This window comes from Cucumis melo, chromosome 9, assembly GCF_025177605.1.
Source record: "Cucumis melo cultivar AY chromosome 9, USDA_Cmelo_AY_1.0, whole genome shotgun sequence".
Classification (NCBI taxonomy): domain Eukaryota; kingdom Viridiplantae; phylum Streptophyta; class Magnoliopsida; order Cucurbitales; family Cucurbitaceae; genus Cucumis; species Cucumis melo.
In genome coordinates, this window is record NC_066865.1 from 1,419,913 (window position 1) to 1,482,243 (window position 62,331).

The window sequence follows — 62,331 nt, forward strand, 5'->3', positions numbered from 1 at the left end:
ATTGTTTCTTCAAATAGAATTTCTATATAAAAATGGATAAAGAATCAAGTTTTAGAAAGCAAAAAAAAATATTTCTTTTTTTTGTATTGGACATTTTTAAATTTAACAAAATAATATTTACAAAAACCAAAACCATAGTTGTGAATAGGACCCATCTAAGATTGTGGAAAATTAAACCACCGATATTGAACCTTCCAACAATCTTATGAAAAAGATTCAAGATAATTATTGAAATCTCATATCAAAACTAAATTTTAGAGATTGAATTTGTTAGGACCACAAATTGTATGAATATCTTCATAATCCTCATGACTTTGCTTTTGGTATCATCCCAAAAGACCTCATAGCAATAAAGATAATTGTCCTTACTTATATATCTAAGATCATCCTCTTATCTAACCAATGTAGGACTATGATCGGATTCACATTATTATTACAAAATTGAAAAAATTTATAATTCTAAAATCATTCCTAACATATAAAATACATGCAATTATATTCTTAAACTTTTAATTTAATCGGTCCAGGGTGTTGGTTGATTCTGTCCTTTAAATTAAACTGTAATAACTCACATCGGTAGGGGAAGGGAAAATTTGTAAATTCAAAAAATATTGTACTGACTCAATTAATTCAATCTTTCTTCATTTGACACAAGAAATCTTCGATTTACATTTATTACTTATATTTATTACCTATATTTATTTTACGTTTATTTAATTTCATTTTCTTTTGGATAATTTATTTTCTTAATAACCCTTAAAATATAACATAATCCAAATGTTCTACGAGTAGATTGAGTTGCACTCATTTTTTAATAAGGGTTGAAAAAAATTACCATCTGAAAACTTGATTGAGTCTAAATCGTCTTTTTCAACTCAACTCACGAATACCTTTAAATTTTTTTTCAAACTAAAAATAAGAAAAGAATTGAAGCTCATGGAATTCAAATCTAACCCTAAATTAAAGTTTCTGTACTTCTTAGTTTTTTTTTTTTTTTTTTGAACAGAAAACGGTGTGTAGGTGCACCCGGACATCTCCACTAGGTGGACACCCCCTTAGCACCATCATCATTCCCAAATAAAATTTATTTGAAAAAATTTTATGCGAAGAAATAATAAAGAATTTAGAGCATGCAATGAATGACAACAAACAATATAATTTGATGAAGAACTAATGGAGGAATGATACCAACAATTCTTTTAAGGAGTTGGTATCATTCCTCCATTAATTCTTCATCAAATTATATTGTTTGTTTGTCATTGATGAAGAACTAAGTTATATATATATAAAAAAAAAAAAGAATCTTGATTTTTTTTTAAAAAAATTGTACATCTTTAAAACATATAACAAAATAAATCAAAATATTTACAAAATATAACAAACATTTATATCTATCCCTAATAGATATAGATAGACTTTTATTTGTGACTTTGACATCGGTTAGCTCCTTATGTAAGGATTTATGTGGTTTTAACACGACAAACATGAAAGGCTCCATCACTTTCAATATGGTAGATGTGACTCTTTGGAAGATCTGACTAGAAAGAAATAATCGCATCTTCAATTGTTCGGAAAAAAATTCCAATTTGCTTTGGGATGATATTGTGGCTCTGACCGGTTTTTGGAGTAGTAGATCAAAACATTTTTTAGATTATAATACTAGTACTATAGTTTTAAACATTAATGTTTTTGTTTGATCGGACTTTTCTCTAGCCCTTTCTCTCCTTGCTTCCTGTACTGATTCGATCATATTTGATATTAACAAAGAAGGTGTTAAGGCGTGTCCACCTAGTGAAGATGTTCGAGTGCACCCGACTGATCCTATGTATATTTTTCAAAAAAACAAACCAGAAAGAAAAATCTTCTCCAACGTCATGGATAAGATTTGGGCATTGGTTAATTTGAAGATTTGAAAAATAGTGATTCAAATTAAAAGTGTGGGCAAATAGGTGAAATTAAGGGAGTTATTTAATTGCAATATATAATATATTGTTAATTGCAATCGGAAGCTAACATTAAAGAATTAAAGATATTTATAATTATTCTTATATATCAAAATGAACTAAAATAATTATAAATATAATAAAATATCTAATAGAACTTAGTATATAAATAAGATCAATTTTCGATTATCTCAAAAAGAAAATTGAAGCAAATTTCAAATATTCCAAAAAAAACAGAATCTGCTGCAACCAATTTAAAATCTCCCATCTCTCCCATTGATTTTTCATTTAATGTTTTGTCATAAGGTTATTGTTGGAATCATTATTGTATGTGTACTTTTCTTTTTCTTTTAATTTAAGATCCACTAATACTTACCTTAAACTTAATTGAGATATTTGGGTTTATTTTCTATCCATCTTCTCTGCTATGTTGTTCACAATTTTTAATTAGGGCTGCATAATAGAGTTTCAATCAAGCTTTATGTTTATTTATTATTTGTTTAATGATGAATAGATTTGAACTTTCATTTATTTGTAAAATGAATAGACTTTTAATTATGTTTTTAAAGTAGTAGTTGATTTTGACACTATAACAAAAGACGCACAAATGTCAATGTATGTAGAGATTGTATCAATTTAAATCGTAAACTTTGGGGTTGTATCAATTTAAATCATAACCGATTTTGAGGTTGTATCAATTTAAATCATAACTGATTATGATGTTTTATCAATTATACCTTAAATTTTAACGAATATGCATCAATTTAAACCTTGAACTTTTGTAGATGTATCAATTTAAACCTTCATCTTTCGTAAGTCTTCAATTAGTAAAACGTAATAGAGAGTTTAAATTGATACGCATTTATATAAGTTAATACATTTGTAAAAGTTTAGGGTCTCAATTGATACAGTTATTAGTTTTGGGTTTTGATTGATACAACTCTCTAAGTTCAGGGTTTAAATTGATAAAATAATTAGTTTACAAAGTTTAAGAAGATAGCACAAGGAAAATAACTTTCTGTCCCCATCAACGAAATCAACCAAAAATAAAATTAAATAAAAAACGAATTACCTTTATTTGAAGGAAAAAAACAAAGGTTAACAACAAAAATAGGAATTATGCAAATTGATTGAAAGTGAAAACAATGTATATTTGAATGTGATTTTAAAAAGAAATAATAGTAATAAGTTTTGCAATTGACAAGAACAGGCGTTGATGGTGATTCTTTGAGAACTTATAAGGAAGGTGATTTATTTGAGTTTATTAGAAGAAAATGAATAGCCAAAATCTAAGATTGATTATGAGTATGGGTGTTCAAATAAACCCAACGATCCCAACAATCCAAGCCCAAAATATAATGGTTATTTCAAAAACACCTCAAAATTAACAAAAGAAAAAAAAAAAAGAGTATATATCCTTTATAAAAAATGATGAATCCGTGAATATTGTATTGTTTTTGTATTTGGATTGTTTATATTAGTTAATAGTTTGAAATAAAATTCACAGATACTTGATATTTAACATTTGGGTTATATCATATTTGAGCTATTATTAGACATGTGTTTTAGCTAAATGTTTTATAACATGTAGGAGAGGTTATGGTTCGATTCAAACCGGTAGATAAACTAAGCTAAACTAAACCGAAAATTTTCAACTAAAACTATTTGCTTCTTACGACCGGAATATACATAAAAATAAGTTCCAATCCACAAACATGTCAATCTTATTTTCAACTAAACAATTGTTTGCTTCTCAGCCTATAATGTGATCTGTATGGATGAATCAAGTGACCAAAGTTGAAATAAATTCAAGTGTTGATTTTGATTAATGATATGCTTACGACAAGTAAGATTTGTCTCGTTAAAGTCCATAGAGAGTACAAATACGTGTTCCGTTTCGAAGCAGAATACTGTTTTCATCCTATTCTGCTAGCCCTCTGTCAATATCACCTTTAGCGTTCGATGGAGCGATAACCGCCAAAATTACGAGACCTCCCAAGAGAACAATGAGGACACCCAATGAATTTATCAGCAAAGCCTCGTTCGAATAACGTAAAATTACCTTACTAGTTTGAAGGAATGTAGCTTTTTCCAACAATCCAGTTACGGTTGTAGCAATGGAAAGGCCATATATGTAAACGCCAAAGAAAACATGCCATGGCAATAGAGTAGCTCTGCTGTTTCTAGACCCACCTGGGTACCAAAAGGTTACAAAACCTGCAGACCACTGTTCAAATGGAGTCGTACTAATGAATTAGAATCATGTCATGTAGTGCAACAGATGGATAGAAAGTAGATCATACGAGAAGATCTTACAATTTACAAACCTGGATGCCAAATAGAAAGATAGAAACTAAGCCCAACCATGAATGTAAACTGTAAAAGTTGTCGATTCCTTTGTCGTTGTGGAACTTCAGGGCAGCCCATATGCCAATTAGGCTTAAAAAGAATGCAACAAATTGGAGAGTGAGATGAACTAGTTTTTTGAAGTTTTTGGTTCCTGAAACTGTCTTGTATGCTAACATTGCTGCATCAATACATCTAAGAATGGTGAACAAAATCATTGAAAGCACCAAAATAGTAGGAGAATAACTTAAAATTAAGTTGGCAAATGATTTCAGAATACATATTTCAGAAAAGATTCAAAACCATATTTCTAGTTGGTTTTGTATAATAACACATTTCATGGTAAAAGACCTACATGATGAACGCCAGGAAATGTTTCATACTCTTGAAGAAAACCTTGGCCAGTAGCCTAATTTGCATAAAGATTGTAAACCGCAAATATTAAATCCAGCTGCATTCTTCCTCTTTTGTTTCAATTAGCATCAATCATCTTTTTTTATTGGAACAATAAGGGTGGATAATTCGAACCACAGGTTTTTTGGTCAATGTTCGATAAGACATACTATATGTATATACCAGTTAAGCTACGCTCACTTTGCCCTCATTATCTAGGCTTTGATTCTAATAAACCTAAATTACAAAAGCATACATGTATACACACCCAATTACAAATACATACATATATATACACCCCACTCAATAGGATAGTAACTAGTGGGCAATAGTTCCAATCTCCTTCATAAACCTAGGAATGAAAAAAATAGAAATGTCAACACATGCAAATCAACTAGTTTCAACTCTGCAATTTTGTGATTTCACTTTAGCAAAAGGCAAAATAATGTTTTATTCTTTTGTAAAAGCCTAACATTTCTTATCTCTGTGCCGATATTGGAAAAGGTTCTTATAACTTCCTAAGATATGGATTTGCTCCCCCCCCCCCCCCCCCCCCAAAAAAAAAAAAAAAGAAAAAAAGTGTGTTTTTTAGCTTCAATAAAGCAGTATTACATTTTCACATAGTTTACACATATATTCAAATTGTCAATATAGAACATCAAACCACCCTTGAGAAAGAATGCAACATAAGTAAACTCATGCTTCAAATTATAAATTAAATCCAAAGAGAACAGCTAATTTACCTTCACCATTTAGAAGAATAAGTCCAGTCACCATAAGAACAGGATGGACCTACAAAAACAGGAGCAACTTCACCAAATAAACAGGAAAACTAAAGGAAAAAAGATGATTAAGAGGCAATATTTCCTTTTTCTTTTATTTCTTTTTTTCCCTTTTTCTACGAAATCAATTTTCATTCAGAAAAAAAATGAATGAATATAAGGGCATCCTAAAAAAACAAGCTCATAAATATCCTACACAAGCTCGATCAGGAGATGGGGAGGATCCGACAGAAGTACGAAATTTCGATTGTTCAAAGAATCAGATCGGTTCTATTGAGGACAGGTCGGACCGATGACCAAGAACTCTGGAGAAGAAGCAAGCTCGATCCCCAAGACTACAGGCCCTCAATATGTGAAGGGTAAAAAGATTCCAACAAAAATGGCCTTTCATTACCTTGTTTCACCGTGCCACACACGCCACACAAGCACCATCCAGCTCAAGGTGACCAGAAAACGCCTTTCGTTTTCCCCCCTTTCTCAGCCCTTTCGCCTTCCGAGCCTCCTTTGCGAAATTCCAATTAAGTAAAATGTGTCCTAAAGAGTAATTATAGAAAAGTTTGAAACCAAATCCCATAGAGGAACATGAAACCTCACAAGGGGCCAAACCTCACTAGGGTCCTTTTTCCTACCTCTGGAGTCCGAACAAAAGGAAATGTATTTTAAACAAAAGGAATATAAGGCCGTCAGGTGAAAGAACATCTGTCGACGGGTTCACTACGTAGTCGGCAGAAACTAGCTTCTGACGCCATATACACGGCATCGAGCGTACATACTAACTCCCAACAACTTGTGTATACACATCGGGAGTAACTCCCACGGGTATTTTCCAACGATCATCCCGCGCTTCTTTGGCCATCAGGAAATAACTAACTTCTTGAAGTGATACAAAACAAACAAACAAACTCCACTGGGATAGCCATCATATAGAAACTAAAACAATCCTAAATTAATTTCGAACACACAGAGTCAAAATCCAAAGCAGAATGGCATGTAAAACCAAATTAATGGATCAATTAAAGACTCGTGAACGTCAACGACCTCAAAACCCATAAAAATGCGTATCAATCCAAAAAAAAAAAAAAACAGACAATATCAGAATCATTTGTGAAAATAGCGGAAGTGGGTAAATTACATTGAAGATATGATCCTTGTTGTCTGAGATAAGTGCCAATCCTCCACGGAAATGCAAGGTCCAAATGAAAAGAAGAGCTGCCACAAGCATTCCGAGGACTCTGACAGCCAAGAAGATCGGGAACTGAACCACGGGAACGGCCATTGGTTCTTCAACGGAAGAGACGGTAGAGGAAAGAAAAGGGGTGTTGTTAGGGTCTTCAATGTTGGAAATCGTGGCTAAACTCGAGATGAATTTCAACTTCGTTAAGGAGAAACACTGATCTTCAATGGATCATCGCCATGGGAGAGAAGGAATGGAAATTTTAAGCTAAAATTTTCTTTTTAATTATGGAATATTATTTCGAAGGGGTTTTTCTTTTTCTTTTTCTCTTTCTTTTACTTTGACTTTAGGGTTTTTCGCTTTGGAATCATGGAATTGGGATTTTTGTATAATGTGAAAAACTTGAAGATAATCACAAAACCAACTATTCATCATTTGACATTTAGGAATTACAAGTTTGTGATTAAAATTTTAATACACACCAACCCAAGTCAATTGGTCGAGTTATAAATTCTTCCAACTTAAATAGTTATTATTAAAAATAAATCAATCTCAATCGTTCATGTAAAGACATTCGAGTTAAGGTATTATATATAATATGATTGTATAAGACTGAACTACAAAATACGTCAATAACCCTTCATATTACACTGTTGATTGAAAACATTAATATTTCAAACAATAACTATATGTAATTCGATCTCAATCTTGAAAGAGTTATGAACTCCTATGTACTCATGAGTAAAAAAATTTTATTTGTATGAATGAGAATGACCCAATTTGCCAATCTAAATACTTAAATCTTTCACCAACCTTCAAGAACGAAGACTATATCAAACATCATTGAACGCTAAACTTACTTTGATCACGTAGAAAACTAACCATTTGTACTATATTAACCAAATTGCCAAGTCCGAACATCTTCTTTGCAAGATAGCAATGTGGAGTAAAACAATAATTACTTATTTGTTAGTAAAAGTTGGTGTATAATTTATATGATCTTAATTAATAATGTGAAGTTGTATTATTTGACAAATCAATAGAAAAAGAAAAGTTTACGATTATGTATTTTAATTTGAATTTCAATATTCCTAGCATGAGACTCAAAATATATAGAATCTCAATATTTTTCATGTAAACATCTTTTAAGGAAATTTTTTCTATCTCCGTTCTTTCTTTAACGTAAAAGTAGCAATATGGGTATCAAATCGAAGGATTGAACCAAGTTTCTTTAGCGTAAAAGTAGCAATATAGGTATCAAATCGGAGGATTGAACCAAAATTACTTTTAAGTTGATAATTGGTATCATACACAGGAACAAAGTTATTATATGTGAAAGGATTCGACCTTCCTCTTGTTTTATTGTGTTTTATTTATTAGTATAAAACAAAGTCATTTAAGCACTTCCATCGAGGTAATTTTTTACCATTACATTGATCGTGACAATCTACTAATTAACAATAATAACAACGATAATATGAAATATCATTTAAATAATTCACTAAATTAAAAAATGTCGAGAAATATTATATCTTTTAGGATTAAATTAGTGAAAACTTAATCTTATCTTTGAAATTGTGGGTGGAACTTTCTATGATTAGACTATACTTTTGAATGTTGACAAACTTTTCATATTAACTATAATTCTATTTAATTGGGAAGTAAAAAAAATACATTTGTAAATGAGAAAATTATTAAATATATTTATAAAATATAGAAATTTTTATATTATATTATCAATAATAGACGTTGAGGTTGATAAACACAGATAATTTCTACGGTGAAAGTACCAAAAAAAATAATTTGAAATGTTACCTTTTTAAAAAAAATATCACATCCTCAGAAAAGACTAGACTTATCAATAATGTATAGTATTATTATACACATCGTTTATTATGTTATGTTATGTTATGTTATTGTACATTAAATTTTACCCTGTCGAATTATAGGTTATTCTAGTTATTTACTTTTATTTTTTTTTATTTGATGCATTTTAGTTTTAAATGTTCAAATTAAAATTTCATGCTTTCAAAAGATTATTCTCTCAAACGTGATGTTTTTCGTTAGCCATCGATTGTTGCTTTGAGACTAATATATGTCTAAAATAGTAGTGGACCAAGCATCGGCAAATTTATGTAGGGGCTAGTGGGGGCACGTGCCCTCCTAACATTATTAATTTTTATATTTGAATATTAATTTTGAAGTGTGAGATTAATTGCAATATATATTAAATAATGCTTAATTTTAAACAAAATATGATTGTAGTGTAGTGGTTGTTTATTCACTTTTACGATAACTAAACCCTTTGACTTTGAATTTTGTTCAAATATGGTTGTGACATTGAGTTTTGCCTTAGCAATTTTCAATATTTGATTTTTTTTTTTTTTTTTTTGATCTATTGGGAACCCCTTTAACTTAACAAAGTATTTAGGTTTTTTTTTTCTTATGATTTCTATGGTTTTTTTCAAGCACTCAAGTTTGGTGTGAGTTTATCTTTCAACTTTGTTTCTGTAATTTAGTTGTTTCGTTTGAGTTTGAACGCTCATTCAATATAGTTTTTCTCTTGTTTCATGTTTTGATCTTACGTTGATTCAAGTGGACGTTTTTTTTACCAATATATTATATATCTTTACAAAAAGAAGGGAGTTTAGGATGTCAGTTGGAAAATTGTCAAAAATAGAAAAGAATATATATATTTACATTTAGTAGATATAAAGAAAAATCAAGTATAGTGAATTGTCCATCAAGTATGTTAAATAGTTTTTTTTTTCTAAACCCCTTCTTCATATATATATACACACACATATATATATATATAATCTCTACCCACATTTTCAGTATATTTTATATTATTCTATTTTCTAACTAATGTTATATCAATTTTGATTTTAAAAAATAACTTCAAACCAATTAGCTTATGATATAACATTAACATCAACTACTACTATACTTTCTAACATGTTCTTTTTATTATTATTATTCTGCATTTTGTTCATTCTTTTAAGAAAATTTATACAGATGACCTATTTTCAAAGGTCAAAATAAAACTTGCTAAAGTTTAACAAACAAATGAAAATATAAACTCTCACGAGACTTTGTTCTTTTCTTCTTGCTCCTCATCATAATTTCTTCCTCTTGCTCCTCATTAGACACAATTGCAACAATATAATTTCTTTTTCGATATTTTTCCTTTGCTTAGATTCTTCCTCTAGCTTTTTTCATTACTCTTCGGTTTTGTTTCATTCTCGCTCTTGCTAGTTCTTCATGTTTGATCCACATTTCATCTTTTATTTTGAACGACAAAAATTACAAAACTAAAAAAGACAATAAATAAAAACTATTAGCGATTTCATACCAACAAAATGCCAATTAACATGTCTTTAATTACAACATCCAACTCAGAATTCATTTGTGCTTTGCATTTTGAGCCATCCTACAACTTATTTTATTAAATCTAATTCTCATTATTCTTCATTTCTTTTTTTAATATAATAATTAAGTTTCTATCTGGCTTAAAGTACACATGTCACGACCTAATTGGTTTAATTTATTTCTTCGTGCTTGCTTTGGATTTTGATTCTTCGAGGACTCTGACATAACTCGACGAATGTTTTTTTAAAAAAATTATAATTATATAATTGTACAGCTGCCATTTTTTAATTATTGTTTTAGAGGAAATTTTGATATTTGAAATATTTTCCCACAATTTATGAACTGTCAATATAAATTAATTAGATTGTTTACAAAAATATCCTAAGATTTTAGAAGTATATTTGTGTCTGTTATGGGGGTGTTACCGGCGGTGTGCATGGGGGACATGGATGGGTCCTTGGGAGGGAACGAGACATTACTGTATCAAGTATTGAGAGCTCAATCTCTACCTATAAAGTAGGAAAACATATTGAAAGGGTGAACTATGAAGAACTGTCGATGATTAATTAAAGTTATTTACAAACATGTGTTTTCAATTAAAATTATCTTGATCATAAATGATTTTTGCAAAGCATGTTTTGAGATTTCTAAAGTGATATTTTCTTACTGATTTTAATAAGATATTTGCGAAGCATGAGTTTGATAAACGAAGTTATGCTATATGCATGTTTTATGAGTAGTTTTTCCAGTATGAGTTATAAAACATGAGATTTGAAAGCTTTAATCTTTGAATGTTTTCATTAAGCTTACGTGTGAGTTGAGGAGTGCCAATACACTTGTAGTTGCAGAGAGTTCAAAAAGTTTGTTAACATAGTTCCAAATTAGATCTTCTTTAACGATTGAGATTTTAAGAAAACGGTTAAAAGATGCTAATTTGCATAAGTTTACTCAAGAAGCCAAGTCTAAATAGAGTTTTGAGGAGTATCGTGAAAAATTTTGAAATTTTGTAAATATTTTAGTTCATTTTGTTATATTTGAAAAAATATCATGATCAATCTTAAAATATGCATCCTTATTAGTAGAATTATTTGTAGCTGATTTAATTTATTTTTTTTTATTGGTCAACTTAGTTATAGTTTTTTAATAAGAGAATATTATTTTTGGGAATAATTGTTAAAATGTCTAAAATTAATAAATCCGTTGGAATTGAATTCCTAATATAGGTAATAATAGGGATGGAAAATTTGTGTTCATAGAAGGGGTCTTAATCATAATTATGAGGTTAAGTATATCTAATTTGACCTAAAATAGGGTCATAGACAAATGTTAAACTTTTTAGAATTAATGTGAGATAATTATAATAGATTTGTTGCCTCTCTTGACCAAATCTATTTCTACCTTAATTAATAGTATTTTGAAGTTATTACTTGGAAATTGGCCCACATTTCTTTTTGTTTGTGAAAATACCCCTTTTTATTTGGTTTTTTTTTTTTTTTTTTGTTGAATTTGTTAAGGAAAAAACTTTCATATAAATAATAGAAAAACAAAACTTACCTTTAAAAGCACTTTTAAAATATATAAATTATAGTACATAATATAAAAAAGGTAATTAGGTTAATGGTGGAAAGGATTAAAAAACTTGTTTATTTAATATAACCTTAAATCTAGTTACATTTTCAAATATCGCACAAAAAAAATAGAAACTATTTACAAACTACAGTAAAATTATAAAATTTTCTTTAGCTCATTTGAGGTTTTTTTTTTTTTTTTTTCTAAGATTTATAAATAGTTTCAACTTTTTGTTATTTATGATAATTTCTTTTAAATTAATTAGATCTATCAGATGACTGTCAAAAGAGCTATCAGAGGAGTTATCCACTTTTAAATTTTCTATTTTTGCAATTTATAAAATGTAATGACATGAACCCCTTTATCATAAATTTTTTTGCTATTTTTGCAAACAACCCTTAAATTAGTTCTACTTAATTAGTTTCATGTTGAATTCAAAAGACATAAAATTAAAAGGGATGAGATAAACCGATGTAATATCTATATGACGTTGAGAACCATTGCTAAATCGACCAAAATAACAAAGTTATTATTCGGTTTGTGATATTTATTCACCCTCTCACTAAATACAATTATTACAATGTTGATATCTATATGTTTTGCATCTAGTCAATATTCCATTTTTTAAGGCATAATCATTTAAATCTATTTTTATTAATTGAGATGACAAAAATAACATGACAACTTGTTAATTGATGGACATGCAGGTTCATCGGACAAAAATTTCAAACGAACAGAACTATAAAAATATGATTTATAAGTTTTTCAAAAACAAAAGAACTCAAATAGTTAAAGTGAGGTGTTAGATTTGCATACTTATTTGACAAAGAAAAAGAAAAACGTAGAATATTAACATCTAACAAGAACAAGGTTTTCTTTTCTAATTAATTCTTAAACTAATAGATTTAAATTTGGGATTCTATTCGTGTGTATGAAGGTAAATCAAGTTTTGGACAAAGCATCTTTTGAAAGCAATTTTTTGTTGTGAATTTGTAAAAGAACTACTTCATGGCTAAGTCATCTTTTAAGAAAAACATTATTTATTTTATTTCAAAACTAGTATTCTTCCATCCCATGCTACAACTACAAATGTAAACAAACATATTAAGTAAATTGACGTTTGAATGTACTAATAACAATAAGATTTGTGGCTTAAACTTGGGAAATTGCCAAAAATAGGTTAAAAAAAGAGATTTAAATGAATTTTGGGACAAGTTTTCAAAAGAAAGACTTTTAGGACAATTTGGGTGTGAATAGACAAAAATGCCCTTCCTTTCCTTTCCCTCTTCCACGTTGCTTTCCCTTCTCTGATTCGTTCTCTTTCGCGTATAGTTCCGTTTCCCTTCTCTTTTCTTTCGTGTAGAACACTTGAACCTACTCCGGCCATCGTCAGTTGTTCATCGTCACTTGCCCATCGTCGCTTGCCCATCGTCGTTTGCCCTTCGTCGCTTGCCCTTCGTCGCTTGCCCTTCGTCGGTCGTTGTCCAGTGCATTTCGTCGCTCCTATTCGGACCATTCAATCAACTTCGAGCGTCTTATTTAGGTGAGTTTCATGTATAACCGATTTTCAATTTATCTGCTGTAAGTAAATGTTTGTTAGGGTATTTGGTGCTATTTTCATCCGTAATTGTCTGGTTTTTGGAATTGGACTTATTTGCCGTAAATTAGTTTAGTCAAATTTTGGTTTTAGGTTCTTAGAAAGTTCAATGTTCAATGGCTAGTGAAAAATGAATTGAACTAGAGGATGAGGATTTAGTTGGATCAAATAGAGGAGGAGTAAGCAATAGGAATAGAAGGAATTAAGGTTTTTTTTTTTATCTCGCATTTTTTTTTTATCTCGCACTTATCTCGCACGTATCTCGCACGTTCCAAACTTTCACTATTTATTTCAAAATCAACTTGGTACACCTCCTAATCCATTTAGAGCTATTCTTTGCATGTTTAGTAACTCTCTTAGGCCCTCATGCTTTATCTCGCACGTATCTCGCACGTATCTCGCACACATCTCGCACGTTCCGAACTTTCACTATTTATTTCAAAATCAACTTGGTACACCTCCTAATCCATTTAGAGCTATTCTTTGCATGTTTAGTAACTCTCTTAGGCCCTCATGCTTTATCTCGCACGTATCTCGCACACATCTCGCACGTATCTCGCACACATCTCGCACACATCTCGCACGTTCCAAACTTCCACTATTTATTTCAAAATCAAATTGGTACACCTCCTAATTCATTTCTTTACATCTTGCACGCATTTTGTAGGTTCTTAAGTTCAAATCAATTTTTTAAGATACAAAAGTACTTAAGGTAGTTTAAGGATGGCACATGTTCGGATTTTAGTGCGTCACGGTGGTGAATGGGATGAGGGACGAAGAAAATATGAAGGAGGAGTGTTAAAAGGCATTGTTGTCCCTAAAGAAATAACACACAAAGATTTACAGTCTGAACTATATGACCTTGCAGAAGTTGACCCTACAAAGTTTGACATAAAGATAAGATGTATATATGAGATCAAAGGGGAAAAGGAAGCTCCTCCATTTGAGTTAAGCAATGACCGTGATTTGAAGTTTTATATTCTTAGTGAAAATCCATTGGAGGTCCCCCTATACCTATCGTTTGAGCCTACAAGCAATCGAAGCATGAAAGTGTTAAACAAAGATTACAATTCAGTATCTGGGAGCAACCAAGTTCAAAATTTAAACCCTCATCCTCCTCCAATTGGAATGGATAGATTAGATGAGAATGAAGTTGATATTGGTGAAGTCGAGGGTGGCTTGTGTCATAACATGATAGGGACCAATTCGGCTATATGGGAATCATATGAGTCATATCATTCAATAGATGATACTTTTACATTGGAGTCAGTTGAGATGTACAATGAATTGTTTGACATCCCAGAACAAAGAGATGCTCCTACAAAAGATTGCAAAGGAAAAGGTAAAGTTGACTACAGGTCCTCTAGTCGGAAGTTGAAGACAAAAGGAAGTGGCTGGTCGGAAGAAAGCTCTACAAGTGAAGAGTTGGATGTAGGACAAATATTTTTTTGCAAGAGAGATTTGTCAATGAGATTAAGTGTGTTGGCAATGAAAAAAAATTTTCAGTTTGTAGTAAAAAAGTCTACAAAAGAGGTTCTTTTCGTTAGATGCATCGACAACAAGTGTGGTTGGAGATTGCGAGCGGTTAGACTGAAGGATTCAAATATATTCAAGATTAAAAAGTATGTGAAAGTTCATTCATGTTCTCTTGAGTTTTTGAATCGTGACCATAGGCAAGCAAAATCTTGGGTTGTTGGAGAATTAATCAAGTCCAAATTCAAGGGGCCCGGTCGCATATACAAACCACGTGATATCATAGAAGACATGAGGCAAGACTATGGCATAAATATGAGTTATGAGAAAGCATGGCGTGCCAGAGAAAATGCATATGAACGAGTGCGAGGGTCTCCTGAAGAGTCATATAATCTTTTGCGTAGATATGGTGAAGCACTCAAATTTACAAATTCAGGTACAATATTTCACATGGAACTCGAAGATGATCGTTTCTTTAAATATCTTTTTATGGCTGTTGGTGCATGTGTTAGAGGATTCTTAAATTGCATTAGACCGGTCATAGTCATGGACGGAACATTTCTTAAGAACAAATATCGGGGTCAGTTGATAGTGGCCGTTTGTTTAGATGGTAACAATCAGATCTATCCTCTAGCCTTTGGAGTAGTTGATAGAGAAACAGATGACTCAATACAGTGGTTCTTAGAAAAATTGAAAGGTGCAATAGGGGAGGTGCCTAATCTAGGCTTTGTGACAGATCGGAAAACATGCTTCGCCAAGGGTATTTCATCAGTTTTCCCATCTGCATTCCACGGCCTTTGTGTCCAACATTTGAGTCAAAATTTGCATGATAAATATAAGAATGACACGGTTGCTACTTTGTTTTATAATGCATCGAGAACATATCGTGAATCAACGTTTGTTGAAGCGTGGAGACATCTTCTTTCATTTCCTAATGGTTCAGGGAAATATTTAAATGATGTTGGAATAGCACGATGGTCTCGTGTTCACTGCCCAGGAAGACGGTATAACATGATGACAACAAATATAGCGGAGTCCATGAATTCTATACTGAAAGAACCTAGAGATTTGCCTATTGCTTCATTCCTTGAAAATGTTCGAGCTTTGCTACAACGTTGGTTTTGGGAGCGTCGAGAAGAAGGCATTAAAGTGACGTCTACATTGACCAAATGGGCAGAGTTAGTTATTCAAAAGAAACAAGAAGGAGCTTTGACAATGAAGGTCAACCCAATTGACTGTTACCAATTTCATGTCAAAGATTTAGATAAGGAGGAGGTCGTAAACCTTCAGACTAAAGAATGCACTTGCAAGGAGTTTCAAGCTGAGCAACTACCATGCTCACATGCCATTGCTGCAGCACGGGTTCGTAATATAAATGTTTATAGTTTATGTGCTAATTATTACACTAATGAATGTTTGTTGGCTGCATATGCGGAGGCCGTCTACCCAGTTGGGAATCAGTCAGATTGGAAGACAAGCGAAGACTACGTACATATGACTGTTTTACCTCCAAAAGTAGTCAAAAGAGTTGGTCGACCGAAGAAAAAGAGGATTCCAAGTGTTGGTGAAGCTCCGAAATTGCATAAGTGTGGTCGGTGTAAACAAATAGGTCACAACAGATTAACGTGTACCAATCCAATTTCATATACCGACAAGTCGAGCATACAAGATTAGAAATTTCCCTACCAATGTACCAAGTATTACACTAATTAATGAATGTTTGTTAATGATGTGTTTTCTTAATGATTTGTCCCAACATTCTTACTTTCTGTGCGTCCAAATGGATGAAGAAGACGAAAATAACGATTGACTTATTCATTTAAGAACACAAACACTGGTTTTATGATCGTTTAAAAATAACTAAATGTTCGTTTAAAAATATGTAAACGATCGTTTAAAAATAACTAAACGATCGGTTAAGAACAACCAAACGATCGTTTGAAAACAACTAAACGATAGTTTAAAACAAAACTAAACGATCGGTGAAACAAAACTAAACGATTGGTCAAACAAAACTAAACGATCGTTTAAAACAACCAATCGATACCTTGAAATTAACTAAACGATCAGTTAAACAAAACTAAACGATTGGTCGAACAAAACTAAACGATCGTTTAAAACAACCAATCGATCGTTTGAAATTAACTAAACGATCGACTATAAAAAACTAAACGATCGTTTACATAAACTAAACGATCTTTTGAAACAACGAAAGACACCCGCGAATTGTTTACAACCGCGATTCAACATTTCAAAAAAAGTATGCGAATTTACAATATTGCCCCTTTGGTAAAAACGACCGATATATATATACGTTCCGCCTTCTCACTTTTCGTTTTTCGTCACTACGCAATACACAACCGCACTGATCACACCTTCGTTTTCTCTCAGTCCATTGTTCTCTCAGACCATTTTTGTCTCAGTCCATAGTTTTCGTCAACGTTAAAAGGTATTTTCCCGAACTTTTCCTACTATAACGTTACACTTTTCCTTTGTTTATATTTCAAACGTTTCAACTTCTGTCTTCAAAAACTATCACTGTGTTCTTATATTATTATTGTGAAGCGTTTAGGGTTTCGGGTTCGACTTCTGTCTTCAATATATTATATTCATTTCAGGATGGCTGTACCTAGCGAAAAGTATTTCCCTGCCACTGTGTCATGCCAAGTGCACAAGATTGGCAGTCTTATTAAGGATAAACTGACCAAGGACCAGCTGCAAATGTTCGAAAAAACAATTTTTGGTCCATTGCTGAATGTGAACATGGTATTCAACGGCCAGTTGATCCATCATTTCTTGCTGAGGCAGATACCTGAAGACGGTAACGCAGATGGAATCTGTTTCTCGGTTTTAGGGAAGAACGTCCGTTTTACCCAAAAGGAATTCAACATCATAACTGGATTGTGGCCAACAAACAATCCATTGGAGAAAGATTGCGATAGCAAGCGACTGCAAAGTCTTCTATTCGGATCAGAAAATAAGAAAGTAATAACATGCTTGGAAATTGAGGAAATTTTCAAGAATTTTGAGTTTACAAATGATGACGATGCTGTGAAGGTCGCCTTGGCCGTCTTTATAGAAACTGTGATGGTCGGGAAGGATAAGAAAACACAGTTTGACATGGACATTTTGGGAAGAGTTGATGATGAAGAAGCATTTAAAAGCTTCGATTGGTCAACTTTCTTCTACACTCGTCTGCTCAACAGTTTAAAGACAAGTCTCCAAGGCAAAAAAGAAGCATACGAGCTGAAGAAGACACGAAGTTCCAAAGCAGTGTCATACTATAACATCAAAGGCTACGTCCTTGCTTTTCAGGTGATTTTTATTTCTTCATACACTTTAAGTAAATGCCAATTGAACATCAAAGTTTAACATATTTGTTTAAATGTTGTAGGTGTGGGCTTATGAAGTACTCTCAACCGCAAATGAGCACCTGGCCACAAGAAACAGTAAGGGATTAATCCCAAGGATATTGAGATGGAATTGTACACAAGCTCCATCTTACAAAATGCTGCAGAATAACATATTCGACAACAAAAATGTAAGTAAAACCTGTCAGTCATCGTTTAATATAATTACACAATCCAATAATACAATTACATTGCAGACTGTTGTTCAACCTAAACTCAAGATGTCAACCCAAGAGAAGGCTTTCATGGAGAGTCGAATTCGAGGGGATGATAACATGCAAATGGAGGAGGATGAATCCATTGGAGCAATGAACAACAAATCATTGGAGCAATCAGACTCATCTCCACAAAGAGAACAACTCTCACCCCAAAGGGAACAAAGTCAAACAGTGGCTGAGGAGTCTGAAATGCATCCAATCACCAAGAAGAAACATTTCAGATCAAAGAAGTCCAATGACAAAGAAGAACGAAGTCATTCAAAATCCTACAAGAAACTGAAGAAGGAAATAAAAGAAGTTCGTAAGGATTTATCCACACTGACTTCTATAGTCTGTAGGATGGATGACACAATCACAAAGCAGTCATTGGAGCTGTATGAAATGAAGCAGATGCTGGAGAGATTGGTCCAGGTAAAATTTGTTTTCATCATACATTAGATAAACGATCGTATAACTTTGATATACGATCGCTTCTATTAACTAAACGATCGCTTCTATTAACTAAACGATCGTTAAGTTAATATTACACGATCGCTTACTACGTAAACGATCACATGTACATTTCTTATGCGATCGCTTATCCTCTCCTTTCATTCATTAAACGATCGTTTATTTTTTCTTTGTAGACATTGGATCTGCTATTCGCCCACTTGCAGAATAAAATGTTGCATCTCAAGCACCATTGCAAGCGTTCTTTTAGAATATTACATTCCTCTTTTCTGGTAAGTTGTTATTCTTTAATTTTTTTTTTTTGTATACAAGTTAAACTGCATCATTATATTCTGATTAAATTTTGACTTGTTCTTGAAGACTGGAATCAATAAACCAGACTGCATTGTTTGGAACCACATTTTTGATACTCATCTGGTGACACCAGATAATAAGAAAGCTGAATGGACAGACCCAACAGCACACCTAAGTATATGGACAGAAAAAGATGTCGAATACTATTTCAACACTGCTGTTGGTGATTACAACGACATACCAGGGTGGGGAGATGTCAACTACGTGATTACCTGCATCAACATAAAAGAACACTGGTTGGCTATTGCAGCTGATATGAGAAAATGCAGGATCTACGTGTTCGACTCAATGCCAAATTATGTTGAGCAGAAACTTGTTGATGAAGCTCTTCAAATGCCTGCACGATGCATTGCCTCACTCGCGATTGCAATTGGAGTCAACCTCCATTCAGATCGTTTCACATATGGCCCTTGGCCAATACGCAGATCGAAGGCCACATTACAGAAAGGGCGTTCATTGGATTGTGGAATTTTCTGTACCAAATTTGTTGAATGCCTTGTAACTGCTAGTGACCTTGGTTGTCTAACTGTGCCAAACATGAAACTGTTTAGACAACAATATGTGCTGGAACTTTGGGCCAATAAATACTTTTGTTAATATTTGTATTCGTTTATATAATTTTTTTATGTAATTTTTATAGAGAGAATAACATATTATAATTTTAAACTTTGTTATAAAATAAATACTTTGTGATATTTTCAATTAAACGCGACCAAAATTGAGAAAGAATATTTGAGTTAATATTTGTATTCGTTTAGATACATATCACAAAATATTCGTGTAGAGAAATACTCATCGCGCACATATGTATAAACGATCTTCTTAATAAACGATGTCTAAACGATCTTCTTAATAAATGTCAAAATATTAAGCGATCGTTTAGTAAAGTCTAAACGATCGTTTGGTAAAGTCTAAACGATCGTTCGGTAAGTGTAAACGATCTTCTTAATAAACGATGTCTAAACGATCTTCTTAATAAACGTCAAAATATTAAGCGATCGTTTAGTAAAGTCTAAACGATCGTTTGGTAAAGTCTAAACGATCGTTTGGTACAGTCTAAACGATCGTTTGGTAAAGTCTAAACGATATTCTTAAAATCATAAAAAAATTCAGCGATCGTTTAGCTACAAGTAGTTTTGCAACATAGAGAATAATCGATACTACTAATTGAAATGCAACATACACAATAATAGAACAGCCAATTGATACTTGTGATTTATGTTAATATTTCAATACATAGGAGTGTTGGTTGGTCCATACTTGAAATGCTAATTGTTTTCTAAAGTATGACATGTTTTCTTGACATAATGTATCTAAACCAACACCAGCAGCTATGTACTCAAAATACTTAATTGCGAATACGCCACAATCACAATTATTTCGTTGAAGTGGAATTGGGTCAACAATGACAACTGGCCAAGGTTCCTTGTATGTCGATGATCTACCTCTCCTATCAAAGAAGCCAGTACTATCTAACAACTTTGGCACCAACTGTCGAATGGGCAGTAATATGTTTGTCATCTCTTCGGCAGTTGTAAGTGACGGAAGCGAATCCCATACCTTCACTTGACAACTTACCAAATCCAAGCATAATAGAACCCAATGGTTGCCATGGACATTGAATGGAGAGTAAACGTAATCAACACTTGCCCAAGGATCTTGGAAGTCCACTTTTGACCCGACAACATAGTCAACCAACCTATACTCTTCGTCCCAGTCAAACGGGCGATTCTCTTTAATACATTCTTTGTATAGGGGCCACTTCGAAACTAAAATGCGCTGCAAAGAAAAACATACAAACGCAAATATCAGACCGAAAGACAAATATCAAACGCAAATACATACATAAAGTAACGAGACGATTACAAACCATAAAGATTGTGTCCGCAGTTGTGAAGTTCTGAGAAGAAGGTATCCCGGCTGCCTTAATCTTCAAGCGAATGAAAAGAAAAAGTGCATCCAAATGCTAATACAAACAAAAGTAAGCAGTAAATGTATAGAACCATAACAATGATAAAATTATAATTGCATAAATGATAAGATAATCCCATACCTCATCCGACAACCACCGGCGACACATAAACAAGTCTCTGAAAAAAGCCTTCGATTTTTTCCCATGAAAGGTTTCACGCAGCTCATCGTCTGTACGCTTGTCTGTAATCCACGCTCGAAGTCTATCTAAATGGACGTCAAGTATTTTGTGCATAGGATCATAAACAATTGCTTCAGACTCAGAGGTGCTGGTGGTTGATGTCAGAGACCGTTTAGGTAGAGTTGTGAATGGGGTTGATAGGTAAACACTTGCACGCTTCCTACGGGCGGGCCGAACGTGTGGTCGTTGAGTGAGAAATGGTTCTATCTCTATGACGTCCTCATCGTCAACGACATCTATTGGCTCCTCTAAACCAATATCAACCTTCTTCTCCAACACATCTTCGTCACCCTATGGAAGCTCATAATGCATTAGTGTATATAATGATAGAAATTAAACATCAATATTAGCATGAACATGGAACCAAACCTTCTTTTTAACTTCAATGTGTTCATCCTCCAAGCCTTCGGACACCTTGTGGTCCCCTTCGTCACCCTATGGAACCTCAAAATGAATTAGCGAGAACATGGTTACCAAATATGAAACAACTAACGTGAATACACTTAACAGTTTCATTCCTAACCTTTCTTTGAAGTCCAATGTGCTTCAATATGGTTGACATCAGGCCCTTCAATTCGTCAATATCGGATTTTATAGTATTAAGTTGGCCTTCAACAACCGCTACTCGATCTTGGAGATTTCGAATAGCCTTTTTCATCTTAATCTTGGACTTCTGTTTCTTACTCTTTTTCAACTCATCTTCATCGTTAACAACTTCTCGTACTCTTTTTGAACCACCATTCTTCGACTGAATAATGGTAGATGAGCGGAAGTTTTCAAAAAGTTCACCTGAAGCAATTTTCAATTGCTCCTCTTCAGGTGTCATCTCAATGACCGCCTTAATTATAAACTGCAAATAGAAAAAGGCAAATGTATTTAGGACAAAGAAATAAGCACAAAATCACGCGATCCTTAAGTAAGTTACTATTGCTTGCTACTTACCATTGGCGAGTCAAACACCTGGCTTATAGTTTGGGACTTTGGTGATTGTTGGCACACCCACCTCAGCATTCGTGGTATGGCATGATCGTTTACTTTATCTACACCACATCCAATGATGGTTGGTATAGACTCATATGCCCAAACCTATTCCACATTTGACAAACAAGTTTAGAAAGTGCCACAAGATATATATAGATATATAAACAAGTGGTTATACAATCGTTTGAAAACAACTATACGATCATTTAACATAACTAAACGATCGTTAAAAAGAACTAAACGATCGTTTAAATAACTAAACGATCGTTTAAAATAACTAAACGATCGTTTAAAATAACTAAACGATCGTTTCAAATAACTAAACGATCTTTTTAAAGTTTTGAAGTAAGAAGTAAGAAGTCAAATACCTGTAATGCATGCGGAAATCCATTGATAGTATATTTTTTTGTCTGTGTTGATTTCTTCTTTCCCTTGGCATATTGCTTGTCCAAGGCTCTTTTCAATGCACTTAGCGTGCGTACAAAAACAATCCGACCCCAATCATAATTATTAAATGAATTCCAATCATCAGCAATCTTCAAAAAACCAATGTCCACTTTGGTTCGCCTATCTTTTCCCAACAAAGATATCTCTATAAAGTAGACTAAAGCTAATTTGACGATATCATCGTCATCACCCTCGTATTCCAAAAATATATCTTCTAAGTCGCTAACGTAAACACAGTCCTTGTCTTTGAAAAACTTCTCCAACAGTCGACTGTTCCCACCCAACTGAATATAGTCCTCTTTAGGACCCCATAGTCCAGTTACGATGTTAAACTCTCTCCTACCGAAAGTACAAACAACGCCCCCTAGTAGGAAACTTATAGAATCCTTTCCTTCATCTTCCACCTCCCTTAACAGTAAGTAGTGGATGAGTGGCCCATTGAAGACAATATTTAGGTCCAAAAAGTGCCCAAACTTTGTTTTCCTAAATAAGGCTAATTGATCGGGTTTGAGTTTGGCCTTAATATTATGTGTTGTCTTTTCCAAATGAGACAAACAGCTTACTAGGGAATAAAAATGATGGGAAGGATTAATCTTGTAGAAGGGTCCGTCGGTCGATGTTGAAGTCGATGTCATGATTCAAGCCAAGAAAAAGCAAATATATTGAAAATGGGTTACAGATAAAACTCACTGAAATAAGAGAACACGCTCAAAGTTGATTCTTAGGTTCGAAAAGGAGAAGCGACGAAATGCACTGGAGGACCGACGACAGACGAACAGTCGGAGTATCTTCGAAGAGCAGAGCGGGAAATTTGAAAAGCCAAAGAAAGGAGATGTTTTTTTTTTTTTTACTTCAGGTGTTCTATGCGAAAGAGAAGGGAAAGCGAACGTGGGTAGGCGAAACAATCAATAGAGAGCGATAGAAATTTAATGAAGGGCATTTTTGTCTATTCACACCCAAATTGTCCTAAAAGTCTTTCTTTTGAAAACTTGTCCCAAAATTCATTTAAATCTCTTTTTTTAACCTATTTTTGGCAATTTCCCATAGAAGTTGAGGAATAATAAACCCTTTAACCACTCCCATTTGAAACCAATTTTCACACCAAATTAGATCATAGGCCCTATATCTTGTAAAAATTCAAAAAAAAAAAAAAAAAAAGGTAAAATTAGACAATTTTAATTCACATTATAAAATCCCTTTATTACATTAAAAAAATTGTAGTGGCAGTAGCCAATATATATATGCATTAACCCAATGTTTCATTTTATTTCCATCACTCTCTAAAGTTTGTTTGCCACACTTTTTCTTTTCTTTTGGGTTAATGGTACTTGAAGTTGCTTAATTTTGGATTAAGGGATGAATTAGAGTCCATTTTTAAAAAAGAAGGATTGTTTTTAAAATAATTTGCAAAATTAGGGTTTCTACTTTTTTTCTTTCTTTACTCGGAACTTAAACACTTGGCTCTTATCATAAGCAAGAAATCTATCCAAACGACTTGTAAACCCAAGCTTCGTTAGATAACATTCTTGTTTTTCATTTTCTGTTTTTGAAAATTATGCTTATACATTAGCCACTTTTCATTAATCGCCTTTTGAAATCGTAGCCAAATTTCATAAAAAGTAATTTGAAATTTGGCTAAGATCTCAAAAAGACTTAAAAAGAGAAATATGAAAAACTAAACAAAGAAAACATAGGCATAAATGTAGATACTGTAGGCATAATTTTTCTTAAACAGAAACTTCGAAACAAAATTGTTATCAAACGGCCCTATACAATTGGAGGAAGAAAATAACAAAGCCCTTGTAGAGCTTCAACATGCTAATATGTTACAACAAACTTTCAACTCCTATGCACCCCAAGAAGAACAAAAAAAAAAAAAAAAAAAAAAAAAAGAACTTCATCTATGAAAATTTTCTTAATATACTAAACTCTTCAAGAACTGGTAGAACTTAGCCAAAGAATTTTTGAAAAAAAGGGTTTTTTCACCTTGGACCAGAGAGCTCCATGGCTTGAACCAGCAATGAAGAATCATCTGTGAGATCAGAGTATCTGTCTGAGGAAGAGAAATCATGGGGTTTGCACTTTGTTGAATCAACTCTTTGAGAAGCTTCCCATCTCACAGCAAGTCCTTCTCCTTCAAGCATTCTCACAACTTCTGACATTTTTGGTCTATGTCCTGGTAAGTATTGTGTGCATAACAAAGCCACTTGGACCATTTCTTCTAGTTCAACTCTGTCATAGTTGGCTTTTAGATCCTTGTCCACTAACACTTCGAGCTTCTTCTCTAGATGAATCCTCTTCACCTGTAATTAATATGAACTTATTAAGAAACCAACAATCGAAGATAAACAAAAAAGGTAGACGGTAGAGAAATCAACATGATTCACTAATAGTGTGTTAGCTATGTCTATGGATGAAGGAGAACTAATCAATTCCATTATTAGAGAGAAGTTTAGATAATATTGAATCAAATGTACCAGTGGAATTAGAGAGTTTATATCGCGCACTCTTCAAAATCTTGGGGACCAATATCGTAAATCAAATAAATATGTTTAGTGAGATATTGTGCTTGGTCGTTTGGAGAGTTAACTAATAGATTCAAACCATTTCTATCAAACTCGAGGTCATTCACTTTCATCTTCTAATGCTCAAACCATTTCTTTGCATTTAAATCGGTATGTAACCGAATCATTTTTAGGATTAGGAACTTCCTTTGGTTCACGGACCATTGAAAGATGGAGAGAGGAACATGATAACAATGGCATGTGTGGAGGCATACTGCATTTGGCTCGTTACCATTGTGTTGTGTTCTCCACCCTCTTGAATGATAACTTTGAGAAGGAATGAAAGTTCTAGAAAGAATCAAATGATAACTAAGATGAATTTGAAGATGAGACATTTGTATGATTTTTCTATGGTGGTGCTTACCCAGTCAAGAATGCCTCCTTTCTGATTAGCTGCTTTGCCAAATTCAAGGGCTCTCTGCCCTGTGATCAGTTCAAGGAGTAGGATTCCGAATCCGAAAACATCTGTTTTCTCAGACGACTGTCCAGTGGATAGATACTCGGGAGCTATATGTCCCACAGTGCCTCTCACAGCAGTAGTGACATGAGAATCTTGATGATCCAAAAGTTTTGCTAACCCGAAATCTCCAACGACAGCTTCGCAGTAGTCATCAAGCAATATGTTTGCAGCCTTAACATCTCTATGTATTATCTTTGGGTCGCACTGTTCATGTAGGTATAACAATCCCCTAGCAGCTCCTATAGCAATTCTCTTCCTTGTTCCCCAGTCTAATACCGGTTTTCCTGCGAAAGAAACCGATAGTTTTCGTACAATGTCAGACATTCAATATTATAGGCTGCAATACAGTTAAGCATCAAATATATAGATGGACTTTTCATCGATGCTCTTAAAATGGCTACCTTTGAGACGTGATGCAACACTTCCATTCGACATATATGGGTAAACAAGAAGCCTTTCAGTTGGTGTGTTGCAAAATCCATATAATCTGAGGAGATGACGGTGCACGGCCAGGCTGATCATCTCAACTTCAGTCTGAAACTGGATCTCGCCTCTACTTGCATTCCCATCTTTGAGCCTCTTAACAGCTACAACTGTTCCATCCGAAAGAATTCCTTTGTAAACGTTTCCAAAACCTCCCTTTCCTAGTATGTTCTTGCTGCTGAAGTTGTTTGTTGCTATCTGAAGTTCTCTAAATTGAAACCTTCTCAAATTTCCAAGCGAAATTTCCTCATGTTGTTGGTCTACAATCGAAGTTATTGGCATTAAATCCAGAGAAAAATGCACTGGACATAGATTAGAATGATAATATAATCCATACTCAAGTTTAAAGTTAAGAATTTAACAGCAATCATGACAACAAAAAACAATGCAAAACTCCAAAGAATTTACCTTTTACATCGAAGAATGTAGGTCGATTGCTTCGTCTTCTCCACCATATGAACAGTCCAAATACAAGAACAATCAGACATAGGCAAGCTAAGCTCAAGCCAAATGTAAGGGCCATTTTATGACTCTTCAATCTCACAGCAGGTAAACCAGCTAAAAAAGCAAAGAGAATTGGTTTACAATAGAACCACAGCACGAATTCTTATAACAATAACTACAGAATTCAAAAAGGTGTGAAGGAATTTGTAAATAACTATGTGTTTTCATGAACCTTACTTTGCGTACTGTTCAAATTCATGGACATAGGCATTAGAGTTGTACCATGGCAACCGGCCTCGGACCCGGTTGCACAAATCAGAGGGTTCCCAACAATGCTGCAATATCAGAAAGATTATGTGAGTGAGATCTCATTAGAAAACGCACATACAGAGGAAAGAGAGAGATATACTTGAATGTTTTGCTGGGAAATCTAGGAAGAGGTCCACTGATGTTATTATAAGACACATCACTGCATTAACAAACAAATTCAGCATAAGAAACTGAATTCAAGAGCAAGTTTTCACCAGCATCATGAATCAAAGATGGGTGAATTTGAAAAGATAAGAACTTACAGAAAGGCAAGCTGTGTCATGTTAGCTAAAGACATTGGAATTGCTCCAGAAAGACTGTTATTGTTAAGCCTCCTAAAATCAATGGATGATCAAACCAAATTAAACTAAACCCATTTGAGAGCGGTATAAAGAAAAGAAAAGAAAAGCAAAAGGCATAGTAGGAAAATGCTTACAAGTACTGTAGGCTTCTTAAATGGCCTAAAGAAGAAGGAATTTCCCCCGTGAAGAAATTATTTGATAGATCAAGTGTTTGAAGCTTTGAGAGCCTCCCAAACTCTGGTGGAATTGGACCTGTGATATTGTTGTTCTGCAACAACCTATAGAGCAAATACAAATCACTTTCCCCACTGATTTATTTTGTTGAGTTGTTTTTCAATCATTTCAACTTACACAATTTGAAGGTTTGTTAAATTCCCAATGGTTGAAGAAAGAGTTCCAGACAGGTTCTGGCTTGGGGTTCCTCTGCATTACGAACAAAACCCACCAAAAGAAAGACAAAATGAATCAGAGAATTTCGGTGGTGGATTTTCTCCATTTTCCCCAATCTCCACTTACAAAAATTTTCAGTTCAAATTCTTAAAGAAGAAGATGGAGAAGAGAGATTTACAAGCCAATGACAAGGCTCTCAGGAGAGCAAGTAACCATAGTCCAACTACATGGGTCAACAGCATCCCCATCCCAATTCTCAAGCACACCATGGGGATCTTGAAGAGAAGCTTTTATACCCATCAAAGCTTGAACTGAAAATGAAAAAAATGAAACAATGAAAAACCATTTCCCCGCATGAAAGTTTCCGCATTTTCCCATCTTAAAATAACTAAACAGACAAACCCATCTTACAGAAAGAAAAAGAAAAAGGATTGAGCAATCAAATTAAGGCCTATATTTCCCCTCATTTTGGTCTCTTTTTTCTCTCACTTACCTTCATAGTTAACACCTTTGGGTGATAACAAAGCATTTATTGAAGAAACCCAAATCAATAAAGAAGCCACAAGACAGGAAACAGTAGCCTCAGTTCTCTTCATTCCCATTAAATGCTCATGTACAAGAAACCAGAGACAAAGCCAAAGTAGAAGGTTGAAGCTATTGCAAATGAAGAAGAAGAAGAAGAAGAAGAAGAAGAAGAAGAAAAGAGGGTGAGGTTCAAAAGGGAGTGGTTATTTTATGAGAAAATCTTCAAATCAGAAGCAATTTTTGTGGTTTTTATGGCAGAAATCTCCCATTAAACCAAAAATCATGTAATGTCAGAGCCTAAATGGAGGTGGAGAGAGCAGTTTGCTTTTGGTGGCAGTGGGCAGCAGTGGCACTAACAAAGCATGCTTGTCATTTGAGACAAGAAGTTTTGAAGAATATAATATGGAAAAGCCTTAAAAAGAATCAAACAAAACAAACCAAATCCATGTAAGTTTTCAAGATTAAAATAAATCAAAAAAGAAAGAGGACAGAGATTCAGCATTATTTTACCTTTAATCATGTCTTATGCTTTTAAAAGAGGTGCCATGTGAATTATAAATTCCCTTAAAACATATTATTCTTAATCTTGTAAAACAAGTACAAACAAAAGAATTTTCAAAAGCTCCTTTCTTTTTAACTTTCTTTCTTTCAAAAACTGCAAACTGGAAGAACAAATCTAAGTTCTTGATAAATCCTCCAAAACCCCCTTTCTTTCTTTCTTTTTCTAAAGGCAACCCAGTTAAAAATACAAGATTTTGATACATGGGTAAGTGAAATAAAATGAAAATTCACCTAATATCATTAAAAAAAAAAAAAAAAAAAAAAAAAAAGCTCCCTTTTTTACCAAGTTGGATGAACAATGAAGCACTTTGAGAGAATAACAGCAAAAAAAAAAAAGACAGTAACCCAGTAAAAATTAGATGATTTAGATTAATGGGTGAGTAAAACTATATGAAGATTTGATTGAGAAATGATGAACAAATCTCTGAGCAAATTTGTTATTAGTCAGTTAAGAGAATGAAAGGCAATGAAGGTGAGAAAGGACAATGGGTAATGTGAGAATCAAACATTCTTTGAGTTTGGCCATTGGGCAAAATTCTAAAAAAAACCATATGTACATAAAAATGGAGAATGTGAGAATCTCAAGAAGGCTATGGAGGAGTTGGTCACCCACTATCAAAATAATTACAAAACCCAATTCATCTTTTTTTTTTCTTTTTTCTAAAAGAAAAAAAAAAAAAACAAAGAAAGAAAGAGAATTTTGAAATATTGTGAAGTGCTTTTTAAAGGGTGGGGAAGAGAAAGAATTACACATGGTAGGTTTGTATGAGAAAGAAGCAATGAAGTGTAGGAGACAGTCATTCCACCAAAACTGTTGAAAAAGAAAAGTGCTTTTGGAAAAAGCAAAAGCTGACATTTTTCTCTCTTTTTTATATTATTTGTAATGCTCTCCCTTGAATAATAATGATAATGATATTTAAATACTATTTTGCTTCCTTAACCTTTTAATTTCACTTCATTTTAGTTCCAAAGCTTCATCTTCTGTCTATATATATATATATATATATATTTATCGGTCGATTTCATTCCTACTCAATTTCTTCTAGAGGTTCGAGACAATCACATTTTGAAAGTTTGAAAAGTAAAATGAACTAAAGTTGAAACTACATCACCAAAATGAATATTTTAAAATTATAGAGATTAAAATGGTAGGGTGAACCACGAGGATAAAAATAGTATTTAAATGTAAAAGGAAAAAAAAAAATGAAATAGTGTTTGTGATGATTGTGGACGGCGTGCAAAGAGAAGGTCTCAATTATAGATATGAATGAATAGTGTGTAATATTGTTCTTTCTCTCTTCATCATCATCTTTGCACTTCTTCCATGTCCCCACTCATCTTTTTAACCTTTTTTCTTTCTTTCTTTGAATCTCTATCACTTTACCTTTTTTTACCTTTGGATGTTGTTTTCTTTATAAACTTCAATTCATTTTATTTTATTACGATTATAGTTTAAATTAGGCTATTCTGTTTTATCTGTCGATTCATTCTCTCGGTCTACCGTTTCAAAGAAAAGCCAAAAGTTTCAAAAATTTTACATAAATGTGTTTGACACAAAAAATTAGGTTAATATATGGTTTTGGATTTTGTATTTTAAAATTTATACAATTTTAGCTTATATACTTCCAATAAATCTTTAATTTAGTTAGTTTATTGTTTTTTTTTTTTGAAAAAATATTGTTATGTATAAGATTTTTAAAATGTATTCACATATTATATTGTTGCATGAAAATTATAAGTATTATTTAGTTTGTAAAAGTTAAGATTGAGGGACTAAATTTAAAAGCTATAGAAAGTATGTGAACTAAAATTGAACAAATTTGAAAATATGAAGATAAATATGATAATTTTAATCGAAAATGATTGAATAAGAATACTACAATAATTAAGAGGCGAATACATTGTCGTAGTTTTTAGTTTTTCTAATAGATCTCTAAAATGTCCAATAATTTTTATGGTTCACTAAATATCGTTTTGATGACATCGCTTTACAATTTTCAAAAACTAAACATCTAAACTTTACCATTACCTCTAAATTTGCATGTTATGTAGTCCACTTTTAATAATCTTTTTCGTAACTAAATCAGATCTAAAAACCAAAATGTACGTATAGTTTTTAAAATTGTTATTCATAGATCTAAAAAAAAGAGAAGAGTAAACCATATATTGTGAGAATAAGAATATATTTCAAAAACAAATAAGTAAAATCATAAATGGTTAGCAAAAAAGTGGTTTATATGTTGTAGGTGTTTGTTTAAATTTTGAAAATATATATACTCTACATCTATAAAATGCGAACTATATGCCTATTATTATATACACTTGCTTTTTCTTCTTTCTTTTCTTTCAATGTGTACTTTTTTAATATATATATATATATATATATATATATATATATATATATATATATATACTATTAAACATAAAATATTTAAAAGTTTAGTATTTTAATTATTTTTTAAAGTTTAAAATGTGATTGAACCTTTTCTTTTATGAGTTGCTTTAAATTAATCTTAAATAAATTAACTTAAATCAGTTTGGTAATCAATTTGTTTTTTATTTTTTCGTGGTAAATTTTATTTTTATCGGTTAAATTTTTTTAAAAAAATTTAGATAGTGATGAAAGAAAAAAACAATAGATTAAAGTAAAATTAACTTTATTTTTAAATGAAAACTATAAGAAAAAATATTATCAAGTGAACGATTAATTTGATTAATATTTTTTGGGTTGTATATATTTTCATTTGATTTTTTTTCATAATATCAATGCGACACGTTATTCATTTGTGAAATTATTATAATTGTTACCATTTAAATTTGTTTGATGTTTTGTAACCTTTATTGACAAGAAAAACAATGATAAATTAAGATTTGAATTTATTAGTGAAAGTCAAAATGAACATAGCTCAATTGATTAGTACTGTCAAAATTTTTAGAGGTGATTCATACGTTCATATATTTTTTTTTAAAGAAAATAATAAATAGAGTAAATTCATGAGTGTATTTGGTTGAAAGGTCTCATTCATTTTCAAGCAATAATACTTAAATAATGTATGAATAACATATAGACATAAGGAATATTTTCTCAAAGAAAAGTTCAATTATTTTGTCATTTTTATAACATTCCCCCTTCTCCTATTTTACTTTATTTTATGGCAATTGTCTATTTTTCCTTTAGGTTTCAATTCCTTAAATAACCCTCACTTTTGGATAAATATTAACACTATATGTGAATATTGAATATCATCAATGCTAAATAAAATTAGAAAATTTATATATCTTTTTCATTTTGGATAATAATAATAATAATAATAATAATATAAGTTGAAAGTATAATAATAATGACGCAAAGCATCGAAGTACATATATTTTAATATAGTAAAATGTAAATTAAAATTTTAATTAGAGTCTATCATTAATAAATTATGTCGTTAATAAACTAATAAAACTATATAAGTGACATAATTTTTAACTAATTGAAATCTATCGGTAATAGAGTCTACAATTCTTAGATTTTGTTATATTTACAATTTTTTAAAAAAGAGTATTGTTATACGCTTAGTTATTAATCCTAGAATTACTACTGGGAGCTACAATTATCTAAAATTCACTTAACATAATAATTCTTTGGTAGTCACCTATCTAAAAATTAATTTCCTACGAGTTTTCTTGACACTCAAATATTGTAAAATCAGACAGATTATCTCATAAAAGATTAGTTGAAGTATACGTAAGTTGATCCGTACGCTTAATACTAAAGGGAAGTAGAACTTAGTCCATATAAATATCATAGACTCTTTTATGGTTATAAAAAAATTGAGAAGATTACCTAAATTGACTTTATGACTTCATGATGTTTATAGTAGAGTTAAAAATAAGGTAATGTGAGGTTTTGGATTGAAATTATTAAACTAAACACCATAATTTAAGGAATATATATATATAGATAGATAGATAGAGAAAATTAAAGAGGACCACCAATACCAAAAAGCATATACTAAAAAATGAAACAAAATAAAAATGTATATAATAAAGTAGAATGGACCTAAGCATAAGAAAAGAACACAAAACTTTAATAAAAGAATGACAAAAAAGTGTACAAAGAGATTAAGTTCCCAAAAACTCCAAAAACACCTTCACATTTTATTGTCTTTTTCTTCCACCAAAACAATTTTCAATTATATGCCTCTAATTACAATTTACACACAATAAAAAATAAAAATAAAAAAAGGGTCTAAATTGACATATATAATTCTAAAGATTCTAAGTCTATGTTTGAAATTGCAAAATCATTACCTAAAACTCTTGCCTTCACATTACAAATCAATTTAAAATCCTAAAATCTTCGTTAACTAAGGATTTGAATCGATACAATCAGTAATTTAGAGTTTATATTGACGTATTTTGAGAATTTATAACTTAATTTGGTAATAAAAATAACTTAATTATTAACTTAAACAATTTTATAAATTTTTATATTTATAGAAATATCAATCAATATTGATATAATGTTCATCAATATATCTTAAAATTTAACTAGAATATCGATATTCACATCTTTACATACTAATATGTGAGAAGCGTAAAGATTAGTGTAAAATATTATTTGAATAAAATCTTGTTGTCACTTATTTTAAAATAAAAATCTTGATTACAAATGTGATTAATTGGGTTTGAAGAAGTGAAGTTTTGTCAAAGTGAGCAATTAAAGTAATTAAGAACTTGTGACTTTAATCAACTATTCCATTTGTATTTGAAAGGGAAAAAAAAATAATAATAATTATTGTATACTTTAAATCAAATGTCATGGGCTCTTTACTTTTTTATTACTTTTTTTCTTTTGTGAAAGAATCACTATCCTATTAAAGAAACATAGTTTCAAAAAAAAAGAAAAAAAATGAAGAATAGAATTTCCTAAAAAAGCAAATAAATTATGAAAATAACTTTCCTTTTTTGAAGAAAGAAAACAATTTCAAAACTAACTATGATATATTAAAATTTCATCGACATATCGATAATTTTACGGTCACAAAGAGTTAGTCGATGTGCCTATTAGTCGAAAAAGAAAACATGTAATGAAAAAAAGCAATAAAATGCAATTAACTTGAATATGAATAAATATTTAATTTGTTTAAAAAGAATAATAAGTATATCTATGTACGAAATTAAAATTTTCAAACGTATTCAGCAACCCCATATTTTGATGGTATAATTGGATTAACTTTTGAAGCGTTTAAATTTGAAAAAAGAAATCATTTTTAAAAAATTTGCATTTTCAAAAAATGAGATCGAAAAGCAATCCATTTTAAAAAAAAACACTCAAAACTAAAATTTAAAATTATATATATAAACACTTCTAAAAAGATCTAACCAAATAAGTAAATGTTTAAATTTTAAACCAATTTAAAAGAAAATGTATTATTGAAAAATATTTTTTCTAGTGATGATCCAAACGCATTTTAAATAAATTTTATGTATGAATAAATAAATGAAAATTATTGTTAATGACAAAACAGCCGAAAATATTTATAAAAAATATAGTAAAGTTTAGACATTAATAGTAATATAATTTGAAACTTTGTTATATTTTGTAAATATTTTTTTATTTATTTCGTCATATTTGAAAATATATATAAAAAAGAAAAATATGTAAGTAAAGTAAAATTGGTAACATTTAGAGTTGTGATGTTGAGTATAAGAGTGTAAAAGGTGAGAGTGATTGATGAAGAAATATGTTGAATGCAATGCAATGCTAAAGGGACCACCCTAAACTATATATCATCTAACTTCATTTCAATCTCAATTATTATTACACAAATTAGGATAACAATCATCGATATTAAACACAAATTTACATCACAAACATAGTTAATTAAGAGACCACCCACGACTTTTAACAATATGATCGTTTTGGGATTGTTTGGTTTTCATAACATGTCATACATTTATTCTTTTAAGTTTCATAATATTCATTTATTTTAATTTGGTCACTAGGTTTCAAGATTTACGCTTTTTGATATTGATTTGTTTTGGTTAAATAATCACTTTTAATCATTAGCCTCTATTAATCAATTAAAAAAAAAAACGTTGTGATATTTAGTCATTACTCATTAGCATCATTACTTTCAATCTTAATGTGCTAGAGTCTGTTCATTAAATACATTCCATCTTAAATTTTCTTTAAATACTCGTTGAAATCAACTTTAAATAACTATAAAAAATAGTATAACTTAATTAAAGACGAAAAAAATGAGTATTTAATGATAAAAGTCTTAAAACTTAAAGACCCAGTTGAAACAAAACTTAAATCTTAAGAGTAAAATTGTAACATTTTGAAACTTTAAGAACTGTTGCTCAAAATATAAAAATTAAATGAATAACATTTTGAAACCTATAAAATATGAACCAAAGTAAAAACTACCTTCAAAACTTAATAATCAACCAATTCTATTTTCAAAGTCAAATAAGTTAAAAGGTTTGAATTCTTAGCCTCCACTACTTCTCAAACTTTCAACTTAAATTTAAATTAAGGGTGACAAAGACTTGAAATAATTAAACTATATCATGGTGTGTGTCTATATATATATATATATAGTAATGAAACAGCAAGAAGAATAAATAGCAACTTTCAATCCCACAAAAGGAGGCAAAAATGGAGCATTCTTATCCTTAAAAACAGCAGAAGAAGATTAAGAAAAAAAAAATGTTATTATTATTATCCAAATGGGGTTTTTGAAAATGAAGGGAAAAATGTGGGGTAAAGCAAATGAGTAGGAAATAATTACAAATATTGAACAAATTATAGAGGGAAATGGAGGTGGGTGGAACCACATTGTTTGTAAAATATTTCAAAGCAATTTGGCTTCCGAATCTAAAAGCTTAAACAACACATACATTACGTCATGACGTAACGTTGAACTTAGTTCGATTGTAAAAATTACGATTTTTCATTCTAACAGTAAAAAATTCGATCTTTCATCTAAGAATATTGTTGCACTAAAGGATACGATAAAAAGAATTCTAATTTTCTTTTTCTCTGGTGGGATTTGGTTGGAAGATTTTATGGCATGCATATGAATATATTTGAATTAGGTCATTGAAGATGCTGGGATTGTGGGTGTTTTCAAGCACTAAAGTGATAATGATGTTTTCATTCCTCTATTGGAAGGATAATTTTTTTTTTATTTAACTTTTTAAGTTCAAAAGTAATATGTTTTTGGTCTTCGAAACCTTAACTAATTCCAAAATATGAAAGTAAAAACTCGATGGCCCTAACATCTCATTGCAACCTAACAACGCTGCATGTTTGTTCTTTGCTTGACTTGAACTTTTTTATAGGAAAAAGTTATCATCACAAAACCACCACAGGTTTGTTAAGCATGTGTAACTAAAAAGTTCTTATGATCGAACCATGAAAAAAAAAAAGAAGTTAGTTTAGGTTGTAAATTTCAAATCTCTTAAATGTTAAAAATCTCTCTCATTCACATGTGGATCATGTTTTACTCTTAAACTCAAATTACATCACATTATACAATTTAAATTTGAAAGACTAGAGGGTTTCGAATGTGTAGCATTTCTACAATGCCCAAATATGAAAACAAGAGGGAAAAAAAAAGCTTAAAGATCCATTGTTATGATATGTTTTGTGTTTGTGTACCAAAGTTGATGACAGAAAAGTGAAAGAGAGAGAGAGAGAGAGAAAAGAGTTAGATAATGAAAGAGGATTGGTTAGAGAAGACATGGGTTAGGGAAAAGGGATATATGAAGGGAACATATGGTGTCCCATTCTTTTTTCTCTTTTCTATAAAAAGGAACCACCAAAATTCATTCCCATTTCCATTCACTTTTTCAAAGGTTTAGTTTGATCCATTCATTTCTTTTTTTTCAAAAAAAAAATGTTTTAATCAATTAAATTAAAACACCCTTTTTTGTTGGGGTAATTTGCCTCCCAAAAACATTACATTTTTCAAACATATAAACACCACTCAAATTTTTTGGATATGGTATTATGGTCATCTTTTTTTGTTACTATCATTTTTCTTTTTCCCTTTTGGTTTCACTATAAGGGAAGCAATTATCTTTGATTTGGCCAAAGTTGATTACTAGAACTGATTTTCCTAAGATTTTGGAAAATTCATGCACTAATTTGAGCAAATTCCCCCAAATTGTTGGCTTTTTAGATTGTGTTTAATCCCCCAAATTGTTGGCATTAAACGTTCATTTTGAGGGTACATTCTATTTTTAATTATTTAATTTCTATAATAAATCTAAAATTCGGATAGTTTTCCAAAGGAATATTTAAGAAATAGAAATTAATTTTCTCGTATTTTTTTAGAAAAAGAAAATGATAAATATTATGTTTTTCCTTCGAATATAATTCAATTACTTTTTGACTATATACCTTACTCAAATTTACAAATATTGAGTACTTCCCCTCCAAAATCTTGAAAAAGACAGAATTGGAAATTAGGTATATTTATATACTTATATTAATTCATTTTAGTTTTTAAATTTAATTCCTTCATGATTATGTTTAAGATATGATTGTTAGAACTTAAAATGGAAAGCAAAACTTGTTTACGTCCTAAAATTATACTTTTAATGATAAACATAACCGTAATTAAACAAAGTAACCAATCTTCAAAATCAAGTCAGGGGTGTTTGGACCAACTTACACATATCTCAACTAATCTCACATGATAACCTATATGATCCTACAATACTTAGTAAGTCAAAATGTCCGAGGACCTTTTAAAAAAATTAAGACTTCATAATCTACCCCTAAAATTCTAAAATTTCTACTTCACCCTTCCATGTACTCCGCGGTATCGAATCATACACAAGGACCACGTCTTCATTTCTCCGTTGAACAAATTGCTAATCCAACGGCAAAATAAATACATAATGAACTGATGTAAAACTAAAACTGTGGTAATTCCTTAGATAATGGTTTGGGAAATCCAACCTCTTTTTTTTTTTTCTTTTCTTCTTTATGTTGAGACATCATAACAATCCATCCAATAGAAAATTTAAAGGTCTGAAATGGCCAAAAAAGGAGTTTGAAAAGTTGGTCCCCTCAAAAGCACCTCCATTGCTGGTCTGTGCAATAAATATAGTGAGAACTGGATAAACAGCAAGTGGGGGAAACAATAGCTACTAATCATAGAAAAATGATGACAATTTTGTCACACTGTCTGTAATAACCTAAGTTGTCTTTTGTTTGCTGCCCACATTCTAATGAACATCACAACCATTGAAGAAGATGACATTCAGAAACCTCCAACATAAATTCAACACTCCTTTTCTTTTCTTTCTTCTGTTTTCCAACCTGGTAATGAATATATAGAGAGAGCAAAATGATACAAACCCTCTTCGCTTGTTTAGTCTCACTCATATCGTTTTGCTCATGGACATGTCCTAATCAGCCTGTTTGGCAAAATATGTCTTGGCTTGGCCATAAGAATTATTATTATTCAATTCAATATGGGGGAGGAAAAACCAAGAATCAACAATCAGAACTATGAAATCAAACAAAAAGAATGATATATGACTATTCTACCATTCTCTTCCTTCTATTAATCTGAGAAAAAATAGTTGAGGAACCATGACAAATCAATGGAGGAGAATAGGAAGATGAAAATAATGTGCATCTGTTAACGGTCAATCCAAACATAATTTAGTAGATAAGGTTCTCATTACCTTTTCAAATATCAATGACTTAATCTCCCACAACCCATAGTTATCGTACTAGAGAAAACAGACAAGAATTTGAGCAATTTTCAAAATTTGAGTTTTGAACTTTCAGGTTTTTAAACACACTCTGGAAAGTAACAACATGCATGGCTTTATTCTTTAAAAAAGCTAGATTGTGTCTAGGGCTTTGTTAAAAGTGAGTGCTAACAAGACTAGGTAGTTTTATGTTTGCTAAACAAATTGATGGGACATTTGATTCTTCATGCTATGCGTTATAATGCATTATAATCAACATCTTCTTATCACCTTTGCTGCTGTGACAAGTTAGAATCTCTTGCTTTGCTTTAAACCAAAGAAAGACATCTGTATCACTTTTCAAAATTATTAAAGAAAAAAAATAACTCAAGGCAACATAAACATGATTAGCATTGGTTACATTAATACACAGATCCACCAACATTTCATATCTATAAGGAAAGAACATCATTATTAAAAATTGATAAGCTCTAACATGATTAAGCACATTATGAGTCAGGTAGGCGATGCGGGGGTATTATTCTCCAAAGACAAAGTGTAGTGCTAATAAATATTTCGAATGTAACCAAATCAGTTGTCTTCCATTAAACACCACCAAGAATTTAAAATACAAACTAAAACAAGTTCATTACGGTTGAGAAACGCATGCTACCTTTTTCACTTGTTTACCGATGAGAACCTTGAACACATAAGAGTGGGAAATTTTCTGCATGAAGAAAAAAAGGCTACAATAAAGTAAACAAAGCAGAATGCTTGTATACATGCGCAGCTTACTCTAAAGTCAAGATTAGTAGGGCTAAGGGCTTTACCATACAATGGCCTCTTACACAGCAGCACCGACAGAATTTTATCTCAATTCTTGCCCCTCACACGAAGCTTTAAAACCAACATCTTAGAGATGACAGCCTGAACTTTCAGCTTTTCTGGAAGTTTTCTATTTTCAACATAAAACTCAGATAGGAACATGTAGTAGGGGTCAATAATCAATCACTACTATTGATGTTTTTCACACTCTGATTTAAACAAATCTTCTCTGCATCTTTCCTGATCACAAGAGATGTTGAAATAAGGTTTAAGTTGATTGGTTTATGGAAATTTTAGTAAGCTGGTTTTGTCAACAAATTGATTAAAACTCACTTTAGAATATTTAGTAATTCTGTAATGATTTATTAACAAAATAAAAACTCAACTCTAGAGAAGGCTACAAAATAGAGACCCTAGATTACATAAACTCAATTCTGGAGCTCCCATTTTGTTCTCCACAAAGAATTTAATTTAATCGTGCTCCATTGGGTCAACAAATTTTGAGAAACAGATGAATTATTTGAAACAAAATCTTCTAATTGATCAAATACCACAAGAAACCTCATAAACTACATTGTAGGAAGACTTTATGTGAGTCTAAGAAGCCAGATTTGCTGAAACAGCAGCTTCTACAGGCTTCATGGAACAAAAAAGATCCAAAACATCAGCATGGTTACGAATGTAACGAGGGCAGTTTGAAAGTAAGTCTTGAGCATCTCCGTGCCTTCCAGCTTGGAAAAACGCTTCAAATAACTGGAGAACTACTGTCGTTGAAGGAAATTTCTTCGATGTCATGCCCTTTAGGAATTCAAGGGCATCATCAGCTGTTCCAGACTTGGATACATATGAGATAAATGGTTCAATAAATGGTGGGAATTCATGATTTCTCATCAACCCCAACAATTTTAAAGCATCTTTGAATTCCCCACAGAGCAGTAGCTTGTTTATCAATGTTTTGTAAGTAGAATGTCGTGGTTTTAGCTGATTTTTATCAACAAGATCGAAGAGAAGATGGCTAGCATCAGTTTCACGTTTCTTTCGACAGTAACCATTTACTATTAAATCCAAAGCATATGCGGCAGAAGGGACTCCTCCTTTCTCAACCATTTTGTGGATACAATCCGAAGCCTTATCGAGATCTCCAGCAGCACAATGCCCTTCAATCAAAGATGCCCAGGTCTTGTTGTCTGGATTACATCCAGAAGCTTCTAAGTTATTCATGAAATCATTAGCTTCATCACTTTTTCCTTTCCTACTGAGTCGATATGCAATCTTTCTCTTCAAACCACCACTAAATACATATCCATACTCTATCATTACATTTAAAACCTCATTGAACTCTCCAGTTCTACCAACACTAGACAGAGACTTGAGAACTGCAAAAACCATTGAATCCTTCAACACATTACCTGACTCTGAAAATATCTTCAATGCCCTAGAGAATAGATCTAGATCAAAGTGCTCACTAACTGCTATTTTCTTTAACAGAAAAGTAAGACAATCCTCCGAAGGCTTATTACCTACTGTCATTGCAAAGACATACAAGTTTACAGCTTCCTCAATCATTCTTCTTTTACAAAATCGTCCCAAAACCTTGGCAAATGTCTCCATTTCCATTTTGTAACCTTGACTCTTCATTTCATCTACTACTTTCCAAAATCTATCTATACAATCTTCCCTTCCTAACACCCTAGCCATGGCGTTATAAGTTTGCTCATCATGCTTAAACATCCCACTCTCACCAATCCATAGGAAAAATATATATGCTTTTGCTGGGTCTGTCTTAAGATCCTCCAATATCATCTTAACCATATCACTTGAAAACGAAACACTCATATCACGCAACTGCTGCTCAACATCCTCTCCCCACAAATTCTTCCTGACAAGTCTGCTGACGGTTGAACCAATCTTCTCCGGAGATTTGTCAACGGATCCGGAAGCAAACACGTCTCTCAACTTCTCAGCATCACTCTTCAATCCATCCTTATCAAACTTCTCCAATACCTTATCCCGTACAGTTTTGGATATCCCATAACCCTTTTTCTTCATATCACAATTCAAATCCCAAAACTCCTTAACAAACCCATTAACACCTAAAATACCCAGCATCGAATTAAACGACTTGGAGCTAAGTTTCTCACCATAATCCCCCGACACCCAATCAAAAAACCGGATAGCACCATCAGGGTTCGACTCGAGCTGCCCCAATACCTCCAGAACCAAATCATGACTAATAACAACACCATTCGACTCTAAACCCTTCCTAATTTCATCCACATCGCGAGATTTAGAAAAAATGTCAACTATAACAGCATGATCAGATTCCTGTTCAGCCGCCGGTTCGGAGGAAAACGTTCGAAGGGTACCGTAAATGGGTCCTACGATACTTGTGAAATGAAAATCGGAAATGGGCGGCGAGGGGGTGTCGTGAACGGGATGTTTAGGAAACAATGACGATAAAGAGCGAAGTGATTGAAGATTGGGATGGGAAAGTACCTGACAATGTGAAGAGTTGGATGAAATGCGAAAGTGAGAGCGAAAATGAGGTCGTAAACGAAGCAATCGCCATGAATATCTCATACTTGCGGCTTTAGGGCACAGAATTGGAAGCAGAGCAAAGGCAAAGTGAGACGAAGAGAGAGTGGGAGAAGTAGGGTTTTAGAGAAGCATAAAAAATTTGATTTATTATTGCAAATAAAATAAAAAAAAAAAAGTATTTTGCACTAAAAATAAAATGAATAATTTTCAATTTGATCTCTAATTTTCATTTTCTTTTTCTCTTATGTATTGTATTCATGTTGTATTGAAAATTTTTAATCAAAATTTTTAGTTAAACCATAGGAAGTTTTTGTCTAATCGATCTCAAGTTGATATGAATATAGCTTAACTGAAATAAATTTGCTTTATTACCTCTTATTCAAAGATTCAATTTTTATGACTTGCATGCTGTTAACAAGAAATTGTTAGACGTTCTAAATATTAAAAAAAAAATGTATAAAAGGATGTTCATAAATGCTTAAAAAGTTAATCCTTGTCGTTAATGTTTAGATTAAGAATAGCGTTTAACTTCTTACCATTACAATTATTCAATTAAAAGAAATTATTGTTCATGGAAATGCTACTTGAAATAAATTGATTTTATTACTTGGTAAGTTAGATTTTAGAGGAAATATCTTTTTGTTTCTAAATTTTGTGTTTTTTTTTTTTTTTTTTGCGTTTATTTTTTATCTAGTCGTTAAATTTCAAGATATTATATTCTTAGTTTTGAGTTTGATTTCAACTTAGTCTTTTAAGTTCAAAATGTTATAATTTTACCGTTGAGATTTAAGTTTTGTTTCATATTGCTTTCAGGGTTTTAAGTTTTCTTTTTAAATAAACCATTATTACGTCTATTGATATATGGTGCCAATGCATATTAATTAATTTTAAAAAATTGTAATTAAATAATAAATATTTACATGATTGAAAAGAGAATTTAATTTTTAAAAATTGAGTTAAAGAGTGTAAATATTGAAACATACGAATGAAATCCAAATTGAAAACAAACATTCAAATCTTAAGGGCTAAAATTGTACCTTTTTAAAAACTACAAACTAAATTGAGATCAAACTCAAAATTTAAACATTAAAAAGAGTTTTTTTCTTGATTTTAGAATTTAGGAACCAAATGAAAACTTATATTAGGTAACAAATAGGTAATGTTTTGTTTGAAAATTTACCACACATAAATATAAGAATTTATGAAAATTTTAAAAATAAGTTATTTTGAAAAAAAATTAGAGTGTTTAGAAGTTACTCAAAATAGTTTTTAAGTGTATTTTAAATCATTAAAAAAACGAGTTTCTAGAAAAACATCTTTTTAGACAAGCACTAGTGAAATCGAATTATAACATCGTCATATAATTAAGAGTGTAGCGTTTTTTTTTTTTTTTTTTTTTTTTTTGAAAACAATTGTTCTATCTAATTCATCAATTACAATGGAACCAAACAATACTTATATCCAAACTATTCCTTAGGTCAAATTCGTGCCAAACAATTAAAACATCATCTTTTTGTTTACAAGTTTTAGTATTATCATGGACTTGTGTGGATGACCTATTTTTCGAGATTCAAATAAGATTTCATCAAGCTTTTGAAAAATAAGGTTTTTTTTATCTTCTCTAAATAAGTTTTTTTTTATCATCTGTTTACATCATTATAAGGTGAAATTGCTAAAACAATCAACTATGCACGTTCAGGAGTATTGGAAAAGTTTTTGCTCCCGCTTTTGGATTCTCGCTCCTCGGTCTTGCTTATGCTTCTTGACTCATGTTTACTCTCTTTAGCTCTAAAAAATTCTAATTAAAGTCTTTGTGGAACAATTGACATAAACAAAATGAAAGAAGAAGAAAAAAAAAAGGCAAAATTAGAACTAGAAGGAAAAAAAAAAGTATCACCTTCAATCTTAGAATCATAAGACCACTCTCCACTTAAAAAATGATGATTTTAAAAAAATTGTAAATTAGATTTAAATCGTCCATTAATGTAAGTTGGGTTAAAAGAAAGTGCAGGTCAAAGAAAAAGAATAAGAAGGTAAAAACGTGAGGACAAGGAACGAGAATCGAAGGGCAAGAGCTTAAATTGAGTAGTGAAGTGAAGCTCATAAGACCATGACAAGCGTGTTCTTGGTCAATTCACTCAACGATTAATTAGGTCATTCAAGTGGGTAAAATAGAAAGATTTCTCTATTTTCCAAACTTGTGTTTAGTGTTTATAGAAAGAAACAACATATTATATATTTCTAACTTTGAGCTTTTCAATTTTGCAAATATAGCAAAACATTTATATTCTATTTTTCTTATATATATATATATAATATGATTTTATTCTTTTATGTATCTTATCAAATATATGCACTTTTCTCCTTTATTTTATCTTTTTTATGCCTTTTTACAAGTGACAATTAGAATAACGTGTCCAATAATCATAGATAGTTCATCTTAATGTTGTGAATGTAAATGAAACTTGACTATATATATATATATATATTTTTAAATGGCAATATAACCTTGCATTTAGATAGACATAATTAAAACTAACTTCTTGATGGATATAAATCATAATGATTATTTAGCAACAATTACTTAGAATATGATCTAAGAATATATATATATATATATATATATATATATATATATATATATATATATATATATATATTTCAAATATAAAGTTGAAGATGAAGAAAATTCCAATAGGAATTTATTTGACATTATAAAAGGAGTAACCAAACAAATCCCAAACTCCAAAAAATAAAACTCATAATTAATTAATTAAGATGATGATATTTGGTTTTATTTGTTGACGGCATCTTTGACAGCATCGGCAGCTCCTTGAGCCTTAGCCATCATCTGTTGTCCTGACTCTTGAATTGACTCTTTAGCTGATTCAGCTGCATTACTTGCCTTATCCATCATATTGCTAGCCTTTTCCTATATGATTAACAATACAACCCAAAATGTTGAACTTTTCTTACTATATAAGAATACACCCCTATGTGTTACCCAAATTATATATAAATGTTAAAATACCCTTTTAGTTCTTGTATTTTATTTTAAAATTTGTTCAAATTAATTTATTTTAAAATACCCTAAAGTTAAAGATTTATTGAAAGTTTAAACACTAAATTGAATATTTGAATGAGACTAAAGTATAAGGATCAAAACGAGATTTTCACTAAAAATAAACTTCGACAAATTTTAAAAAATTTTAAAATTTCATACTTATAACTAAGTCGTATCTTACACGTGTAATACTTAAAAAAAATAAGTATAATTAGTCTCGAATTTTAAAAATATATATTTTTATTCATAAATTTATAAGAATAAATTCATTTGATAGTCTTTAGGTTTTTAAAACATGTTTTTATGTCAAATTGAAAGAATAATTTCTAAACCTATATTTTAAAACTCGAGAACTAACAAAAGTACATTTTAAAAATTAGGGAATAAAACGACGAAACAGGAAGGGAGGACGGAAAGGTAATAATTTATACTAATTGTGTTTTATTGTTTTGAAGAAAAGAAAGATATAGAATAGATGAAAAACCTGAGCTTGGCCCTTGGCTTCTCCAGCTTGATAGCTCATGTTTTGAGAGTTAGTGTCTGCCATTGTAAAACAGAAAGCTTAATGATAATTAGGTCAAATTGAAAGAGATGAGATCAATTTGTGAATATAAAATTCTTCTTCTAATTAAATTTGTTTGATTCCTTATAACCTCAACCTTCTTATTTATATAGTACTTTGAGATGGAATCACTGTTCGACACGTGTCGCCCAATGAGTGGAATGGGAGACCCATTGACTAGGAGATCCCAAGAATGGTTCAATTTTTAACTAATTGACATTTATTCTAAATTTAGAATTTTTTTATAAATTAAAATAATAAATATAATGAGTGAATCTATTTTTTTTCTCTATTAGAATTTAATTTTCAAAATTGTTAATGCATAACTTTTTTTTTAAAAAAAAATTTTATGGGTAAGTCGTTTGGTTTTAAGTATTCGATTATCTAATCTGTCTATCGAATGCATACGTTTGATTTTAAAAAAGTGGAGAACGTGAATGTTATTGAAATCAAGATCTGTTGGGATAATTACGTTTGAGATTTACAACAGTCTAAGGATTTTTTTTTTAACATGACATCGTCCAGTTTGGATTGACATAAGGTATAGACATCACATATAATAGATTTCGACCTATATTTTTAGTATAGACTGTCCGTTTGGATTGACTTAAGAAAAAAATGTTTTTCAAAAAACTCATTTTTGTTTAAATTTTTTTCCTAAAAATCGTTTAAAATACATGTAAAAATCTATTTTGAATGGCTTCTAAACATTTTAATTTTTTTTACAAAATAGCTTATTTTTTACGCTTTAATTTTTTTTCAAAATAACTTATCTATTAAATTAAACACTTGAAAATTAATCTAAACACACTATTAAATGGAGTTCTCTTGTAAATTTTTTTTTATTTTTATTGCTTTTACCAATATGAACATAATTTAACTCACTTTAAATATGTATTATCAATTATGCTTGTCGGTTTAATCCCTACGCATTAACATATTTTCAAATTTTTTAAAAATAATTTTAAAAAAGAACTATTTGTACTTTATGACAAAAAAAAGTATTAAAGAACAAAAACCAAATACAGTCGTGCATGGGTAAATCTTTTGCATATTTTGCCATTTTTGACAAATTTCTTTTCTTTTTCTTACATGTTAATTACTTAAATTCTTACCCTGATTAAAATTCAAGATCTCAAATTTTACATAAACCCAATGAGAGAAAATGGAAGTTGAGGATATTTCTAAAAAAAATTATACTTGGTAAATAAAGGATTCTAACACTTTTTAAATTAGTTGATATGTTTAAACTATTGGAAATGACTTATTGGGCTTGGCTCAAATAGCAAAGTAACAAAATTTTGTCACGATAAATCTTGAAGTGGGAAGATGACATATAAACTGAAGTCTTGAAAGGACTACAAACCGAGTAATGGTGATAGTATAGGTTTTTTTGCATTGACAGCTAGGACACGTGTAATTTATTTACACAGATCTTTCGCTCGCATCCCATTCTCCTCCACACACTGCATTCATTGCCCCTATATAAGTTAGAGAGAAGTCCTTCCATCATTCATACATTTAAACTATGTCCATTTAACTACGGTAAAATTTTGTTTATTATTATCATTCATATTTTCATAGGATTTGATATCGATATAAAACTATGAATTAGTATTTTTATTATTCAAGTCTTCTAATTCTTCTTTCAAGATCGAATTAAACTATAGTGCTATAGTTTTCTTTTCAATGTATATCTTTCTACGTCTATGACCATTATTTGTTTCTATTTTCATATTCACCTCTTCAAATTATTAATTTAGATATATTCTTTATCATCATCCACTACAAGAAAACACCCATTTGTAACCCTGGAAATCCAAAAAACTCCTTTATTGATCTCTCCCATTCACAAAGAGAAAGGCTTGGAAAAATACATTAAATAGATGGAAAAAAGAAAGGCTCTTGAGAAAAGAAATAAAAAGAAGATCATATAAAAATGAAAAGTGATAATATATGATCATTTGTTGACAGCATCCTTAACAGCATCAGCTGCTCCTTCTGCCTTAGCCATAATTTGTTGTCCTGTCTCTTGTGCTGATTCTTTAGCTGATTCAGCTGCATTACTTGCCTTATCCATCATATTGCTCACCTTCTCCTATACACATTAATTAAACATACAAACTTAAATTAACAATGCATGTTACCCATATTTCACTACAACCCAACTCCCTGTAATAATATAGAACTGCTTAGCTTAGCTATATCATGGATGGCTAGAATTGAAATAAGATGTGATTTACTATATAAAGTGATAATATATTGTATTAACTAGGGTTACATTTACAACACGGGTAACATAATTTATCAATCGTAAATATTGCAAGATTGAGAAGTAAATGGTTCTCAATGATCATATTAGTGGGACTCGATCATTGTATTTTTATATTTTAAAGCGATTTTCAGACTCATATAAAATCATGTTAGCAATGTATAGAATTCTAGGAATTTTAGGTTATCGTCTATAAAAAAAATCTAAAAACAAAATATAAAATTCTAGGAATTTATAATGATAAAAAGAAAAATCTAAAAAAATTTTAACATTTGGGATGTTATTTGTTTGATGACAACACCTAAAAAAATTCCAAAAAAATCCAAAATTTCAGAATGTCACTATTTGTTTGAGAAAAAAACATTAAAAAAATTCCATAATTATGGGAAATCATTTGTTCAATATTGATATCTATAAATGAAGTTATCGTCGATGAAATTTTTTTTCTAAAAAATGAGATCCATTACATTTACACCAATGGTAACGATTAAATAAATCACCACATGATGATAATCAAATTACGTTTACAAGATGGATTAAGTATTTATCAATGAAAATCCATTACGATTACACCATTTTTTTTCCATTTCAATAACGTAAACACATTGCAACGTTAAATGTAGTATCAAATTAATTAGTTCATTTAAAAGAAGAAAAAGAAAGAAAATGAGGATTATCATGATAATAGGTGAATAAAACAAATTAAACCTGAGTTTGGCCCTTGGCCTCTCCAGCATTGTAGCTCATCTTCTGAGAGTTATCTGCCATTTTAACTATTTTAAATACAGCTTCAAAGAAACACACACAAACAAATAAGTAAATGAGAACTTGAAAAAGACTTAATATGTGGCTCTACCTAGTTGGCTTTGCTTCTTCATTTATATATATAGCAGCAGTGAGTTAGACTATGGCTTGACAGGTGTAAACTTGGAATCGAGGCATCGTGCCAAGTGTCGAGTTTTTGTTGGAGTTGTTATATGGGACTAGGAGCAAGGAAGAAATGTTCAAATATGGTGATAATATGCAAATTACGAACTAGAGGTACATTTGACTTCTTCTATGTTGGGGGGAGTTAGAATAATGGCTTTTTAGTTATAGTGGATATGTTCTTGAAGATATATATTTTTCTCATTTCACCTTCTTCAAATACTACAAATACTGGTTGACGTCAATTTTTCCAAACGAGTTTAGGTAGGAAGTAATTTGTATGATTATTCGTTTTAGAGGTGGAAGAATTGAATTTGCAATTTCTAATTGTTATACGTATAGAAAAGTAAATATTAAATCAATAACGCGGGGATTATTCTATAACCAAATTATTTATTAAAAGATATATAGAATTATTTGATATCAATCTATCTTCATTTTTATTTTTTATTAAATTTGTAAAGTTGAGGTTTTTATAATCATTTTGGTTCTTGAAATTTTTTAAACTTTACTATATAAACACTAATATTTCTATATATAAATTTGTTGATTGGACCATGGTAATCTTAGCTGCAATTTGAAAACTAAAAAAGGATAGTTTTTAGAATTTGTCCAAATGTGTTTGAAATTGTGATTAGAAAAAAGAAATTGCGAATATTTTTACGGTATCATAGAATCATTGATTCGTTCTTCAAATTGATGTTGAACTTATAAAAATTTGAAAATATTGATGAAAATGTCGGCATGAAAATTTAATACTATTCATTAAATAAAAAGAATTTAGCTATGTGTATGTATGTGTAACAAATTAATTAAAATAATTGGATTCAAACTAATTAAAAGAAATGTTATGGCTGTTTTTTAAACTATTGAAATTAATAAACATTTTGATGATGAGACATTAAAATATATATCAAAATTAATCAACTCATTACCAAAAAAGAGTTCAATTCTAACACAAAGAAAAGTTAGAATAAATCTTATAATGAATGTAATTAAATATATAATGAAGAAGTAGAGAACTATTGCATTATCATCTTCATATTATAAATTTTTTGTTCTTGATTAAACTCTAAACTCTAACAAGTTTCACTTTTTTTTTGTGTAGATTTGTAAATTGTTTAAAAATATAAGAATTTAACGACTAAATTTATAATTTTGATACCTAATTTGTAATTTTGACATCTAAAAATTTCTAAATTCAAAACTAAATTTATAATTATCCAATAATAATCGCCGACAATGAAAACATTTTTACGATTTATTAATATTAAATTTTTTGGTGTGATTTAGTTTTTTCATTTTTTAAAAAAGAATAAGTGGAATCGAGGGATCAAACTTGTGATCTTTGAAATCAATTCACCATATTCGATTGAGCTATACCCAATTTAACGGTGTACTTGGTGTACTTTATTTAATTACGAAGACCAGAATAGATTTATTAGTTAATTAATGATTTTAATATGAACATTTAGAATTATAATATATGAATGAAATTGAAGCAATATATATTATACATTTTCCATGTAAACCCTAAAACAAGCTTTGAATATATTTCTCCCCTCTAACCAGAAATGTATTTGTTGAAACTTCATATTCAATTTTAGAATTATCCTCTCCATGATCTTACTCTTTTTGCTATTGAATTAAAATTAATATTAAGACTTTTTTGACCCTCTTATTTTCTGAAACATCTATATAACTTTATATCAATTTGTTCAACTTTTAAATGAATGTCAAAGAGAAAAAAAACACAAAACAAAAAAGGGTCGTCATGAGCCATATGAGAGAGTTTTTTTTTTTTTTTTTTTTTTTTTTGTTATTTTCAAGTCTCTTGAACAATACAAGCTTTGTTTAAGACAGATGGAAAAGAAAAGTCTAAACCAAAAACAAAATTGAAGAGAGGCATTATTATTGGAAAAAAAAGATACGAAAACGACGATGAGCAAATTATTCGATCGACGACGACATAGCTAGCTTAGCTTCATTTGTTAACTGCATCTTTAACAGCATCAGTTGCACCTTGTGCTTTAGCCATCATTTGTTGTCCTGCTTCCTGCACTGATTCCTTAGTCGATTGAGCTGCATTGCTTGCCTTGTCCATCATGTTGCTCACCTTCTCCTGTGCATGTGAAGAAGGTCACATATTAACAAAACACAACGAATCAAATGTGAGTTAGGGTGCGTTTTTAAGAGTGATGTAATTGGGGTAGTGTGATTTACCAGACGCACTCTTGAAAGGAAAATTAATAACTCAAAACAAAGTCATTAAATAAAATTAAGTTATCAGATTGCAGGGATGTTACTCCAATATAAATACCTGAGTTTGACCCTTGGCTTCTCCAGCATGATAGCTCATCTTTTGGGAGTTATCCATACTGTTTAGTGTGAAGAATTTAGAAAACACGAAAGCAAGGAAGAAAGATCAAAATTGGTGAGTTTTGGAGTTTTTGGTTTGATTAATTTACAAGCTCAAACTTGTTAATTATGATTTAAATAGTAGTTGTAATTGAATCACTACTTGACAGGAAGTAATGGTCATGTGGTAATTTGTGATTTGTTTGGTTGTTGGTTTGAAATTATGTTCTATACTTGGGGCTACTTGACCAGGTTTCACGGTCCAGGAATGTTGACTAACAACAAATTTACCACAAATTTTGGATCTTTTCTTTAGACCTTTTTTCATGTTCATCACAAGTGAAAACCCATCTCAAAAATTATAAAATTTTGGATCAAATATTTATTATTATTATTATTATTATTATTATTGTTATTATTAAAAGAATTCACATCAAAATTGTTTAATAAAAAGGGATATTTTTTTAAAAAAAATATAACCGACAAAATCTTTACACGAAAACGAAAAAAATACTTAGACCTACAATAAAAAATACGAAAAATGCATATCTACCTGATCTTAAACTAAATAACACTCTTGAAAAAAATAATATAAGATTGATAATTGATTAAAAATAAAAATAACAATAATAGAAGTATAATGAAAAATAATATTAATAATCGATCATAATTTTAAAAAAAGTGCATGGAAAGACAAATTCAGAATCCTCACGAACAAATTTAGACGATTTAAAAAAAAAATTGTCAGTTTCATACCTTTTATTTTATTAGCCATTAATATTGTAGTGTTTTGTTATAATTAACTCTCGGTCTTTATATACACTCCTCGTTATTTGATTTTAAAATCCTTATAATCATTTTGATTATAATAAATTTTAGTATGAAATCCATATTTATTTACTCAAAATCACTTTGTAAGTGTTATTTAAAATTGATTTCAAACTATTAAAAGAAAGTATGTCCTGATGCAAATTTCAACCTCACCAATCTTCCTCCATTCCCATCAATGTAATTTTATTTCTTGATGGACATAGAAATTTTATGGGTATAGTTATTTATGCTTTGATCAAAATGAATGCATATGTTATATACATATTTTGTTTAAAGCACATTACCTATTTTAATAACCTAATTATCTCCTAAAAACAAAACTTATCAACCTTAAATGATCCTAATAATTATAGAGTGTACTTGAAATTTAATAGAAACATTGATACAAACTTAGCTAACAAATTTAATGATTTGTACATCTATTGCGATGTGTGATTTGATCAGATCAAAATTAATTATTGTCTAATTCGGTAAAAGTGCTTCGATGTTCAATCTATTTTTTCTATATATATTAATAATATAGGGTTATGTATACTAAAACCGTTGACCTTATTATTATTTGGTCATTCTTAAAAGTCTTAATCTAACATCAAATACCCAAAAATCTTATGAATATATAATTAAATATAACGAGAAAGAACTATTACAACTCTCCATAGAGTAAAACACCACAAAGGGAGTCTCTTATGACAAAATTAAAAGAAAAACAACTCACTAACAAAAAGAATCATAAAAACGTTAAATAAAACTTGTGCATAGGCAACGCACATATAATAAAATGAAATGAAATAATGTTAAGGTACGTTTGGATTGACGGTTCTAATAGCTAGAAAGAAAGTCAATCCAAACATGCACACTTAATTCTTTATTTGTTCATGCCAGTTGCATCCTTGATAGCATCGGCCGCTCCTTGAGCCTTTGCCATCATCTGTTGGCCTGCCTCTTGTATCGTCTCTTTAGCCGATTGCGCTGCATTGCTTGCCTTATCCATTAGATTGCTCGCCTTCTCTTCAGCCTGACCTTTGGCCTCTCCAGCTTGGTAGCTCATCTTTTGGGAACTATCTGCCATGTCTTTTATATATACTTCTTGATCGAGAGAGAGTATCACAAATCAAATAGTGAGAGTTTTGGATGATCAAGTTTTTGATGAAAAATTGGGTGATTATGTTGTTGTTTATATAGTGGTTTGGGAATGAGTAACTTGATTTTTTAGACCCACAAGTGGGAGAAATTTATGTGGGTTTTGTTGCTAAATTTAGGGATAGTTAGTTTTTTTTGATTGATTCAAACTTTTCAATATTTTCAGCAACAAATTATTGGGAATGATATTGTGTGGATGTGTTGTAAATTTGTGATTATTGTTCTTGTTAATCTTTTTTAAACTTTCTATCCTACCTTTGATGCATAAATAAAGTTCATGAAAATGAAATTCTTTTACATAGTAAATTTTTATGGCAAAGAAAACAAAAGTCGACCTATTAAAAAAGTATCGATGATCCATTTACTAACGTTTTCGTTTATTGTTTTCTGTTCTGTTTATCATAATTTAAGAAATAAACTTAGTTCGATAATTATTCCTATTTTTTGTTTCTAAATTTTGAGAATTAAGAAATTACAAAAACTAATTTTTCTAATTATGTTTTTATTTTATTTGAGTGTGTTTGTTGTGTGAACTAAAGTGCAAACTTGGCTTAAGACATTTTTTTTTTAATTTTGTTTTATTTTTCTTTCTTTTTATTTTTTTAATTTTTAGTACATAAGAAACTAATAAGAAATTTATAATATATAAATTTTAGGAAAATAAAGAAAAACTAAATATTTTAGTTTATTTACTATATCTAAAAATATCCAAAATTTTATTTACTAAAATATTCATTTAGGTTCATTTTAATATCCTTATGATAATTTTATAATAATATTATAATTATGAGTTAAATTTGAGTCAAATGACTTTGGTAAGAAAATATATAGCAAATCAAATTTTCATGTGACATAGAAATTTTCTTTATTGTTGTTATTAATTTTACATTGAGCCTTATGTGTATTTATTAATGTAAATATTTGAAACTTATTTTTTATATATATTTTAATGCATGATATATACATATATTTTATTTTATATAATTTAAATTATATTTAAATTGTAAAGCATGAGAAAAGTAAGAGAAAAAAATATTTAGTAAAAATGAGAAACAAGAAATCACTATCATATATTTGTTGATTCTAGTTCTTAAAAAAATAAGAAACGAGAAACAAAAACCAGAAACAATTATCAAATGGAATCCTAAATCTTTTTTATTTCAACAAAAATACGAACATATCTAATTTGAAGTTAACTTGTAAGTCCTCTTTCCTAAGTTGTTTTTCTTTCACTTCTTTTCTCATATAAACACTCATCTATTAGAAGTTACAACTTTCGATAACAAATTCACAATCCAATAGCTTTGTGTGTGTTTGTGGGGATATATTATTGTCTGACATTTTATCGATATTTCCATCCACATTTATGTGAAACTTAAAACTTCGATATTTTCATCGACATCAATATTTTAAACTTTCTATTATGAGTGGTCCAACTTCTACCAACTGTGAAAATCTTCATTATGGAACACTACATTCTACTTGATCTTTAGGGTCTCAAGAGCGACTCTTAAGTCTAAACAATTTGTATTGCTTTTTGTCTTAGGACTACTACGAAACCTTTAGCTTTGAATATCATCTTCTATTTGAGGTTGAGGCATTTCCATAGACTCATTAGCCATTTCATTAGTTTATTTTAATATATTAACATAATTTCTCGTTTTGCTTCTCAATTTTACAACAATATTATCAATTTAATTTGATTTTCTTGTTTGTTCTTGTGGATTTTACATTTAAGTTGATAATTTAAATTTTATGTTATTAGAATTTCACTTCCCCAATTCTGAGCCACAAACCCCAAACCCAAATTCATTCATCTTCTTCTTAATCTTAAACCTAAAATCTCTTCAACTTTCTCTATGCCATCACAATCTCAAGCTTCCAAACCCCTGAAATCTCAGTCTTTTTCAACATTTCTGAGATACCCTTTTCTTCTTTCTCCCTCATCTTTCTCCCCTGTTCTTCAATTCAGTTAATTCACCTCAACTTTAACTTAACCCAGTTGAAATTATTTTCATGGCGGGTCTCTCTGTTTTTTCCGTTAATAGCTACTCTCGGAGCTTTGGACCTCATATTGACACCAGCAACTCTGTATTGAGGTATAAAAATTTTTCTGCTACTTCACTTACTCTTCCTTCAATGCCTTTTCCTTCTACCTATAGAAGTTCTCAGTGCGAGTTGGTATGTAGTTGTAGATTTCGTGTAATGGTAAGTGGGCAATGGCGATTTTCCTCTTTAGAGTTTAGCAAGTTCTGTAAACCCTGGTGTGGATTTTCTTGTAGTTGTAAACTTGGGTTTTTGATGAATGATAAAATGCCTCATCTGGGTGGTACAGGGAACAACAAGTTGAGAAGAAATTTTGGTTTAAGATTACGCCCAAGGTTGAGATTGTTATCTAGAAGATTGAAAACTGTTTCTGTTAGGTCAACTTTGAACAATGTAGGGACGTTTATTAGGAAGAATGTTAGAAAAGTGACCCTTTCTGCTTCAGTTTCTATTGTCTTGGCAATTTGCTATTTGTTTCTGAAAATAACAGCAGTCGCACCTTCCAAGAATGTTCCATATTCAGATTTCATTACCAGTCTTCAGAATGGAACTGTCACTAAAGTTTTACTCGAGGAGGGGTCTCGTCGTATATATTTTAATCGAAGTTTTACGGAATCGATTCAAGGTTTAGATGGTCAACCATTAGCAGTAGTTGTAGATAGTTCTAATGGAAGTGATAAGGGAATGAATGAAGATTCAAGAACTGTTCAAGCCCCAAAAATGAATTTATTGACAAAAATTTCTAGAAGGAAAAGTCGTGTTGCAATTCCTGAGTGGCAATTCTCGACTAGGAAAGTAGATCATGATGAAAAGTTTCTGCTTAGTTTGATGAGAGAAAAGGGAACTACATACAGTTCTGCACCTCAGTCAGTTTTGATGTCGATGAGAACTACATTGATAACAATCATATCTCTATGGATTCCTTTAATTCCTCTCATGTGGCTTCTCTATCGTCAACTTTCTGCATCGAATACAACTGCAAAAAAGCGACAACCAAACAGCCCCATGGTTGGATTTGAAGATGTGGAAGGCGTTGATGGTGCTAAAGTGGAGCTCATGGAGGTAAGGTATTTAAAATTTTGTTAATACATCTGACAATCTTTCCTCTTCATCTACTAGTGGTTTTATGTATAACGTAGGAAATTGAAAATTGATTTGCTGATTTGTCCTTGGCATTTTACTAGGTGCTCTTTTTTTTCCTTTCTGCGAGTACTATTAGATGTAATATGTTCTTGTTTTAAACTAGTTTCTCTTAATTAATCGTAGGTTGTAAGGTTAAAAATATTGTTTTTAGTTCTTGAATTTTGTCTTATTCTCCTTTTCCATCGAAGTTCTATTAAGTCCTACTGACTGCAAGAAATCTCGACATTTAATTTTTGACAAGAGACTGTGTCTTTACAATAAAATGTTTAGGAACTAAAGTAGAAGTTGAGATAAAGTTTAGGGATTAAAATTGAAAAGGAATCGAAGATGAATATTTTCTTCAATAAATCTTTATATGTAAAGCAGTTGCTTTCTTTTTCTCTATTGACTAAATTTATGATCGTAGGTAGTGTCATGCCTACAAGGAGCTATGAACTACCAAAAACTAGGAGCAAAGCTTCCTAGGGGTGTCCTGTTAGTAGGTCCTCCTGGAACTGGGAAAACGCTCCTTGCACGAGCTGTGGCAGGAGAGGCAGGGGTTCCGTTTTTTAGTGTATCTGCTAGTGAATTTGTTGAAATGTTTGTTGGAAGAGGGGCAGCACGTATTAGAGACCTTTTTAATGTGGCAAGAAAATGTGCACCATCAATCGTATTCATAGATGAACTTGATGCGGTCGGAGGGAAACGGGGTAGAAGTTTCAATGATGAACGCGACCAAACATTAAACCAGGTGATCTTCAGTTAGAATGTGAATCACCCACTCTCTTTGCTCCATCTTTTCAGTAAAAATTCCATGATCTAACTTTCCTCTTTTCTAATTACCATAGTTGTTGACTGAAATGGATGGATTCGAGTCAGATATGAAAGTGATTGTTATAGCAGCAACTAACAGACCCGAAGCATTGGATCCTGCCCTATGTAGACCAGGTAGATTCTCAAGAAAAGTTCTCGTAGGCGAACCTGATGAAGAAGGAAGGAGAAAAATCTTGGCAGTACATTTAAGAGAAGTTCCGCTCGAGGAAGACCTCAACTTAATCTGCAGTCTAGTAGCAGCACTCACACCTGGTTATGTAGGCGCTGATCTTGCAAATATTGTTAACGAAGCAGCACTACTCGCTGCTCGTAGAGGTCAGTTGTTGTTCTCGTTGTACACAGAACTAATGAGTTCCAGTTTTCTGACTCACAACACCTACTGCTCGAGTTTTTTGAGCACTTTGGGGGCCATCATTCGAGTTCTTTCTTCTCCTTTGTGCAGGTGGCGAAATGATATCGAGGGAAGATTTAATGGGAGCCATTGAAAGATCAAAATTTGGGATCAACAGCAAGCAACTGAGGTCTAATACAATAAGCAATGAACTTGAAAGACTTTTTCCATGGATGACATCTCTAATGGGAAGAAATGACAAAAGAGTGGATCCATCACAAGGGCCATTAGGCTATCAAACTTTGAGCTGATATGATTTCATGTTGTATCAAACATATACATTCATACTTGCATAATCCACATTTGATACTGTAAATAAATTTCTTGTACCATTTTAACGTAGAAGTTTGGAATGACTCGGGGGAAAAAACATTTCTTAAAAATTCATTTTCATTTAAACCATTTCCATAAAAATTACTTAAAATAAAAACACATGAATGTTTTGCAGCTATTTCTTAAAAGTGTTTTCATAGTAAAAGTTTGTTTAGTTTTTGATATATTGAAAGGATTTTTATTAATCTAAAATTACTGTAAATGAATTCATCTGTGGCAGCGGTGGTGTTCCGCGATCCTCAAAGGTGGTGATTAGAGTTTTTCATACAACCTGTTTTCTAAAACAAAATTAAGCATTTTTTTCTAAATCAATTTATTTGATAAACTCATATGTTATATGTGGTTGTCAAATTGTTATTATTATTTTTTTCTGTTTGTTTCCTCGATTTTGGATGGGTTGTTGTTACTAATTAACGCTTCAAAATCAAAATATTTGCATACCTCTTTGCCCATCGAATGTGTTTAATGGAGGAGTTGAAAAGTAAGAGAACAGTTATGAACATAGATGATAGGGACATGAGCCTTCCATTCAATGTTGTTAAAGTCATGTTCTCCAAAGTTGCTATCTCTAATTTGCTAGCGTACACTCTCGTTTGCAAAACTTGGAATGATTTTGTTATAGATTACGCTTCGTAATAGGTATATGAGTGTTCACTGATCACACAAACCTATAAACCAAACATGGGTCATTAATTCTTCAAGGGCAACCAATGAAAGCAAAATGGAATAATAATCTATGAAATATATATAATAACAATTAACAAGTATATTAGTCAACAGTGGTATAGAATAAAACACAAAAGTTATACATAGTATAGTAACTACAATAACTTGTTTTAGAGTTATTATTTAGTAATTACAATCCAATATAATTCACTACTTGAATGCAATGCCATACAATTAGTAGGTAGATTTTGTTTAGAAGTGACACTAATTGTGATCTTATGATATTGTTTGAATTTGGTTCTATATTATTGGGACCAATTGACTAGGGTTTTATCAAGAGTATGAGAAATGTTCAACATTTCCACAAAACTATTTTTAGCCATTTATTTATTTGTTTTGTTTTTCTTACACCAATTTAGATGAATTGTTAGTTAATATTTGGCTTCAGATATATATATATATATATATGGAGTTTCACCTCATACCTCTCTTCATCAGTTGGGTTTTAATGGAGAAGTTGGAATGTAAAAGGAGGATTATGAACATAAATTTGGGTCTACAGCTTCCACCCAATATTGTTGAGGTAATATTACCCAAACTTACTATTTGTGATTTGCCAGCATGTAGGCTTGTGAGTAGAACTTGGAATCATCTGATCTTAAATTATGCTTCCTCTTGTAAATTTATTCCAAATATTTTTCTTGCTAATAGCTATGAAATGCACTATAGTCGTAATTGCAATTGCCATCCTCATTGTCGTCCTACTTTTAAGTGCAATCCCAAGATGCATTGCATGGATATCAAGCAGTCGAATAACTTTATTGCCAAATTTGTGTTTCACAACAATGATTGGTCTAGAATCAAAATTTTCAATTCCTGCAATGGATTGTTGTATATTCACAAAGTTGGTGATGAAAATTTTTGCAACGGCATATTAAATCTAATGACTAACGAATTCTTCATACTATCTACACAACCTAGAGTTAAAAATGAGTATATTAGTTGCTTCTATGGATTTGGTTTCAACCTTAAGACGAAACAGTACAAATTATTCAAACTCATCCATGAGGAAGAAGACTCACATTCGATAATGGAGGTTATGAGGTTTGGTAAGAACGAAACCAAGGAATGGAGTTATTTAAATTGCTTGCCTTTTGTGTTATGCTATCACGGTGTTTATTTGAATGGAGTCATATATTGGATCGGAAGAGAAAAAGAAAATAAGTTTGTGATTTATGGTCTTAACGTTGAAACTGAAAAAATCGAATCCATTACGGTTTTAAATGTTGATCCAGCTTACTACACTAGTGACCGTGGCTACTACATTGGAAAATATAATGGCAAACTTTATGCAACTATATGGATCCATGGAACATGTTGTAATAAGGTTCAATTATGGATGATGCAAGGTAAAGATTGTTGGGTTAAAGAATTTGTTGTGCATGACATAAAAAATAGTTATGTTAATGTATTGTTTGTCCTCATTAAAGTCTTTGAAGATGGAGAGAGATGGTTTAGTGTTGGGGGCGGACTCATTTTTTGCTATGATAAAACTGGGACACAGATCAAGCAAAAGTGTCTGTTGAGCAACGTCAAAGGAAGAGGACATCTTGTAGGCCAATTTTATCACTTTGATTCCTTGAATTTTGGATCTCTTCCAAACATTTTAGTTGGAGACAACGAACGAATAATGAACTAAATTTATATATACTTTTTTTTTTTATTTTCTTTCATCTTATTCAAGAGTTTAAAAAGATTATATGTTACAACAGAGTTCTTGTATTTGTTTATCTCCCTCCATAATGGAATAAAAGTTTAAGGATAGCTCTTATCTAAGAGATCTTCACATTGTCAAATTATGTTATTAGCATCATTTTTCTAACTCCGTCACACTTTCAAGAATGACATAATTTTTTTTTTTATAAAAGAAATTACCCCTTTTAATTTAGTTCCATTTGGTAACCATTTCATTTTCTTTATTTTTGTTTTTTAAAATTAAGTTTACTATATATTCATGTCTTACGATGATCATTCGTAAAACCATTGATAGAAAATATAGGTAACAAAAGAAGATCGATAGAAAATACAGACAACAAAAGAAGAATAATGTTGGGTTCGCCTAAAGTAGTGTCTATATATAAATTTAATTTTAAAAAGCAAAACAAAATGGTTATTTAAAATGAATATTCGTTGTTTATCTATTAAAAGATTGAGGTATTTGAAAAATAGAAAAAAAAAATATTACGATAATAAATCTAATAATGTCACTACATTTTTTAAGTTGCAAAAATAGTAAATTTAAAAGCGGATAACTTTTTGATAGACTTTCTGATAGTTCGTCTAATATTATTAATTACTTGTAACAATTGTCATATTCACAATATGTAAAAAATAAAGTGATACGAACGGTTTTCTTTTTTCTAAATTTTTTGTCTATCTAATACAATTTTTTTAAAAGATTCCTGTACTTTTCCACCTAAGAAAAACATAATAAATAGCATTAACCCAATCCTCTCTCATGATTTTTTTTTCTTTCACAAAGTGGTATTTTTTAGGCATATAAATTATTTCAACCAGGAAGATGTTCAATATTAATTTTATTTATTTTTTAAAATTAAGCCAAATTACTTTGCATCTCTTGTAATGATTTTTATTTTTCTTAAATATAATAATTGAATTTTTATTCAAATTCCAAAAATTTCAAAAACAAAAACAAGTTTTCGAAAGTTCTTTTTTTATTTTATTTTAGTTTTTAAATTTTAGCTTGGTTTTTGAATCATATTATAAAATATAGATAATAAAAGGAAGAAAGTTGGAGATGAAGAAGGTAGAGTCTATAAACTTAATTTTCAAAAAATAAAAAATTAAAAACAAAATAATTACCAAACAGGAATCTTAGTAATCTAATCATCATGTTAATCTCTTCTTCTATAGTTAATAGTTATTGTATTGACATGACTCCCACTTCTAAAGATCGAAAGTTATTCAATTCTCCCAGTGTACTCGTGCACGCTACGAAAGAAAACAAATAATGATTTATTTCACAAATCAATAAATCTTTTTTTAAAAAAGAATAATTAAAGAAAATTAGGTCAAAATTAAAATTGTACCATAAGAAGCCATGTGGTATAAAGCATCTCCCACGTCATCTTAGTTTCTAATTTCTTGTTGAAATCAAATTTCATGTAATTGATTTTTCTTTTCTAATTTCATGTCAAATTTAGGTTTTAAAGTTAATTAGGGTTTAGTATTTAGGGTTTTGAATTTATTTTCTCTCTTCTTACTACGCTCCTATTTTTTAAAATAAAAAGAATTCAATTCTTAATCAAATTATATATATATATACATATAAACTATTTTTTATAATTACTAAGTTAGTTATCAAAACTTTACTTAATTTTTCAAAACGTTTATAGAAAATAGATAACAAAGAGTGTACGGGTTATTATATAGAGTTAGAGTGTTGAAATACATTTTAAAATATTTTGTTTGAAAAGTAAATTTGTAACGACCCAATTTTTAAAACTAAGTTAATGTCATTACTCAAAAAGACGAATAACAAAATATACTTTCTTTGAAAAGACAGACGACTAAAATGCTTTTAAAACCAAGATACCCTTGAAATATGAGATCATCAAACCAACAAAAACAATTTGCGAATGTGACCCGCGGGTTCTGAAAACAAATAAACATGACAGTACCTTAAGCAAAACGGTTTAAATTTAAAATATTGAAAGACACATAAATAAACGCGAAAACTAAACCGTGACCCCATATGGCATACCACGAATTCCTTTCTGTCACTCGTCAGCTCCTCAAGTTCTCTACCTTAGCCTGAAATATTAAACATAGAAAATGGTGAGTATATAAATATACTCAATCAGGGACCTACTACTAGTCTCACTAGGTGCCTGTTAACTTCCTATTAGAGTCTTGAAAAGTGGTACCCAAGAACTGGCATATTCCCGAATACGTGCAACATTCGCTCCCGGAGGAACATGTCTAGTCTTCGGTG

At 30.8% G+C, this 62,331-nt stretch overlaps 11 protein-coding genes and 1 long non-coding RNA gene across 12 annotated transcripts; 3 read left to right on the forward strand and 9 right to left on the reverse strand.

Annotated features, from left to right (window-relative positions):
• Positions 1-3,740: 3,740 nt before the first annotated feature.
• LOC103498586 (transmembrane ascorbate ferrireductase 2) lies at positions 3,741-6,979 on the reverse strand. Its single transcript, XM_008461232.3, has 4 exons — positions 6,597-6,979; positions 5,426-5,474; positions 4,271-4,470; positions 3,741-4,170 (listed from the first exon to the last, which is right to left on the reverse strand). Exons 1-4 carry the CDS (start codon positions 6,738-6,740, stop codon positions 3,865-3,867), a joined length of 699 nt encoding a protein of 232 aa, XP_008459454.1. The 5' UTR covers positions 6,741-6,979; the 3' UTR covers positions 3,741-3,864.
• An 11,913-nt stretch (positions 6,980-18,892) lies between these two features.
• LOC127150995 (uncharacterized) lies at positions 18,893-19,730 on the forward strand. The gene is made up of 2 exons (XM_051090179.1): positions 18,893-18,999; positions 19,088-19,730. The coding sequence occupies exons 1-2, from the start codon at positions 18,940-18,942 to the stop codon at positions 19,676-19,678; spliced, it is 651 nt and encodes a 216-aa protein (XP_050946136.1). The 5' UTR covers positions 18,893-18,939; the 3' UTR covers positions 19,679-19,730.
• A 543-nt stretch (positions 19,731-20,273) lies between these two features.
• On the reverse strand, positions 20,274-22,078 carry LOC127150996 (uncharacterized). Its single transcript, XM_051090180.1, has 5 exons — positions 21,757-22,078; positions 21,603-21,668; positions 21,135-21,524; positions 20,952-21,047; positions 20,274-20,860 (listed from the first exon to the last, which is right to left on the reverse strand). Exons 1-5 carry the CDS (start codon positions 22,057-22,059, stop codon positions 20,303-20,305), a joined length of 1,413 nt encoding a protein of 470 aa, XP_050946137.1. The 5' UTR covers positions 22,060-22,078; the 3' UTR covers positions 20,274-20,302.
• On the reverse strand, positions 22,074-23,683 carry LOC127150997 (uncharacterized). Its single transcript, XM_051090181.1, has 2 exons — positions 22,583-23,683; positions 22,074-22,319 (listed from the first exon to the last, which is right to left on the reverse strand). Exons 1-2 carry the CDS (start codon positions 23,294-23,296, stop codon positions 22,158-22,160), a joined length of 876 nt encoding a protein of 291 aa, XP_050946138.1. The 5' UTR covers positions 23,297-23,683; the 3' UTR covers positions 22,074-22,157.
• A 671-nt stretch (positions 23,684-24,354) lies between these two features.
• LOC103498585 (protein NSP-INTERACTING KINASE 1) lies at positions 24,355-28,628 on the reverse strand. The gene is made up of 11 exons (XM_008461231.3): positions 28,107-28,628; positions 27,792-27,924; positions 27,575-27,646; positions 27,358-27,501; positions 27,185-27,256; positions 27,022-27,081; positions 26,850-26,947; positions 26,577-26,726; positions 26,087-26,428; positions 25,590-25,969; positions 24,355-24,964 (listed from the first exon to the last, which is right to left on the reverse strand). The coding sequence occupies exons 1-11, from the start codon at positions 28,213-28,215 to the stop codon at positions 24,644-24,646; spliced, it is 1,881 nt and encodes a 626-aa protein (XP_008459453.1). The 5' UTR covers positions 28,216-28,628; the 3' UTR covers positions 24,355-24,643.
• A 10,937-nt stretch (positions 28,629-39,565) lies between these two features.
• On the reverse strand, positions 39,566-41,896 carry LOC103498583 (pentatricopeptide repeat-containing protein At3g02490, mitochondrial). The gene has a single exon (XM_008461230.3). The coding sequence runs from the start codon at positions 41,810-41,812 to the stop codon at positions 39,830-39,832; it is 1,983 nt and encodes a 660-aa protein (XP_008459452.1). The 5' UTR covers positions 41,813-41,896; the 3' UTR covers positions 39,566-39,829.
• Positions 41,897-44,450: 2,554 nt separating this feature from the next.
• LOC103498582 (stress-induced protein KIN2-like) lies at positions 44,451-45,467 on the reverse strand. The gene is made up of 2 exons (XM_008461229.3): positions 45,319-45,467; positions 44,451-44,702 (listed from the first exon to the last, which is right to left on the reverse strand). The coding sequence occupies exons 1-2, from the start codon at positions 45,379-45,381 to the stop codon at positions 44,565-44,567; spliced, it is 201 nt and encodes a 66-aa protein (XP_008459451.1). The 5' UTR covers positions 45,382-45,467; the 3' UTR covers positions 44,451-44,564.
• A 1,720-nt stretch (positions 45,468-47,187) lies between these two features.
• On the reverse strand, positions 47,188-48,513 carry LOC103498581 (stress-induced protein KIN2-like). Its single transcript, XM_008461228.3, has 2 exons — positions 48,377-48,513; positions 47,188-47,494 (listed from the first exon to the last, which is right to left on the reverse strand). The coding sequence occupies exons 1-2, from the start codon at positions 48,434-48,436 to the stop codon at positions 47,357-47,359; spliced, it is 198 nt and encodes a 65-aa protein (XP_008459450.1). The 5' UTR covers positions 48,437-48,513; the 3' UTR covers positions 47,188-47,356.
• Positions 48,514-50,208: 1,695 nt separating this feature from the next.
• Positions 50,209-51,137, reverse strand: LOC103498580 (stress-induced protein KIN2-like). Its single transcript, XM_008461227.3, has 2 exons — positions 50,916-51,137; positions 50,209-50,717 (listed from the first exon to the last, which is right to left on the reverse strand). The coding sequence occupies exons 1-2, from the start codon at positions 50,970-50,972 to the stop codon at positions 50,580-50,582; spliced, it is 195 nt and encodes a 64-aa protein (XP_008459449.1). The 5' UTR covers positions 50,973-51,137; the 3' UTR covers positions 50,209-50,579.
• Positions 51,138-52,378: 1,241 nt separating this feature from the next.
• LOC103498579 (stress-induced protein KIN2-like) lies at positions 52,379-52,973 on the reverse strand. The gene has a single exon (XM_008461226.3). The coding sequence runs from the start codon at positions 52,851-52,853 to the stop codon at positions 52,650-52,652; it is 204 nt and encodes a 67-aa protein (XP_008459448.1). The 5' UTR covers positions 52,854-52,973; the 3' UTR covers positions 52,379-52,649.
• A 1,490-nt stretch (positions 52,974-54,463) lies between these two features.
• On the forward strand, positions 54,464-57,662 carry LOC103498578 (probable inactive ATP-dependent zinc metalloprotease FTSHI 3, chloroplastic). Its single transcript, XM_008461225.3, has 4 exons — positions 54,464-56,032; positions 56,520-56,843; positions 56,941-57,241; positions 57,369-57,662. Exons 1-4 carry the CDS (start codon positions 54,941-54,943, stop codon positions 57,566-57,568), a joined length of 1,917 nt encoding a protein of 638 aa, XP_008459447.1. The 5' UTR covers positions 54,464-54,940; the 3' UTR covers positions 57,569-57,662.
• A 1,152-nt stretch (positions 57,663-58,814) lies between these two features.
• On the forward strand, positions 58,815-60,147 carry LOC127150998 (uncharacterized). The gene is made up of 3 exons (XR_007823658.1): positions 58,815-58,899; positions 59,612-59,725; positions 59,807-60,147. It is a non-coding gene; the product is annotated as an uncharacterized LOC127150998 (long non-coding RNA).
• The last annotated feature ends 2,184 nt before the right edge of the window (positions 60,148-62,331 follow it).

Coding starts and splice junctions, on each gene's coding strand:
- LOC103498586 (XM_008461232.3), bottom strand. CDS start 6,740: ATGGCCGTTCCCGTGGTTCAGTTCCCGATCTTCTTGGCTGTCAGAGTC. Junction 4,471..5,425: donor TATTCTTCTAAATGGTGAAG/GTAAATTAGCTG, acceptor GTATTGATGCAG/CAATGTTAGCATACAAGACA. Junction 4,171..4,270: donor TCTTTCTATTTGGCATCCAG/GTTTGTAAATTG, acceptor CCATTTGAACAG/TGGTCTGCAGGTTTTGTAAC.
- LOC127150995 (XM_051090179.1), top strand. CDS start 18,940: ATGTTGCATCTCAAGCACCATTGCAAGCGTTCTTTTAGAATATTACAT. Junction 19,000..19,087: donor TATTACATTCCTCTTTTCTG/GTAAGTTGTTAT, acceptor TTGTTCTTGAAG/ACTGGAATCAATAAACCAGA.
- LOC127150996 (XM_051090180.1), bottom strand. CDS start 22,059: ATGACACCTGAAGAGGAGCAATTGAAAATTGCTTCAGGTGAACTTTTT. Junction 21,525..21,602: donor ACATTGAAGTTAAAAAGAAG/GTTTGGTTCCAT, acceptor GAGCTTCCATAG/GGTGACGAAGATGTGTTGGA. Junction 21,048..21,134: donor GCCGGTGGTTGTCGGATGAG/GTATGGGATTAT, acceptor TGTTTGTATTAG/CATTTGGATGCACTTTTTCT.
- LOC127150997 (XM_051090181.1), bottom strand. CDS start 23,296: ATGACATCGACTTCAACATCGACCGACGGACCCTTCTACAAGATTAAT. Junction 22,320..22,582: donor GATTTCCGCATGCATTACAG/GTATTTGACTTC, acceptor AATGTGGAATAG/GTTTGGGCATATGAGTCTAT.
- LOC103498585 (XM_008461231.3), bottom strand. CDS start 28,215: ATGGGAATGAAGAGAACTGAGGCTACTGTTTCCTGTCTTGTGGCTTCT. Junction 27,257..27,357: donor TTAAGAAGCCTACAGTACTT/GTAAGCATTTTC, acceptor CATTGATTTTAG/GAGGCTTAACAATAACAGTC. Junction 25,970..26,086: donor TGTTGCATCACGTCTCAAAG/GTAGCCATTTTA, acceptor TTTCTTTCGCAG/GAAAACCGGTATTAGACTGG.
- LOC103498583 (XM_008461230.3), bottom strand. CDS start 41,812: ATGAGATATTCATGGCGATTGCTTCGTTTACGACCTCATTTTCGCTCT.
- LOC103498582 (XM_008461229.3), bottom strand. CDS start 45,381: ATGGCAGACACTAACTCTCAAAACATGAGCTATCAAGCTGGAGAAGCC. Junction 44,703..45,318: donor AAGCCAAGGGCCAAGCTCAG/GTTTTTCATCTA, acceptor TTAATCATATAG/GAAAAGGCTAGCAATATGAT.
- LOC103498581 (XM_008461228.3), bottom strand. CDS start 48,436: ATGGCAGATAACTCTCAGAAGATGAGCTACAATGCTGGAGAGGCCAAG. Junction 47,495..48,376: donor AGGCCAAGGGCCAAACTCAG/GTTTAATTTGTT, acceptor TAATGTGTATAG/GAGAAGGTGAGCAATATGAT.
- LOC103498580 (XM_008461227.3), bottom strand. CDS start 50,972: ATGGATAACTCCCAAAAGATGAGCTATCATGCTGGAGAAGCCAAGGGT. Junction 50,718..50,915: donor AAGCCAAGGGTCAAACTCAG/GTATTTATATTG, acceptor TCACATGCACAG/GAGAAGGTGAGCAACATGAT.
- LOC103498579 (XM_008461226.3), bottom strand. CDS start 52,853: ATGGCAGATAGTTCCCAAAAGATGAGCTACCAAGCTGGAGAGGCCAAA.
- LOC103498578 (XM_008461225.3), top strand. CDS start 54,941: ATGGCGGGTCTCTCTGTTTTTTCCGTTAATAGCTACTCTCGGAGCTTT. Junction 56,033..56,519: donor CTAAAGTGGAGCTCATGGAG/GTAAGGTATTTA, acceptor TTATGATCGTAG/GTAGTGTCATGCCTACAAGG. Junction 56,844..56,940: donor GCGACCAAACATTAAACCAG/GTGATCTTCAGT, acceptor TAATTACCATAG/TTGTTGACTGAAATGGATGG.